The sequence below is a fragment of the Dendrobates tinctorius genome, unplaced genomic scaffold, assembly GCF_039654945.1.
Source record: "Dendrobates tinctorius isolate UK_male_01 unplaced genomic scaffold, ASM3965494v1 ptg000020l, whole genome shotgun sequence".
In the NCBI taxonomy this organism is placed as follows: domain Eukaryota; kingdom Metazoa; phylum Chordata; class Amphibia; order Anura; family Dendrobatidae; genus Dendrobates; species Dendrobates tinctorius.
Genome location: NW_027361688.1, coordinates 18,708,046 through 18,778,997, shown reverse-complemented (window position 1 = coordinate 18,778,997; position 70,952 = coordinate 18,708,046). Strand labels below are relative to the sequence as shown.

The following is a 70,952-nucleotide window of genomic DNA, read 5'->3' as shown; positions in this document are numbered from 1 at the left end:
AGCGTGATCACATGACATGATCACGCTGCTGATGTCTCTCTGACCCGGCGGTCAGAGCTAATTGTACAGGCGTCTGTATAGACGCCAGTACAATTGCTGCCTGGGAGCCGGCGCGGCCTCCTTCTCTGCGCCGGCTGTCAGCTTAACAGCCGTCACAGAGAACAGCCGGCTCACAGGATGGGGGGCGGCAGAGCGCAGCCGCCGGGGGGGAGACACTGCGGACCGCTGCATTAGGCGGCCCGACTGCGCCCCCTGCTGGCTGCGCCCGGGGCAACTGCCCCGGCTGCCCCCCCTGGATACGCCACTGGTCAAAGGTGCTTCTGAGCTTAGCCAGAATCTTTTTAACAGTCTCTTTGTCAGTGTCCTGCCAGGCTTTTACTTCTCTCTGCACTGCACCTGTTAGCTGCCCAATATGAATGTTCACTTTCTGACTTTCAGACAGGGGATACACTTCGAACAAGCTGCACAGTCTCTCTTTGAATTCACTCAGGGTATGTGACTCACCCGAGTACTGCGGTAGCCAGGCTGCTCCTGGTATATAGGGCATGGACAGCGGCATTATGGGGACCGCTGCGGTGGGCGCTGATTCTTGCAGTGCCCTGGAGGCAGAGCTGGCTACCGGATTCAGTGGCACTGTTGGAGCCGCAGCTGCGCTGGACCCTGCATCTGGCGGCACTGGGAGGTTAGTGGGAGCGTCCGCCGCTGCGTTGGCGTTGTCCTCAGATATTTTCTCTCCCCCTAGTTAACGCGGGCCAGGACGCGGGGTTGCGCTGGCTTACCGGATGCCGCCCCTCGGCTGGATCAGGCCTCGGCTTCTCACTTCCCGCGCGCTCTTCTCCGTTCGCGCTTCTCGGCTGGCTCCGCCCACGAAGGTCTGCCCCCTTTTCTTCCCACGCGCACCAATCAGCGGGGTAATGGTGGCAAAGGTGCCAATTACGCACACAGTCTATAGCACCAGACACAGTCTCTGGCACACAGGACCCGAGGATGCCAGGCTCCGTTAATCCTGTTCGTGACGCCAAAATGGATCGCCCGCCAGGGCAGTGGGGTACTCGGTACCGGGCCGGTATTTCACAAGAAAGTATCACAGTAGCGGTGACCCGGTCCGTGGCCCTGGGCGTCCATGTAAGGGAGTGAAGTGATGGAATAAAGTTTATGAATAGATGATTCGTGACGCCACCTGTGGTGTTCGGCAATGAAGATGTTAAACCGACGCTGCAGACAGATCCGCTGGGACAGATGGTGTGGTGCAGCCAAGATGTTATAACCCTCCACAGGCAGGGCTGTTGTCCCAGGTCAGTGTAGATGGGTGTTGGGAAGGAAGGTGCAGTGTCAGGCACAGAGATGTAGCAGTGCCGGGGAGGTTGCAGCAAGAAGGCAAGGACACAATAGGTTGCAGTTTCTTTACCTTTACTTGGCTAATGCAGTCCAGGGTCCTGAGTACAGATGGCACAGGAGCTGGTTAGCCTGGAAGCAAATCAGGAATCACTCTGGCAGATGGGTTGCGCAGTCTCCTTACTAGCGCTCTCTATGAAGTACTCCCAGTACTGAGTTACACTGGAGTTCCTCCTTTCTGATGTTATCCACACTCCACTCACATGGCAGACAGCCGTAGCCTTCTATCTCTCTTGGCTCACCCGTCGCTGTTGTGCCTCCGAGGATTATGTGGGAATAGAGCATTTACAGCTTCCTATTCCTCTGGTTTCTGGTGCAGGACCGTTAGTATCCATACACCCTTGGAGACCAGGCTCCAGATCATGCGCTATCACTGGGACTGAGCTCTCCACTTTCCTCAGTCTCCCCAGCGCGTCTCCTCCACGTCTGCACACGACGCCCTCCTCACACTAACTCACTCACTTCCTGGCCCCCAGAGACAGCTTCTCCCCTCAGTTCTGGGTTCAGAGCTCCCTCTGCTGACCCGGAGTGGGAAACTGTGTTGCATGCAGTGATTAACTGCCAGAGAGACCCTTCGTTGCCTCCAGGTGTGACATCACTCTCCCTAAGAGGAAGGCAATGCCACTGTCGCGACTATACTCCTGGGGGCGCCACAGAAGTATTTGCGACCAAACCCATTAGAATAGGGCTTTTATATGACAATCCAAATAAAAATCCTAAAATATTCCAGTTTCTCTTTAGTTACCGCAGTCAAACTTGGCTGACATCTGCTGTTTTCTGCAGTCTGTGATTCGGCTTTGCTGTGTAGATTGGGGCACAATCAGTAGAGTCGTTTCATTATCATTAAAATGGGAAATTTAAAGGACTAGTCTGATTCTACCACAAGCTAATAAAGAAAATCTCATCTTGTTTTCAATGCTAATGAAATAAAATACAGCAATTTTTTTTTATACTGTATCTGCCTTTAACCATAAGGGATACTTTTGATTTTAGCATTAAACTATGTTTCCTAATTTGAACATCATCACTTTTGCTAAAATTGCACTGGACCCAGCATCACATGACTGCCGCCATAAACACACCTACATTTTAAAGATATGTCAATTTCAAAGCTACTCCTTTCAACTACTGTAGAATGGGGGAGAGAAAACAATAATCAGGCTCCTTGGCACCCAATCAGCCACATATGCCTCTGATAGGCTACTTTCACACATCAGGTTTTCGGCGTCAGGCGCGATCCGGCGTCGTGCCGGAATGCCGGATCCGGCAAATGTTTTGTAAAACCTGATGTGCCGGATCCGGTTTTCTGCCGGATCCGTCTTGTTCTTGACAGACAAAACCGGATCCGTCTCATCCGGTTCATCCGTTTTTCTATCCGTTTTTCGACGGATTACGCCGGATCCGGTTTTTAAAATTGACCCTTGTGGTCTTCCGAACGGGATTGGCTACTGGAAAACTATATATAGCATGTTCCTACAGCCCTTCTTTGACAGGTTGTAGAGGAGAAAGTGCAGGTTAGAGAGAAGAGCAAGTTACTGGCGAAGATGGATGTTGTCATTGGAAATATTACCACTAGAAGTTCTGTGACGGTTTCAGTAATGAGGGACAATTTTGCACTATACTTTATGTCACCTCAAGGCAGAGTACACTGGGATGACAGAGTGTGAAAGATTTGTGCCCTAACCAAACTTGTGTACCTTCTGGACCAACAGTATATACCTTTGCCAACCAAAGTTGGCTATCTTGTCATGGTCTTACTATTTTTAGCTTTAGGCCACAGGTGTGTACCTGGTTGTGTTTTATGCAAAGTATTTCACCTTTTAACAAAAGTTGTGTACATTGTTAGGAAATCACCAACAATAAACACAACTTTTTAGGTGAAATACTTTGCTTCAAACACAACCAGGAACACAACTGTGGCAAAAAGCTAAAATTTACCCACAGTTATATACCTGGTTTTGAATACCTTTTTACCTTTGAAATACCCTGTATTTAACCTTTTTTTTAAACATAGTTTGCCGCAGAAAGAAATGACAGACAACCATTGTGAAACGATAATTTAACTTTTATTTAAAATTTTTTTTTTTTTTGTAAAATGTTTTTAAAGTGCAAAAAACTTTTTTAATAAAGGTTTTAAACCCAATGGGCATTTTTATTAAAAAACACACATTACAAATCTGTGTAGTGTGGGGTGGAAATACTGCTGGAGGGGCTGCGGGACACTTCGACACTGGGTGTGTGGAGAGAGGACTGGGATCGTGGTGGGGAAGGAACAGTTAGAGGTGAAGGTGTGGAAAAAGCTACAGAATGGGTGGACATGTGGGAGGCAGAAGAGGTGGTGGGCGGTGGAGTGGAGGGTTGGGCAGGGACTGTAGGAGCAGATGGTGTTGATGGAAAGTTGTATGGGGAAGGAGTTTGGTACGGGGAAGGAGTTTGGTACGGGGCAGGTTGCTGGAAGTGGGGAGATGTATGGTACTGGGGAGGTTGCTGGTACTGGTGAGGTTGCTGGTATGTAATAGGAGGGGGAGGATGGAAAGTGGCTGGAGGGGGTGTAGATGTAATAGGAGGGGGAGGATGGAAAGTGGCTGGAGGGGGTGCAGATGTAATAGGAGGGGGAGGATGGAAAGTGGCTGGAGGGGGTGCAGGTGGAGGAACTACAGTAGTGGGAGGTGGAGGTTGGGAGGTAACCTGCTGTAGAGCACCGTGGCACGAATGCATGACATGCATCTGCTGGGTAGGAGATAGTGTTGCCGTGCGCTCCACAACAGACCTGAAAAAGGTGTGGTTTGGCGAAGATCTTGCTTCTGAATGCATGGTTTGCAGAAGTGTCTTCACCTCCAGAATGCTGGAGTTGATCTGCTGATAGCCTGCGGAGATTTGCTCTGACAAGACTTTTAGACAGTTCTGGAAAGATGCATTCAGATGCAAGAACTCTGGCGCATAAGTCTTTTCCTGACCCCTCTGCCGCTGCCGCCCAGTACCCGCAGGTGTACTAGAGGTGGCAGGGGCAGAAGGGTGGGGTAAAGGGAAAGCGATCTCCTCACCAGCAGCTTCATGTAATGTAGGCGGCCACGATGCTCCTGTGCTGGTGGATGGGACAGATGGGTCGAATGTGTGGGAAGGCTGGGAAGGTGCAGATGTACCGGGGCGGTCGAAGTGTCCCTCGGTGCCGGTCTCCTCAGGGATCGCCTCAGAAGGGTCCAATCGTGCAGGCTCCCGAGTGCTGCTCACCGTGCTGTGGAATAAAGAGAAAAAAAAACAATTAAAATACTGACATGGTATGGCCCTGGCTGAAAAAAAAAAGTTACATCTAACATTTTTTTTCACATGTGTGTAATATTTACCTTCTGGTGAGCATTGTTTCCCGGAGGAACGACAGGGCTTGTGCGTACTTGTACGTGCTCCTGCGTCCTCCAGATCCACTCGGGGCCCGCATCTCTTTATTGAACTCCTTCTTGAAACGATCCCTCACAGACCGCCACCGATTCACAATTCTGTTCCCTGAAACGAGAAAGGAGTGGTTAGTATACAACATCAGTGTTTCACAAACTCCAGTCCTCATGGTCCCCAGGGGTCATGTTTTCAGGATTTCCATAGTAAATAGAAATCCTGAACACATGATCCGTGGGGACCACGAGGACTGGAGTTCGGGAAACACTGGTTTACATCAAGCAACCGGTACTGTATATACTTACGCTCTTTAATCTGGGCCCGAACATCGAGGTCCTCCCAGCGGCCCACAAGGAGAGAACAGATTTCCTCCCAGAGTCGTCGGGTAACGATAAGGTCAGCGTGGCGGCGGTCAGCCATATTCCAGAGCGGCTCCCTTTCTCTGACGAGATCGATGAGGCGGTCCACATCAATCCCTCCATCCTCACCGTCAGAGTCGGGAGCACGCTGTGAAGGCTGTTAAATAAAAAGACAAAAATAACATAATTAGCCTCCACAAAAGAAATGAAATAAAAAGTGCAAAAAAACAAAGCAAAAATATTTATACTTACACGCTGGTGACCGCCGCGTTGCTGTCGCCGACGACCCTGGGAGGCACTGCGAGGACCTCTTGGCCGAGCACCAGATTGGGAAGACTAGAGAAGAAAACAAAAAATGTTATGTCTTTGGATGTAGGCATTTGTTTGCTGTGTGTGGTCTGCAGAACATTGTTTTCTATGTGTTGTGTGTAGTGTGATGTTGTGTTTCTGCGTTTGATGCAAAAAACTTACCAATTGTGAGCCCACTCCAGGTGTCTGTCCACCCCTTCCTTCTTCTTCTGGGAGCTCCTCTTCATCTTGTGATTCCTGTTTTGAAATAAAAGGCAATGAATAGACATATATTACAGAGATGATGGATTTTGGAAATAAAAACTTACCGTCAAACGCTGACGATGCGAGGGAGGGCTCCCAGAAGAAGATGTGCTGTCCTGTTGATGGCCAGACTCCATGGCTGTGGGTATTGCTGCTGCTGTTGCTGCTGCCAGTGATGCCATTGCTGCTGCTGCTGCTGCATCTATTGGGCGGCTGTTGAATAAAGAGAAACAAAGGGCCAATGAATATCTTGATATTCCATGGCCCTAGTTTGGAGGAATGGGGGATTTGATAATTACCGTCTCCCATCTGCTGCTGGACTCCCCTCCTCTGCATGTTCCATTTGCTGCTCCATTTGGGGTGGTGGTGGTGCTGATGGTGCTGCAGTGGTCTCCTGCCTTCTCCTGCTGCGCTTGGTTGCTTTCTTGGGTGGCATGTTGGGTGTGACTGTGGGTCCCACTGTCTTGCTTTTATATATGTCTTGTGGGCAGAGCTACTGAGCATGCTCAGACCAAAAAAAACGGATCCGGCCACCGGATCCGGCTTTCGCCGGATCAGGCGCATTGCGGCGCTCATAGGCTTTCATTGTGTGAAAAAGCCGGACGCGCCGGATCCGGTGGGTCCGGCTTTTTCGCCGGAGACAAAAAACGTTACAGTAGCCGTTTTTTCCAGACGCCGGATCGCGACACATTGCCGGATCCGGCGAAAACCGGATGAAACGCATGGCCATCCGGCGCGATCCGGCGCAAATGCAAGTCAATGGGGGGGAAACCGGATCCGGCATTGCATTTCGCCGGATCCGGTTTCTGTCAAAAGCGCCGGATCACGCCTGACGGCGAAAACCTGATGTGTGAAAGAGGCCTTAATGACTGTCAAAGCTGCCTTTCATATAGGCCTTCTATCATTTCCTTTAAAGACAGATGATGGCTCTATTGTACTGCTGGACATGTAGAGGAGTTTACATGGTTGGCTGACATTTTGGATTTTCTACTTCTCTCATTTCAGCTTTGCTGTGTAGACTGGGGTACATCCAGCAGGGTCAGGTCGGAAAATAATACTGTATATATGCACAAATATGGCTCCCCTGCTACTCTCTTGTTCAGGGGGGGATGAGTTGTCTTTATTTCTCTTTGAAGACAGTATTTATGGACATTTTTCTGTCTACAAACCCCCATTCATTTCAGCTACCATTAAATCACATAAATTATGCGGTATGGTCAATACAGACAGTGCAATGTGTATTTTTCCTATAAGGCAGACACTAGGACTATTTTAAAAAGGAGACAAAGTTACAACATCTCATTTTAGAAATTTTAGCATTGTCACAAGTCTGTCAATCGTGTGCTAGGCACGCTGTGAGTGACAGCTCAGCCATATTATAGTTACCAGTGGCGCATCGGGCTGTCAGTGTTGTGAGTGGTGGCTCAGACACACTATGGAAAGCAGGGGCGTGTCAGGCTGTCAGTGTTGTTTTTCTTTTTCCTGTAGGTGTTTTCCTTTCCAGATAATTAACAGGCTATTTAACTGGCTGGTAATGTCAGATTATTGCCAATCATAGCATTAGCTCAGTGGTGTGCTTGCTTTGTGCTCTGTATTTTGATATTTCTGATCTTTTGTTGCTGGACCTAGGATTTGTCTTTCGACTAACCGTTTGTACATGCCTTTTACGTATTAAGACTTTAGTTACCAGACGCTCGGACTTTGCCCCTGACTATCCATTTGTCTTATCCCTCGGTATTTGATGTACCTTCCTGGTTTTTGACCTTGGACCTCTTAACCACTCTGCCTCACGTCTAGTCTGTTAGTAATGACTAGCGTCACAAGCAGGGGCAGACACTGACAGCTTTGGGCCCCTGTGCAAGAAATATGTCTGGGCCCCCCTCCCGGACCTGCATGCCGCTTATGATGAGGACAATCCGGCCATAAGACTCTCGGAGCAACAGGCGAGATTGCCCTCATTATCACTGCCCTGCAAGCAGGGGTGTACATAGAGGTCACAGGGCACCATAGCAAAAGTTCTATTTGGGCCCCCACACCTCTAAAAATATATATATATACTAGCTGAAGAGCCCGGCGCTGCCCGGGCATAGTAACTAACTGTGGTTAGTTATAACAAATTATAATTATCCTCCATCCCATAGTCCCGTGCCCATATACCCATCATACATATTCACGATCCCATAGGCCCGTGCCCATATACCCATCACACATCCTCCATCCCATAGTCCCATGCCCATATACCCATCATACATATTCGCCATCCCATAGTCGAGTGCCCATATACCCATCACACATCCTTCATCTCATAGTCCAATGCCCATATACCCATCATACATATCCTCCATCCCATAGTCCCATGCCCATATACCCATCATACATATCCTCCATCCCATAGTCCCGTGCCCATATACCCATCATACATATCCTCCATCCCATAGTCCCGTGCCCATATATCCATCATACATATCCTCCATCCCATAGTCCAGTGCCCATATACCCATCACACATCCTCCATCTCATAGTCAACCATTATGACATCATAATGAGCGGCGGGGCTTGCAACCTATGATGACATCAGCGTCACCATGGCAACCATTGTGACATTATAATGAGGGGCGGGGCTTCACGCGCACACACTTTTCCCCTGGTATGTAGATAGGGGCAAAATTGTTTGGTGAATTGGAACGCGCAGGGTTAAAATTTCGCCTCACAACATAGCTTAGGACGCTCTCGGGGTCCAGACGTGTGACTGTGCCAAATTTTGTGGCTGTAGCTGCGACGGTGCGGATGCCAATCCCGGACATACACACACACATACATACATACATACATACACACACACACACATACATACATACATACATACACACTTTGAGCTTTATATATTAGATAATTTGTTACTGAGCTGGGATATATATCGCCATTAACGTTCAGTTCTGCTGAGTAAAACCATGTATATATTATATTACATTATATGCCTGTTATTTATACCATCTGGTATCTGATAAAGGGATATTCCCCGAATAAATCAAGTTATCCTCAATCCCGATGATGTGCGATAACTTTCTGATTTTTGGGGGACTGACCACTGGGACCCTCAGCAATCCTGAGAACAGGACTCTGCAGCTCAACTGTGAATGGATTGGAGGGGTGCATGCTTGACTTCTGCTCTATTCATTGTCTATGGAACTGATGGAAACAGCTGAGCGCAAGACTCTGCAGCTCTATAGATAATGAAGAGAGCAGAAGCCGAACAGCCACCCAGTCATCATCTAGCTGCCCAGGTGTTTGGTAATCAGCCTCACTACCTTCCTTCACCAGAGGAGGGAGTTCATCAGACCTCAATGGTGAAGGGAAAAATGAACTCACAACAGTTGTGCATGCTGGGCCTCTGCTCTCTCCATTATCTCTAGAGCTGCTGAGCCCCCCAGAGATTAATGAGAACAGGGGTCTGCAGTCTTGTCCCAAGTTAACTAAATAGGACAGGATAGGAAAGCTGCTGTCTGCCATCCGCAAAAACCCTATCCAAAATGAGTCAACCGACTGATAGGAAAAACAGGCCCTGAAGTAGCTAGGCTTCAAAAGACTATATCAGCACTCAGGTATATTCTGAAGACAGAGCAAAAGATCAACAGATCAGAGACAAAAATGGAATTCAGCTCACCCCCGGCCGGGGATGGCAGAACTCCCAAAAAACAAGGCAAAACAAAAACAAAACTGAAGAGTACAAAGCAGAGCAGAAAAACTTAGCTTTGAGACGCAGGAATCAGACTGGTCTCCAAGAATCCAGCAGGATCACCAGCAAGGCAGAAGGGCGTCGGCTGCCTTATATCCAGTCCTCAATTCCAGCCACCCAGTCATCATCTAGCTGCCCAGGTGTTTGGTAATCAGCCTCACTACCTTCCTTCACCAGAGGAGGGAGTTCATCAGACCTCAATGGTGAAGGGAAAAATTAACTCACAACAGTACCTCCCCCTGAGGTCAAGCTTGCTAAACCAGTTTAAGGTGGGTGATATGGTTTGGTTGTCATCAAAAAATATCCCTATGAAGGTGGCTTCTCCTAAGTTTAAGCCTAGATTTATTGGACCTTACAAGATTTTGGAGATTATTAATCCGGTCTCTTTTCGGTTGGCTCTTTCTGTCACATTTAAAATTCATAATGTGTTTCATAAGTCCTTGTTGAAGAGGTTTGTTGAACCAATAGTTCCTGTGGTGGCACCTCCTGACCCTATATTGGTTGAAGGTAACATGGAATATGAGGTAGAGAAGATACTGGATTCCCGTCTGGCTAGACGGAGACTCCAGTATTTGGATAAGTGGAAGGGTTATGGTCAGGAGGATAATTCTTGGGTCTCTGCCTCTGATATTCATGCCGAAAGATTGGTTCGTGCCTTTCATCGGGCTCACCCGGATCGCCCTGGTGGCATGGATGAGGGTTCGGTGACCCCTTCTCAAGGGGGAGGTACTGTTGTGAGTTAATTTTTCCCTTCACCATTGAGGTCTGATGAACTCCCTCCTCTGGTGAAGGAAGGTAGTGAGGCTGATTACCAAACGCCTGGGCAGCTAGATGATGACTGGGTGGCTGGAATTGAGGACTGGATATAAGGCAGCCAACGCCCTTCTGCCTTGCTGGTGATCCTGCTGGATTCTTTGAGACCAGTCTGATTCCTGCGTCTCAAAGCTAAGTTTTTCTGCTCTGCTTTGTACTCTTCAGTTTTGTTTTTGTTTTGCCTTGTTTTTTGGGAGTTCTGCCATCCCCGGCCGGGGGTGAGCTGAATTCCATTTTTGTCTCTGATCTGTTGATCTTTTGCTCTGTCTTCAGAATATACCTGAGTGCTGATATAGTCTTTTGAAGCCTAGCGACTTCAGGGCCTGTTTTTCCTATCAGTCGGTTGGCTCATTTTGGATAGGGTTTTTGCGGATGGCAGACAGCAGCTTTCCTATCCTGTTCTATTTAGTTAACTTGGGCCCCATCATTTGCTCAACCTATCTTTCTATCTGTGTTAGTGTTTTCATCTTGCTTCACAGTCATTATATGTTGGGGGCTGCCTATTGCTTTGGGGTCTGCTCTGGGGCAGTTTAGTTTTTCCCCTTTCTGTCTTTAGGCTATGTAGTTCTCCGGCTGTGATCGAGGGGTCTAGGGCACTGTAAGAACCCCCCATGGCTACTGCTAGTTGTTGTGGATAGGTTCAGGGGTCTGCAATCCGATAGCTGCCAACCTCTCTGGTTTTTCTGGACTTAGCTAGTATTTTGTTTTTTCCTCCTTCGGTGACTCATCATAACACACAACTCTCCTCCATTCAGGACAAGACTGCAGACCCCTGTTCTCATTAATCTCTGGGGGGCTCAGCAGCTCTAGAGATAATGGAGAGAGCAGAGACCAAGCATGCACAACTCTGCTCCATTCAGGACAAGACTGCAGACCCCTGTTCTCCTTAATATCTGGGGGACTCAGCAGCTCTAGAGATAATGAAGAGAGCAGAGACCAAGCATGCACAACTCTCCTCCATTCAGGAAAAGACTGCAGACCCTTTATCTTAGAATAGGGGTGCAGTAAATAACCCATTATGATTCTGTGAAAGCATGGGTGGGGCCTGATGCTGGCACTGGGCACCCCCGACTCACGTGTCCCATAGCGTACCGGTGTCCCGGATGGCAAGTTTTCCCTGGCACTTGTCAAGTGCACCTGGTGGTGAAGCTGGCCCTGCCTGCCTGCAAGGGTTCCCTTCCAGCTCCGATCCCCGTTGTAGCTGCAATGGCTGCACCGGCGGTATGTCCGCCCCTGGTTACAAGTATTGAGTGCGTTGGTCAACGTTGAATATTTCGGCAAATTAAAAACATTCCTGTAGGTTTTGACATGAATTGTACACCTGGGCCGTAGATACAGGGACCGAAGTGGAAGTGATCTCAATCTGTCCTTTGTGCCTGATGACATCTTCTAAGACGACGCCAGTATTACAAATGGTGCCCGATTGAAGTTACACCTCTTCCCTGGTCCACAGCTGCAGGTCCTTTTTTTTTTTTTACAGCAAAATGTTATTATATTATGAGATAAAAAAAAAAATATGAAAGACTTATTGGCAGAATTCCAGGAGAGAATGGATTCTTAACTAGGTAGGTTTTAGTATCAGTTTTGTGTGTCAGTCACAACTGTTCCCGTTTGACCCCGGGAGTCTGATCGACTTTATTTGCAGCATATAACACAGATCCCTTGAAAAGATAGAAGTGTTTTCTTTACTGGTGTGCTTTATTACATCTGTCTGGGGCTTTGGATTGCTTCCCTACATCATTTTTACCACCTGCCAGAACAAGTCTGATTTTTTTTTTTTTTTGGGTAAAGATACAATCTGACCGGATTTATATTCCGGTGCTGATCATCCCTTCTGTCTTGTTAGTCGCCGCTGCGTCTGCAGATTGCAGATTTAATTTGCTACATCATTTTTATTTATTTTATTATTATTTTTTTTAATTTGTTAAAAATTTTTGATGAATACACAATCATCTGCCTTTTAGTAGAATCGTTGCGGCTGATATTATGCTGCATTTGTCATTTATTATATCTCCCCCCCATAGAGATATTATTAGGTAAACTGATGTTCTGATATGATTCTATCTTGTATTTTAGGCGTGCAATTATAGGAATCCATTAAAGTGATAGAAATATGGAGAACACAATGGCAAACAAGAAAATGGGTTTTTAAAAGGAAGATCCATTTTCGGAAAAAATTAAGCTATTCAACGATTTTCCGGTTTTTTTTCATTTTCATTTTTTCCTCCTCTTCTTCCAAGGGCCATAACTTTTTATTTTTTATTTTTCCATCAATACAGCCTTATGGGGTCTTGTTTTTTCCGGGACGAGATGTACTTTTACTTTTGAATGACTCCATTGATTTTACCATATAGTGTACTCAAAAATGGGAAAAAAATTCAAGTGCGCAGAAATTGCAAAAAAAAAATGAAATTCCGCAAATGGTTTTTGTGTTTTTTTTATTTACCATGTTCACTATATGGTAAAAGTGACCTGGCAATACGATTCCTCAGGTCATTACGAGTACGCTGATACCAAACATGTACAGTTTTTTTAAAAAATTTAAGTCGTGGAAAAAAAAATTCTAAAAATTGTATGAAAATTTTTTTTGCTTTTGTTGCCATTTTCTGAGACCAGTAGCGTTTACATTTTTCTGGATCTGGGAATAGATGAGGGCTTATTTTTTGTGCCCTGAGCTGACGTTTTTATTGCTACCATTTTGGGGTAGATACGATGTTTTGGTGGCCTCTTATTGCAATCTTGTGGCAGACAAAAAAAAACGTAATTTTGGGGTTTAGATGTTTTTTCTCGTTACACCATTTACCGATTAGATCAATCATTTTTTTTTTGATAGTTTGGACTTTTACTAACGCAGCGACACAAAATATGTGTATTTTTTATTGTTTTATTTTTGATGGGGCAAGAGCGGGGTGATTTGAAGTTTTGTGTTTTTATTTTTTTCATATTTTTAAAAGTTTTTTTTTTTTTACTTCTCACTGTAACTAATAGTTTCCTTAGGGGACTTTGAGCTGTCATCTTCCAATCGCCTGTGCTATACATACAGGGCTTCAGCACTGCTACAGTATGTATAACAGAAATCACAATCTCCTATGAAGGCCGGCCACAAACCGGCGTTCACAGGAATAATGTAATGACAGGCACAGGGGTCATCAGCAGACCAACAACTGTCATGACAACCCCGCAACCATGTGACAGGGGTGGCGATGGGCGGGATGAATGACGTGCTTCTGTCTGGGGTGGTTTAGATCCCGTTACCGGTGATAGACAGTAGGATTTAACTGGTTAACAGCCGCGGGCGGAGCAATGCACCAGTGTTAACCAATCAACCACTGTTCTGCTTAGGAACCGAGGGGGCGGAGCATGGGAGAGACCTGTCAATCACCTCTGGCAGTGATGCTGGGAAGAGCCGGCTAGGGGCAGAGTCGGACTAGTCTCCTCTCTGGCTATGGTCCCCGGCTGGATCTTCTAACTATATTTTCTCTGAAAAGCTGAGACTATTATACCTGTCAATTGCATTCAGGCTGCGATTCATATTGCCCACAGTTTGGGCAGCATCAATCAAGTATATACAAAATCCTTACTATTTTTTTTTTTAAGGACGAAAGGGGGTTTGCAGAGCTGCTGATTGATTTATGGTGATAGGGAACGGTAGGAATACAACAGCAGGTAAAGTGAAAAATATTATCCGTCAGCGCAGAGATATGGGCATTTGTCAAAAGCCAAAACCTACATAATGAATAACTTTAATATTTTCCTTGCAGAAAAATTCTGCACTTGGACAGAGAACAAGATGCAATTAGAATTCATCGCATATGTAATAATAATAATAATAATAATAATAAAATAGTTACCTTAAATCGCAATGTTGCCCAAATCTTAAAGGGGAAATTCCAAGTCAAAAAAGTTTAAAGAGATTGTCTGAAAAATGAAAAAAAATTACCGTACATATCTCCCGCCGCTTGGGTGCTGATATTCTAGTCCTCTCCGGCAGTCTTAATTAACATTGTCTTTTCGACCTCCATTCCAGTTAACCCCACTCTCTGGATCGATGGGTTTCCAGGGGTCAGACCTCCAGTAAGTTATCCCCTATTCTATGGGATAACCGCATTAACAAACCCCCAAGAAAGCCCAAAATGGAGTGACAATGCCCAGTTTGGCCATGGTTTACATAACGTTGCCCCATTTCAATCTGGCGCAAGCCTGAATTTGCCAGGATGGTTTAGAAGATTTAGGTCAAATCTGGCAAAGTCAGGGCTCGTGGCATCCACGGCATCCGTATGACTGTCCAATTCCGATCCATTTAGAACCTTCCTTTCTAGTCATGCAATCGGGGGGGGGGGGGGACGTTCTAGTAAAAGTTGGAGTTATAGGAGATATTCCTGTAAGGCCATACACCCAATCACCGGGATATGTAAGAAATTGGGTGGGTGGCAAAGGCATTGCTGCATAAGTGAGAATCAATAAAGGAGGCACAATTCCAAATGTGATCTGTAATGGAGGTGGTTTTTCTGTTTTTTATTGGTTTTGACATCCTATTCCGGACTGTCAACGGAAGACATGTGCTTTCATCGCCATGCCTATGGGAGAGGGTGGAGGAGCTAAAGCAATGGAAGAGCACATATGGCACCAAGAGAAGGTGACTAGTCCTACTTGCCATTGCTATTTTGATAAAAAGCAAAAGTGTGAGGGCCATGGTTCTAAAGCTGGCCATACATGAGACAATTATTGGACGAATGTTCGTTTGGCAAACAGTTACCCCATACACAGTAATGCTCAGTTTAATCTAGGGAGAAGGGAAAAAGCCTCTGCGAGACATATCTGGCAGCGGCTCAGTGCTGTTGAAAATAAAAGGACTGTCTGTTGAAATTCCAACTATCAAATCAACTACCAATCGAAAGCCCCACTACACATCAGAAGGTCGGTCAGTATCCCAAAAATGGGAGGATTCAGGCAACTTTCATAAACTGTGTATGAAGGTCTTCACAAAGGATAAGGTCTGGCAAAGGTGAAGGTTGTAGGTAGTCCCAAATGTGGTCACATTTTATAAGTTTTTGTATATATGTGTGTAACGGGGTCTACCAAGCTGGGGTACCTCATTCAGTACCACCCCGTGTTTTCGGAGGTCCGCTCTGCATTGGCTGGAGTCTGAATGAATGACGCTGGCTGGAATTCCTTGGTTACATGGGCGCATATAAAAGATCACTGCTTCTCCACGTATTTCCAGTCTGACAACACTTTACTCACACGACACAAAATATATCACACAGATACAGAGGGCAGGCCAATAGAAAAGCGGCAGGCCAGACATGCATTACAAAAGCCGCAGGTGGCCGGAGTCTGTCGATGTTTACTGTGGGAATTACAAAGGTGGGGGTAGGGCGGACAAAAGGAGAATATCGCGTCCCCTCTGCCCAGGGGCGCAGCCTGTGGGCTGATGCATTAGGGACATGCATCTCACATAGAACCTATTATACATACATATAACTGCACAACATATTCTGGGTGCTGAGTGGTTCTGTAGCACGTAACAATGTGATTGACTCAACCCAACTTCTCCAACACCTGTGCAGCCAAGGACACTGTCAAAACCAGTTCAAGCATGGTCATACGCAACCTAAGATCACACCGGCAGCCGGTATGGGGTCATTAAGAAGAAGGGTATCAGATCTGCTGACCTTAATCCCTATGTGTGGAATAGGCTACCTCAAGTGCCCCCTGTAGCTATAAAGCAATGCAAATGTGGATATATGAACCAACCACAAAAGGGGGCACCTGATGTAGGTTTCCTTACCCTACGCAGTCTTTTGATTAAAATAATTAATGCAAATGTCCATTAACGAGAACCTGTCACCTGATTCATGCTTCTGGGACCACGGACTGCATGAATCAGAGTCCGCCTTCCTTATTCCTTATTATATGACATCCTTTTTTACTCTTCAGTGCTGCAAAGTAACCTTCAAGAGACGGTGGGAAAAAAATGAAAAGACAAGAAAAATCCATGAAAAATTTACAAAAAATTCCTACGAGATTTCCATGAATGATTGTATTACACGGTCTGATCAACCATATTATTAACCTGCAACAACATTTCCACTTCATTTTATCACTTATATATTAAAATTAAAATGTTATCTCTTTTCCTTAAAAGAATCCTGAAGCCGCCGGCTTTCAGTTATGGGGGCGTACACTGAGCGGTTACAGTCATCGATCACAGTATCGCTCACTATATTGTGAGGGGCCGCTGTATCACGCCTTGGCACTTTGACCTACAGGCCGGCTCTGCACAGTTGCGCTGGAGAGCGAGCTGTCAATCAAAGTATCAGGGTGTGCTTACAGCCGCCGCGCACAGGATAGTGATCGGCAACTGTAGCCGCTCAGTGCACACCCCTATGACTGAAAGCCGGCGACAAGTATAAATAGTAAAAAAAAAAAAAAGTTTTAAAAAGCATTTTCATAATTAAAGCTTTCTTTAAATTTACCCATCCATACTAATATATCTAGATGCTTTCCTCATCTTAGTTTGGTCATTTTCATATATAATATGTACAATCTCAGGCATCAGCCCAGTTCATTGTTTTTTTGATTGTTGGTTACTGCAATGTTGTTGGTATTGTGCGTTTTTCTTTTTACTTTATATATTTATTAAAGATGAGCAAAAAAAAAAAAAAAAGTTGGGGGCCAAGTAAACTCGAGAAGTGCCCTGGGTGAAGGCATTTGTAGGTGGGCCAAAAAAGTCTGCAGTGCCCTGGTCCGGTTGCCATGTAGTACCAAGATGGGCACCAGACCAAAGTCCTGGAAAAACTCCTTGCTCAATTTTATTTTTTTGCATAATATAGGCCTTAAGAGGTCATAACGGTCCTTGGGGGTAGTGTTGGGGGCTGTTACAAGAAGTTCAAGGGGCTCACTGGGTGAGGTGGATCCTCTAAGCCCAAGGTCCAGGTGGGCACATGGGCCACGGGCATCGGTGCAGCAGGTTGGTGGGTAGAGGGACTGGAAACCGTAGGTAGACAGGTGAAATGCTTGAAACCGCAGGCAGGCAGAGGATGTCAGGAAAACGCAGGCAAGCAGGTGGAGTGCCAAAAAATGCAGGCAGTCGAAGGACGTCAGGAAACGACAGGCAAGCGGGTGGAGTGCAGGAAACTGCAGGCAGATAACACTGGAGTAACGGGAAAGTCAGCAACCAAGGAAGCCACGCACAGCCAGGAAGATGTCATGAAAACCACAGGCAGATACAGAGAAGTGGTCCAAAAGACCAGGGAACAGGTAGCCAACAGAACTCTGGGGTCACAAGAAGCTGCAGACAAGTAGGAGGAGGCAGTGGAAGCTGCTGGTCCACAGGAGACGTCCTGAACACTTAATTTGCTATCGAGGCATAATGGTGTGTCCGTACAAGTGGCTATGCTTGGTAGTATGAATCAGCCCCTTAAAGAGAATTTGTCAGCAGATTTATACCATTTAATCTGACAGTAGCATGATGTAGGGGCAGAGAACCTGATTCCAGGGAGGTATCACTTGCTGCTGTTTCAAAACAATCAATGTTTTACTAGCAAAGAGATGATCACTGCAGGACTAGGTGTCACATGCAAGACAGTCCAGCTAATCTGTATAACCCCGCACCCACCACTGATCGGCAGCTTGCTTACAATGTGCACAGAAATCTGCCAATCAGGGTTGTAGGTGGAGTTTTATTCTGAGCACTGCCACATCTACAGCAGAGAAAACAGGGATTCTATCAAAACTGCACCAAGTAGCTCGCTAAGTGATGCATCGCTGGAATCAGGCTCTCTGCCCCTACATCACGCTGCTCTCAGATTACATAGCAAAACATTCTGACATATTACTTTTAAACAAAATAAATGGATCCTGTAAATGGTTATCAGGTGTGGTCCCAGGAGTCAGACTTTTTCAAATCGCACACTCATCCCCCCCATCCATTTTTTCGCTCTTTAAATTTTTTTTTATCACAGTAGAGCATAGGTCAGAATTATTTTTTATGGCGGTAAAACTATCGTCAGTCTTTTATAATTGTGTTCTCACTTTAAAGAAAAGAAAAACGCCTAAAGACACAGTTTTGGAATGTTGCTGATTCCTGTGGGACCAGATTTCAGGCCGTTTTATTTCTGCAGGTAAAACAAACGGGACTAGGAGCAAAAGTCGTGTAAAAATGTAATTACATGGCCGTGAGCTATGCAGAGTGGAGAGCTCTGTGTTAGGTCGCTCTTCTTCAGGTGGGGAATTGTAGAAAGTAAAGTCTCTCTTTTGTGGTGGGGTCCTGATAGGACCCTTTACAGGTGGGTTGTGTGCACTATACATTGAGGAACACCTAGGGAGATATTCATTAAAAAATGTAATTTAGACCAAGTGCTATGACCCCTGAAGAAAAGGGGTCCATTTCACGATGGTGGGAAGACCAAGGCCAAGGATAGGAACTCCACAGGTGCACAGTGTTACCAAAGTCAAAAATACGGATTTGTGCTCTGAGAATTAGTCAGACATATAGTTGTCCACTTTTGTGGAAAAATGCCTGCAGGGCATAGCAAAAACTTTTACCCACAGCTACTCACTTTTTTAGTGGCCATAACCCCTCTACAACCACTTCTCACAGGCTCCTCCAGGGACTTGGGTGACAGGACTCTGTCCAAAGATAGGGCATCCCTGTGTCACGGCCAACAAGCCTTCCAGAAGTGCTGGTTTTGCCAGCTCCCGAGAGTCTGGAAGGTCTACTTTTTTTTTCCAGAAGCCTCCTGGATTTCCAGGATAGTTGAGATGTAGTCTGTAATACATTACCTACAATCTGCTATGGGCCCAAAAAGAGTTTTCGTAAAATTGATTTAATACGATCTATTGGATGGGGGATAAATGACTTATCACTGGGGGTCTAGCATGTGCACCTCTGCTCCATTCAATGTCCATGCCTTATGTGAGGCTGAGTCCCTACTCGTGGACAAGCTGAGAGTCAGGGTAGTCAAGGAGTCCGAGGTCAAAAGCACGGAGGGTACGTCATAAAAAGAGGGAAGAGACAAAGGAGTAGTCAGGTAATGGTCCGAGGTCAGAATACCAGGAGGAAAGCGGATCAGGGCAAAGGAAGAAGGCAAAACTGAGGGTCAGAGCTAGGTCCCAAGTCAGGCAGCAATAAGATTCAAGAGCAGAAATGAAGCTAAATATACATCTGACAGAGATCTGGGACTCACAGTCAGCTAAGAAGCTTGGCAATCACCTGGGACAGGGAACACCTGAAGGCAGCCCAAAACCTCCCAGTCTCAGATTGGCCGGTCGAGCTGTCAATCAAAACACCAACAGCTCAGCACACCCCTGCATCAGATTGGACAGCTGAGCCATCAGTAACTGCATCCCAGACACATTGTGGGGTGGAATCGTGAGACACCTTATTACAGCACTTGGCTATTTCCAACAGTCCTATAGCCAATGAATCGAGCAGTGGTGCCCATGCTCAATCTCTGCTCTAGTCAGAAGGGGGTCTGTAGGACCTGTTCTTGAGATTGCTGAAAGTCCCAATATAGGGATCCACCGCATTCAGTAAATTAATATTCTATTCTATGGACAGTGGATACATTTCAATTTTGGGAATCCCCCTTAAAGCGAATTTGTTACCAGTTTTTTGCCACCTAATTCTAGAGCAGCATGATGTTGAGAAAGAGATCCTGATTCTAGTGATATGCCACTTACTGGGCTCCTTGCTGTAGTTTTAGTAAAATCACTGTTTTATCAACAGGAGATTATCACTAGGAACCTGCTGCCATGTAATCCTCCATATTCATTAGCTCTGAATAAGCCCGCTCTCACCACTGATTGGCAGCTTTCTACCTATGCACAGTGTACACAGAAAGCTGCCAATCAGTGGTGTGGGTGGAGTTATACAGAGGTCAGCATTCAGAGAACTGCTAGATCTGCAGCAGATAAAATACTGATTTTATCAAAACTACCACAAGCAGCCCAGTAAGTGACACATCGCTGGAATCAGGGTCTCTGCCCCTACATCATGCTATTCTCAGATTGGGTAGCAAAAACCTGACAAGTTCTCTTTAATGGCTCAACCATGTGCATAATCCCTTGGATATATCCAGTTACAAAACATATATCAAAGAGCTAAAATTTCCAAAATTTTGATAACTGCAATATTACCCTATGGGGAAAACAAGATCACAAAGAACCTTGGGAACCTTGCAAGAAAGATCTCACAAGGTTGAGTGGGGCAGGGTCATTCTGATAATGGGCAACATTTTGACACCACTGAGCCCCAACCCTAAGGCAAACTACGAGCCCCCTCTACGGAAATGGGGGACCTTTCTTTGGCCGACCGTAACTGAAGTCTTCCACCCTCTAAAATTCTTCATCCATTGATTGGATTTGTACATAGGGTTGTCTCCAAACAGAAGTTGGATGGCCATGGAGGGGTGTTGTGCCATAGCCATATGGTGACCATACATATTGTGTAGGTCTATGTGAATGGCTCGGCCCAGGTTGCAGATTTTACTCTGGGACCCAGCAGTTCGATCTCTGCTTTTGCACTCTAGTAACCTCTGAGAAGGTGACACCGGCCGCCAGGTAATTATATGCTGCCGCCGCTATGCAGTTGTGTGACAAGGTGACCCAGAGAATGATGTTTGCTGGAAGCGAGCTGTAACCACAGACTAAATGGCGTTTCTACCTGATAGGTCTCCATTAGTGAGGAGCGAGCGATAAGGTGTTATCTGAGCATGCTCGAGTGCTAATCGAAAAGGTGAAATCTGCAACAAAATCTGCAGGAAATATGTTGCAGAAAAACCCGCACCAAATACGAAGCATGGGAACCTGTACGCTTACACGTTGCAGATTTTGAAGCAAAAAGTTGTGCAAATGAGCCGTTCAGTGATTTAGATGATGGGAGGAGATTTTCAGTTGCGGAAAAATTAAAATCTGCAGCGTGAGCATTCACCCTGTGTATTCAGCAGCAGGAAATCCTCTACGTTTACCCGCATAGAGAAAACACAGTGGATTTTCCGCAGCTTCTCACCATGTATGACGCTTATCTGGAGTGTTCCTTTAAAACCTCCCATAAACCTCTGTGTAGCACTAATGACCAGATTACAGCTGACTTCTATTTAGGACCATGGAGCAGATAAATAGCCGTGTGCCCTCTGTGGGTATTCACTCCTCCTGGGCTTTGGGTGGTAGAAGTGGAGCTGAGAGCAGAAGGTATGTAGGGCTCAGGGTGTTGTGTAGGCACATTAATGCCAAAGGAAAAAGATACTATAAGTATATATTAATCACCTTATGGCTTTAAAAAAAAATGCATACTAAAACCCCTGCTGTGACTGATTCTAGATGATCATGGGGGCTCTTGTGGCTGCTGCTTGGGGCTCTGGCTGCACAATGGTTGACATCTACTAGGCAAATGTGGCCAAAATAAGCGTGGGCTTACTTAGTGCACTCTCAGGCATTGTGTCCTATCCTAATAGGACAGGTGCATGAGACCCATTGATCGCTGGAAGGTGGCAATGAATGCAAAGACCATGTCCCCATGGTGGTTGGATGACCCTTGTTTGGGGGGGGAGAAGAGGAGATGGCTATTTTGGGTGCACCCATATGAGTTGTGCTCACCTGCACCCCAACATATCAGTTTTCACAACATGCCTAAAACACTGTATGCAATGTGAAGCTCATGGGTCCCAATGCAAAAGCTTTAATGGGGAGGGGGTCAACTATTGCAAGTCTAGTTTGGGGCTCCAGGGCCTGGTTGTGATTGCATCCTCTGCACCTATTGTAGATCTGCCCAGTCTGCTGGAGTATTGAGCCACAGGTACCCCTAGGTCTTTGGCCTGTATGGTCAGGGGGCTACACAAGATGTCTGTCCTGATACAGGCTGTAATCTGGCCGCTGCTCCTTGATTGACATCCTGTTCTCAGCACACGCTGTCTGTTGAGGACCGGTGGGCACGACTGCAGCTTGCTCACTGAGCTCTGGTCTTCTGCTGACTGGATGCAAATAACTTTAGGAAATATATATATATAAATTTTTCTTTTTTTTTTTCTCAATGTAGCTGAACTTCCAATAAGACCCCCATGTAGGACAGCATGGTGGTTAGCACTGCAGCCTCGCAGCGCTGGGGTCCTGAGTTCAAATCCCCACCAATGACAACATCTGCACGGAGTCTGTATGTTCTGTGGGTTTCCTCTCACACTCCAAAGACATACTGATGGAGAAATTAGATTGTGAGCCCCAATGGGGACAGTGATGTCTGTACAGTGCTGTGGCATTAATGGCGCTATATAAGTGAGTAAAATATTTCCCGGCACATATGTATAGTGTGCTTCGTTGCTCTAGAAAGCAAGCGTACAGTATTTTTGTATTGGTGACCTTCATATATATATTTTTTTTTTTTTTTAGGCATTGTTTTTGCCTTGTCACTCATCACACTGTTAACCCTTATCTGCCACGCCGACTCCTCATCGTACGTGTCTCCCTCTTTATTGTGCCATATAACAATGAGCTGCTGTAGGGCTCAGGAGGCGTATGAAGAAGGGCTGGGCCTGCGCTGCCCTTGCAGTGATGTCCTTGGAGGGGATTGAGTGAGGTGATGGGGTGTGTCTGTCGTCTGTAGTGATGTAGTCTGAAGTAATGAGGCTGTGACCACTCCTCTGCCTCATTCTGACAGCAGAAGCCTCCTAGGATCTTGACTTCCACACGTATGTATGCTGCCATTGTGCGCTTTCTCTGCATGGCTCTTGTATGGAGGGTTGGCTCGCGTCTTCTGTAAGGTCTCTAGATGGTCCTACCCAGAATCGCCGGTATCGTAACGAGAGGACCAGGATGCCCTGGGCGACCCTTGGCCGTGGTCCCTACGCTCCGATCACCTGGCGCGTCTCGCCCGTACGATGCATCCCTGACTTATTCTGCATTTAGCCATGTCACCTGTCTTACCCCATGCAGATGAGGGTTGTGTAACCCTTTGTTATCCCGTCACCGTCTTGTCCTTTACGAACTATTGTTGCTATATTCCGCAGCACTTTACATTTCAGAGGGGACTTGTACAGACGATAGACATTACAGCATAACAATAATCACATAGATCAACAGCTACCAAGAGGAATGAGGGCCCTGCTCGCAAGCTTACAGGCGTCCCCAGTGTAGGACGCGAGCTGGACGCCTGCCAGATCTACGCGCCTGCACTTAAAGGGCCTTATCCTGACGCTAGAGACCGTGCAAGATAATGCGGGTTCCTGGTACAAAAGCCGCATGCACACGGCCTCCAGGATGGAGATTAACCATTTCGTAACCACGTCGGATGAGTCGCTGGTTACTGGAAATGGACAGGAAATGAGCTGTTCTAGAGAAGAAACTAAAAAAGAAATTCCCCAGGTTATGACTTGCGCACGTGGACCAATGTTAGAACTTTTTTTTTTTTTTTGGCACTTAAGTTGACCTTTTTTCAAAATGACACTACTAGCGTATGTCTGATCGCCCCTCTTGGAACAGAAGAAAATCTTGCCTGATTTGCAGCTTTCCTGTCCCCCCTCCCATTAACAAATGGGTCTGTTTGGGGTCAGAACCTTGCCTAGAATAGGTAGCTCTCCAGCAAGCCCTACCTGTGTTTAATCCTCAGCTCTGCACACAGACCCTGCAGGAGCTGAAGGCACGGTGTCGGTGCGCTCTCGTCTCCCTCTAATGTTGGCATCATCCGCCTGCTGCTGTGCAGGGTATTGCAGCAGCTTATGTAGCCATGATTAAGGCCCCTTGCGACTGTCACTGAGTGGTTGTAACCATGGGTACATAAGCTGCTGCAAATGGGGAAGCAACATGGTGTATCAGGAGAACTTACCCCTTAAGACTTCAATGAGGTACTTGCACTGGGAGCTGTGGAGGATGTGGCACCTCAACTAAACATGGCATAGCTGCCCAACTAATGCCACGTTGGCAGTACCCCTGGATCCCAATGTAGAAGTTTATTCTGCTGGACAGAAGCATGAGTTTATCAGCATGCCATTGAGGGTTCAAGCTGATTTACTCTGATCCTGGGGGGGGTTAAATGTGACAAAACTGTAAGGGAAACTAAAGAGTTCACTTTCTTTTTATGTAAAAAAAAAAATCCTTGGGCCTGTAATCCAAATTATTAGGGAATGGTCTGTTGCCTATAGCAACCAGAGCATAGCTTTAAGGCAACGACCACAAAGCGGCTTACACTTTACCAGAACTCTTAAATGGAAGCTGAGCTGTTGCTACGGGCAACACAGTTGATCAATGAGGCCTTCTGTGTGACCACCATACATCAGGTTTCATGGAATTTAGTTGGCCCTGCTAATGTTCTGCAGATAAATCTCATGGCCAGTAGACAAAGGCCTATGTATTGACTGACAGATCTTGGAAGAGAAGGATTAGGCCACTGGAACTTCTTTCCTCAACACTCTCTAAGCCAAGAGCTCGTATGTATGAGCGGAATAGTTGGCCGAATGGTCGTCCAGCAGATAATTACTCGTGTATGGCCAAGTCAATGACTACTGCAGGCAATAGTCACACACATATATATATATATATATATATATATATATATATATATATAATTTTTTTTTTTTTTTTTTTTTTTTTTTTTTTTTTATTGGTCACCATCCTGGACAGGAAAGTCATGTTCTCGGCCTTGGAAACGTTCCCCAGCTCGCCTGTCTACAAGACCACAGCACTTGTCAGGGATCAGTCCCTCTCTATCCAGTACCGATGACTCCTTTCTAGGACACATAGAATAGTTTCCACTCCGATCAAGGCAGCAATTCCAGACATGGAAATGTGACCCTGACAAAGGACTAATGAGGGCCACATTGCTTCCATCAGCTGTGGGGGCTGGATGCACGTACCATAAAGGATGGCTCAGAATTACACGGAGGTTATGAGTAGTGATGTCAAGAAGTTGCACAACAAAAACCACATTTAATGAAAATTGTATGAGATTCCATATGTGCAACCCAAATATCTAGTCCCTACTTAAAACCACATCCTCCATTAACATGCCCTACCTTTCATTAAAGGGGCTTTAATTTACAGAAACTTGTATCAATGGTTGCAAATAAACCATATTATCTCTAGGCTGTTCATCAGGCTTGGGGGATTTCTGTTGAGAAAAAGGGGCTTAAGAGACCTGTAACTAGTCTACTGCTAGAAGTGTGTGTATACTCTTGTAATTGGGTAAATGTGCCATGTGATTGGCATAAGGTTCTGTTCTCCATTCACTGACTGCAAGCAGAATACGTTCTGAGAATTGCAACTGCTTAATTAAATCCAAGTTCAATGTCACAATTTTCTTTTAGTAACCAAGCATGGCAACCATAAAAGAGACACTGCTTAGCTCCACTGCGCCTGTGAAGGCCGCTGCTCCAAGAAACAAGATAACAGTCGTAGGTGTCGGGCAAGTTGGCATGGCATGTGCCATCAGCATCCTACAGAAGGTATGTGCCAAATATAGCTAGTCACAAAGCATGTGACCGCGACCTTCAGCAAGCTTTTGTCTCCAAAGCACAAAGGGAACATTGTACTTTCTACACGACTAGAAGACTAATGCCTGCAAAAGGGGCCAAATGCCTCAAGACCCCAAAAAATGCAGAAGTCTTTCTAGTGCATACCGAAATCTGTATCTTCCTTGGGAAAACTACTAAAAAGATTTAGTGGTGGCTTAGAGGAGTTATCCAGTACCACTCAACTCTGCATCAAAAGTGAATAGAGGTGTTGCCTCCCCCATACACCTGATGCCACGAGCATAATCCACAAACATTCTGGTCTACGGACGGATCATATTGTACTGTCAATGGCATCACTAGCCTCCATTGAGAAGGAGTGGTGCAAATAAGACCAGTAGCATCAATTGGACCCAAACTCGACAGCTTCGTATATGCCCATGAGACTTTTGGGTCAGACAAACAGCCAGTCCATCTACCATGGTCTGTCCTTGGACCCTCATGGGGAACTCGCCCTCTAAGAAAACCAATTGATGACAATTGTCTAACCTTAAATGAAGGTGGCTGTTGGTAGGGTAAACATTAAGGATTTAGAAGGCCATACTCTTATCTCAACAGATGTATAATTTTAGTGTGGTGTGATTGACAGCTTAATTCTTCAACAGGACCTTGCTGATGAACTAGCCTTGGTTGATATCTTGGAAGACAAATTGAGGGGAGAGATGTTGGACCTGCAACATGGAAGCCTGTTCCTTAAGACTCCAACCATTGTTGCTGACAAAGGTGAATAGTGACCTAACCATTACTCAACCATGGCACCTGCAACCAGGGAGTATGAGGAGGCTGTGTAGTAAGTCAGACTGTGAATGTCTGATACGGGGAGATGTTTGCCATAACACTTGATGACTTGCTAAGGGTTATCCCCACTGTCAGATAAATTTCATGCTGTAGCTGACATTCAAGGGCTTCTACAACTTTATCAATCTCGCATGACTTCTGTTGGGTGAGGAACATCATGACTCTGTATTTTTACATATTCTGTATCTTCCCACTCTGTAGACTACTGTGTAACTGCAAATTCTAGGATTGTGGTGGTCACTGGTGGCGTCCGACAGCAGGAGGGAGAGAGCCGTCTCAACTTGGTACAAAGAAACGTCAATGTCTTCAAGTTCATCATTCCACAGGTTGTGAAATACAGTCCTGATGCCACAATCCTTGTAGTCTCCAATCCAGGTACCTCTTGGATACTGTTTTTGGGCTGTAAACCCTTACGTGGAACATCTGATATAAACTACTACTTTGTTTGCAGTTGACATCATGACCTATGTCACATGGAAATTGAGCGGTCTGCCCCAGAACCGTGTCATAGGAAGTGGAACCAACCTAGACTCGGCAAGATTCCGCTATATGATTTCTCAGAAGCTCGGTGTCAGTGCTAGCAGCTGCCATGGGTATGTCCTGGGAGAACATGGAGACTCTAGTGGTGAGTGGCTATCCTCTTTTTTTTTTTTTTTTTTTTTTTTTTTTTTTTTGAAGGGTACTTGTTGAGAGGGCCTGAATTGTGAAGTACAACTCTCCATTTTGCAGTTCCTGTCTGGAGTGGTGTCAATGTGGCTGGTGTTGCCTTACAGTCTCTGAACCCTGACATTGGAACTGACAAGGACCCTGAGAACTGGAAAGATGTCCACAAGCAGGTGGTTGACAGGTAATGGTGGCAAGATATAAACCCTACAGAAGGGCTATAGTTCACCAATCTTGCTACTTGTACCAGTCATGGACCCATTTAAAACTAAACCTTAAAATTGACAAAATAAACAAATGTAGCTACATATGTAAAAGGATGGATATTTTCCATTCCCCCAGCATTCTGCTTCTGTCTCCTGTGCAAGTGACACTGCATCTGCTGTCTCAGTAGCACACGCTGAATGGTGGAAAAAGGAGCCGGTGGCTTCTACCTCTGGAGGATACAGATGGTGGTGACAATGGGCAAAGGCATGATGCAGTCTTGTGGGCTACTACTTCAGCTGTCTTGGTCCATTGGCTGTAGTTTGCCAAGGTCTGGTCTATTGCCAGTCCCAAAAATGTAAAGTCATGCCCCCCGAAAGGATAGTGGGGGACACTAGTCTGGTGAATAAAACAAGTACACTAGACAAGGCAAAAACCTGCATTTTTTTTTTTTTTTTTTTTTTTTTTAAAACAGTTTTTTGTCTTCCAATATCCTGTAAAACTCTGACCATGGCCTAAGTGTAGTCTCTAGACAATAGGCTGACTGCTAAGTCATGAATGCATTTGGGTGTGCTTGATCATGGCGCAGTCCTGCTTTCACAGCTGACATCTGTAATGTGAAGAACAAACTTTGACGAACTATCAAACTGCACACATGGTGGTAAGTCGCCAACACTGACCTGTCATTGTAGTGCCTACGAGGTGATCAGGCTGAAGGGTTACACCAACTGGGCCATCGGCATGAGTGTGGCTGACCTGGTAGAATCCATAACCAAGAACCTGTCTCGGGTACATCCAGTCTCCACAATGGTGAAGGTAAGAAGTTGTGTGAATATTCATTCTGTGCTGATGGGTTCCTGTTGCCTTTTGTAAAGAGTCTAAAGCTCTTAAAGGGGAAACTTTCATGTATTAGACTAGTATGGTTATCTAATCTGCTAGTAGGCCATGTACACCTTGGCACAAACACCTGTTTTACTCACTTGCTTCCTAAATGCAATGTTGGAGGAAGACCTTCAGAGCCCTGGTCCGAGGGCAGCATGATGTAGGGATTGAGACCCTGATTCCAGTGACTTGTCACTCGCTAGGCTGTGCTTTGTACTGAAACCACAATTGGCAAGAGATTTTCACTGCCAGACTAGATGCCCACAAGCCTCCTGGTCCAACAATGCTTCCAGCACTGATTAACAGCTATGCTATAGTGTACATAGAAAGCTGCTCTTATTGCAGGGGGTTGAATGGAGAGTGGAAAGTGTATTATATGCAAAGGGAGATGTGCAGGAGAAAGGCTCTTGATATGAGCTAGACAAAGGCACCCTGGATACAGACCTTGCATCCAACCTGTATTACTGGGAGGGACACTCCCATAAGAGAAATATTAAACTTTGCATAAAACTGAAAACTGCCTATTGAGATGGTAGGGCTAAAACAATGGGAATAATTAGAAAATGCTGCATGACTTTAGTAAAGGTAACCAATCTTCCCTATCAGGTGAGCAGTGCCAGTTAGGTGCATGATGCTTGCCACGGTGGCTCCACTGTTTGCAGTAGTCTTTTTAGCTAACAGGAAAATCTTCGGATCTATCATGTCGGTAGTGGTGGATTCTGTCACACTAGGGGGTGACCCGTTTTAATTTACTATATAATCATTATGAAACTGATTATTGTTTCTAGCCTAGTTTCGATGAAACTAGGTGGATACAGAAATCTGTCTTGGAGAATCTGAAATATCTTAAAGCTACAGGATTCCAATAGTCGGCAAAGCGTCCATATAGTGGTATAATTTTGATTCTCTTATATATTCATGCCGTATAGTCTCCCCCTAACAGTAGTGTTTACAGGAAATAAATGAAATTGCTGGCAAGTCAAAATGGTAACTCAAGTCCATACAAGTGGGTTTGCGTTTTTTTTTTTTTTTTTTTTTTTTTTTTTTTTTCCCCCCCAATGAAGGGGAAAACATGTGGTCTTATGTTGGTGTGATTAGACAGGAAACCCATTGGTCAATCATGAACGTTGACTTGACAAACTAACTTCTGGACTTTTGTTTTTTCCCACCAGAACTTCTATGGCATTAAAGATGAAGTCTTCCTCAGTCTCCCCTGTGTCCTGGACGGTCAGGGACTGGTTAAGGTGGTGAATCAGAAGCTAGGAGACAATGAGGTTGCTCAGTTGCAGAAGAGCGCGGCCACTCTGTGGAGCATTCAGAAAGACATCAAGGAACTCTGAATACTGCGCCTCTCCTCGTCCTGCACACTTACACCTCATCACTATTATTGCATACAAGTTTGTAGAGTAAAAATAGTTGTCAGAATAAAATCTGCTACTGAACAAATGGACGTAGTCTCTGCAAATCTGTCTACGGTTTGTACTACAAAACCATAAGGGGTGATCCTGAATATACCAACAGTATTGGTACAACACTAATTCTGAGGGAATCTGACAAGGATTTTGCTAGTGTGAGCAGCATAATGTGGAGTAATGGGTTGATTCCAGGGATGTGTCACTTAGGCTGTGTGCTGTAGTTTCAATAGTTAGTGTTTTATCAGCAGGAGAGTATCAGTCTGATTAGGTTTTGGGTACAGGCCAGTTGGAATATTGTGTAACTCCATCCCTGATTGGAAGCAAACTGCCAGTCAGGGGTGTGGGTAAAGTTGTAAACAGGTCAGCATTACCACTGGAATCAGAAGGTAATTGCTGACTGCTTCTGTTGCTTCACATTAGAGTAAAGGCCCCGTTACACACAATGATGTCGCAGCGATCCCACCAATGATCTGACGTGGATGGGATTGCTGGGACCTCATTAGGCTGATTGCTGGTGACCTGTCACATAGACAGCCCCTCCAGCGATCAGGACCAGCGAGCAAGCGGGTATCCAAGAGCTGCGTGGCTTAGTTACCCGCTGTCTACCTTAGATACCAGCGTGCAGCGTCGCTGATCGTTGGTCTCCCACACACAGCGATGCGTGCTGGCCAGCAGGAGACTAACGATCAAAAAAATGGCCCAGGACGATCCTACACGATCAGCGATACTCGGCAGGGGGGGCGGTCGCTGATGTGTGTCACTGACGGCGATGTCGCTGGCGAGATCGCTGTGACGTCACAAAATCGGCGATCTCGCTGCGTGCGACGGGGCCTTAACAGCTCTGCTGACATCATCCTGGCTGACCGTTGGCTTCCCGCAGTTATGCAGCGGGGAGCTAGCTGTCACTCAATGACTTCATCAGTCCATGGCCCATCAACAGAGCAGAAAAGAAGCTGTTGATCTGTCAATTGTGATGTCAGCAGGAGCAGCCTAAATTCCCCCCCCAAAAAAGTGGTGTGGGGACCCTGCCTCAAAGACTGCTGGTCCTAGGGGCCCACCCCACTTATCAGATTTCTGGGATCTAAGTAAAACACTTGTACTGCTGCACCTGTAGCAGTCTATCGAAATAAAAAAACTAAAGGTTCTATGGGCTCAAAGCAAGTTTGTGGGGTCGGCATGCCTGCGGAGTGTCGAATCATGAAGCCCCTTCCCCAGTATATGATTCAGACACAGGCAGTCACGTGCGGTCTAGATTCTCATCTGCTTCTTTCAAGGCCTTAAATCCAGATAAAATACTGTAAGGAGGAAGCCAAAAAGGGGTTTCGGATTTTTACTTTTGGTGGAATTCTTCCCCTCCCCCCCCCCGCACCAAAATGTCATATCATGTAACTCAATGGTAGCAAGAAACACAACCATGGGGATAGACGTGGTGTGAACAAGCCCCTAAAAGATGCGATACACAGGCTGTGTTGGGCTCTGCGCACACTAAGCATATGTTCAGCTGTCTTACAGTACGAGCAAAGTCTGAGTTTTTAGAAATCTCATACACACTTAGTTTTTTTTTTTTTTTTTTTTTTTTTGCAGAATGGAGCATGTCGCTACTTTCAGCGTTTATCACCCATTGAAAGCAATGGGTGGTGGAAAACTGCACCACAAAAAACACCTAAGCAAAACCTGTCTTATCTGTAGATTCTTTGCTGCTGGAAAAAAACGCCTAGTGTGCACATACACTTAATGTGCACAGGCTCAACTGAGAGCTTGCATAAACTGCCACTGCACAGCTGAAAACGCCCCTAGGATTCACATGGACTGAACTAAGACTGTATAGAACTCTGTGGTGATGACGGTCAGTTCACTTCACTCACAGGGGTGGTGATGGTTGTAAAATTGGCTCTGACTATATTTTCCCCTTCCCCATTGTAGCAGACTGAATGTGTTTGTATAGTTTTTATTTTAACACGCCTCCATTTATATACAAAACATTTACACCATTATTTCTGACAGAAAATGGCGCCAAACCCTATTACTATCGCCTGAGGTAGGCAAGGGGCGTGTCTTCTGAAAATAGGATGTTATGATAAGGGCATTAGTGACAACTGTAGTGCGCAGTTTCCCACACTAAAGATGGCGTCTATATTTCCTCACGCGTACGAATGATGTCAAGCACGTCATGTGACCGGAGGCTTTCCCATACTAAAGATGGCGTCTATATTTCCTCACGCGTACGAATGATGTCAAGCACGTCATGTGACCGGAGGCTTTCCCATACTAAAGATGGCGTCTATTTTTTTTCCTCTATACAAACACGTAACAGGGGTCATGTGACCGGAAGTAGTCACGCAAGAACCCACGTGTGCCGAACGGAGGCAGCCATTGACCGGAAGTGGGTCGGATTCGGGTTGTCGTCGCTCCCCGACGTGTGCGCTATGAGTTGTCAGATCACCTGCGTGGCTTGGGTCCAGCGAGGAATCGCTAAAGAGGTCCCTGATAAGGTGAGAGGAGGACGATGCTCAGTCTGTGCCGTTACAGAATATGGTCACGTGTATGTAGATTTCATACCTCTGGTCGCTTTTTATACCCCTTTAGGTTCAGCTGAGCCAAGAAGAGTTAAACAAGCTGATAACAGAAGCAAAAGAGCAGCTGCAGTAAGTAACACGGTACAGGAGTGAGGAGGCGCCTCATATTGGGCAGAAATGTCAGTAACTGTGCCCTTTAACCCCTTCCTGGCAGATCCTTAAAGGGGGTGTCTACTACTTTTAATATTGATGGCCTCTCCTTAGGGTAGATCATCAATATCTGATCTGTGGGGGTCCGACACCCAGAATCCCCGCCAATCTGCTGTCCTCAGTGTCTGCAGCGGCCAGGACAGCGCCACCAGCAGAATAGTGGCTGCGGCCGGTACTGCACATCCGTCCCCTATTGATTTGAGTATAGCTGACGGAAGTGTGCGGGTCCGTAACTGGGGACAGCTGATCAGGTGTCGGACCCCCACCGTTCAGACATTGATGACCTATCCTAAGGATAACCCATTGATGTTAAAGTAGTGGACAGCCTTTTTTTTTTTTTTTTTTTTTTTTTAACATTTTCTGGGTATTTTCTCGACTCCGCAGGGAAGAACTTGAGGATAATGAAGATGGAGACGACGACGGGATGGAGAAAGAGGAGGAAGACGCCGCTCCGTCGGCTGAGGATCAGGAGGAAAACATTGCAAAGCTGAACGACGACGAACTGGCAGAATACGACTTGGATAATTACGACGAAGAAGGAAAAACTGGTATGAGGTCTCACAATCCTCGGATACGCAAGTGTTTTTTTTTTTTTTTCGGTTTTTGAACCTGTCACTGTGCCGCTCAGATGGGGGCAAATATCGCCGTCGACACTCATGGATCATGGTTGATTTTTGTGGAGGAAGCCTTGTATGACCAGATGTGTCCCCCCTGCCATGTTACGTGGCAGCCATTCTGATGGTTTCTGTACTTCCTAAATGCTAAGTTAAAGGGGGTGACCGCTGTCTAGACACTAGACAATCCCTTTTAAATGAAGTAGTCTCCCTTGTGAAAAAAATAAAATAAAATTGGAGGTACCTCTTATTACATGCGAGGGCAGCAGCCAATAGCGATCTCTGATCACCATGGTATGTGAACCCCAGGACTGGAGTGGCGCCCGTACATCTGTTATTTTTTCATATTTCCGGCCACATTCCAACTAGACGTGTCCAGCCTCGTTCAATTGATTTCTATTGATTGAGGCCGCGCACGTCTAGTCAGTATGTGAGCGCGTGTATGCAGATCACATGCTTTACGGTCACGCGCCCCGCCCTCGCCGTCACTGGAGAATCTTCACCGTGCGAGACGTGAGGATTCACAAATCTGCAGTCACAGTCGGACAACTGATTCTGGAAGGGTTTTCCTTCTATGTCCCTCCATTCCAAAATTCACTCCATTCTTTTTCTGCTTTAGATGTGGCGAACCTCGGAGACAGCCTCGCCGGCCTCGCAGTTTACTCCAGCAACGAGACCGACGCTTACGTCACTTTAAAAAATACAGTGAGTAGATTTACTCCGTCCACAAATCGTGCTTATGATTAGATGGGAGGCAACTGCATGTATAGTAATTCCCTAATATCCTGCTCTTATCACAATAACGGCTCATTTACACTATTTTTTCAGGTCTGAGCGATTTAGATTAGCTTTTCTTCCGTGTCGTCTTGAGTTTTTCATCACAATGCAGAGAACCACGTTTTTGCTGTGTAATCTGAGAGCAGCATAATGTTGGGACAGAGACCCTGATTCCTGTGATGTATCACTTGGCTGTGTTGCGGTTTCATTAGAATCAGTGTTTTATCAGCAGGTGATTATCACTACAGGACTAGGTGTCTTGTGCCTCCTGCTCTGTGTAACCCCGCCCATTACAGTATAAACAGCAGCCAATCGGTGGTATGGGCGGGGTTTCACACAGCTCAGCGTTCTGAGCTCAGCATTCGAAGGGCTCAGAATCTCGATAGTCACAGTTTTCTTTGCTGCAGATATCGCAACCGCTGAACCCAGTAAACTGACACATTGCTGGAATCAGGGTCTCTGCCCCTACATGAGTTTCCCTCTCAAAGCAGTGAATTCCAATAGGAAATTTGTGTTGTGAATTGCTTTTAAAGGGATGTTTCCAGAATAAGTTTCCAACTTATCTATCCTGGGATAGATGACAAGTGTCTGACTTCTGGGAGCCCACAATCATCAGAATTGGGGGCTTTGTGTTCTTTGAATGGTGTGTGGTGGTTCTTCATTCAGATGTTACAGGATTGATGGAGATAACAGAGCGCTGTACTCTCATATCTCAGTCTCTTGGACTTTGAAAGTAGCTTGTTTGCGGTACTCCAACTGCAGCCAAATGTAGAACCGCGTTCTCCTGATTTGTGGGGGTTTGGCGGTACAATCCCCCATTAAAACAGGAACTTTTCACACTGGTATGTCGTATGTCAGTGGTGGGTGTGTGGAGTGGGCTCATGGCCACAGCCAGCACCTGCCTCTAAGAGCGGCAGTCAGAGCCACCTTAGGTCACTGCTCCTTAAATGCTGTCAGTCTCTGACCGTGGCATTTAAATAGTGTGATTTTTGGCTTGGTGTCCGTCATGAAGGTTGGAGGCCGGTGGGTGAGTGTCACCAAAATCTAGTGGCGATCATCTAACAGCCGCCTCTTCTTCTCTTCTAGGAGCAGTACGAGACCGAGGACTTCGTTATCAAGTCCACCGATAACCTTCTGGTTTGTGGGAGGGCGGAGAAAGATCACTGCAATCTCGAAATCCACGGTGAGCGTGCGATCGCACCTTGTTTACTTATTTGGTATTTTAAAGGGGTTTTTGTCTCTTTTTTCCTGAAAAAGCCGCCACTCTCGTGGTCCCTACGTTGCTCTACGTGCTGGCGTCACCGTGGTCAGTGGCTGCCTGTGGCCTCATTCGTGTGAACTCCATATGCATTGATGATGGGTTAGCAGACGTTATAGTGTGTATCCTTTCCTGTCTTTACGATCCCCGCAGTGTATAACCACGAGGAGGAGTCCTTCTACGTGCACCATGACATCCTTCTACCGGCGTATCCTCTCTGCACCGAGTGGCTGAACTTTGACCCGAGTCCGGAAGAGTCGGCGGGTAAGTAGTGGCTAAACGATCATCCCATGCTGTACTGCAAGGCCGACATCGGTGAGAGTCCTCGTGCCTCCATACCGATTGGCGCTGCTGGTTGCACATGCGACCTACTGCAATATTCTAACTCTTATGCACAGAAAATACAAAACATAAGCACTTTGGAGAAACGCTCAGGGGAGTCCTGAGAAAGCTTAAAAGCCAACTAAGGCCGGTTTCACATTTGCGCTTCAGGGCGCAGCGACGGCCTGCGCACGGCTGCCGCTAAGCCCCGGCCCATGCCGCGCCTCTGCCGGTAGCTCCGCCTCCGGGCGCATGACGCTGCATGCGTCCCCTATCTTTATCACTGAGGACTCGGCCGTGCGCAGTATGCGTTTGGCGGCGCCTGCGTCCTTTTGACGGTGCGCCGAGCGCAACCAAATTGCAACAGGTTGCGTTTGGCGCTGGTCGGCGCACCGTCAAAAGGACGCAAGCGCCGCAAAAACGCATACTGCGCACGGCCTGCGTCCTCAGTGATAAAGATAGGGGACGCATGCAGCGTCATGCGCCTGGAGGCGGAGCTACCGGCGGAGGCGTGGCAGGGGACGGGGCTTAGCGGCGGCCGTGCGCAGGCCGTCGCTGCGCCCTGAAGCGCAAATGTCAAACCGGCCTAATATGGACCATATGGATTGTCACTCTGCTCTCTGCGACCAGGTAGAGCGAAATGTGTTCCTTTTTGTACCAGTCATCAATCTGTATAATACATAATCGCAGCCCGTTTATAATGAGCCCCCCGACCGGGAAGCGCAAGAGATAGTCGGCGTCTGTTATTGTCTGTAAAACTTTTATTTCTCCCCTCTGACGCGTTAGGCTCTTATTGAAAGGGATTTGGCCCGTTGTTTCACGTCGTCCCGTGTGGCGATTTTATTGATTGATCTTGCGACGCAGTTATAATAATAAGGTCTCCGGGGGGGGGGGGGGGGGGGGCCGCGCTGCCACTACTTAACGACATCAAATTTTTCCAGATATAATAGATGTTTAGGGGGGGGGGCGTCTAATGAAAATATCACAGATGTGATGTGCTGCGTTCAAGTCAGGGGAAGGTAGTACGTCATGGAGCCGCAGAAAAGTAAACGCAACCCCTTCTAAATATATTCGTACCCCATGAACTTTTCCACATTTTTCACTTTACACCCACAAGGTTGGCGGCCGGCGATTACCGGTGTCGTCCTGATCTGTTCCCTTGCCTTCCGTCAGGAAATTACGTAGCTGTGGGTAACATGACGCCCGTCATTGACGTGTGGGACCTGGATCTGGTCGACTGCTTGGAGCCCGTATTCTCCCTGGGAAGCAAACAAATGAAAAAGAAGAAAAAGAAAGGAAAGAAGGTAATTGTGTGCGGTGCCGGCCGCTCCCCGTATATTACCCAGCTAGGACCAGTTTAGTTTTTTTTTTTTTTTTCCGCTTAATGGAAGTGGGACGTAGAATTGCCAGTAAATAGCGATGTGGTGACTGCAGGTGATGGGAAACAGATTGGAGGTGAACGTCCCGGCCGGGTAATTTATGGTTTCGGCTGGTGGCGCTCATGGGGTGGGGATACAATAGTGTGTTGCTGGGGGGCCCCGTGCATGTGCTGTGGAGTGAGCGCTCGGGGCCCCAAAAAATGCGCTCAGATCCCTTTTCAAATATAATGCTGATGTGGACTGCTGTGCCTAGTAGGGATTATCTCTGATGACTGGGGGGCACAGAGTTTACTAGACGGAGCAGCACTGCTCTGATGGGGGGCTTAGACGGCGTGTGATCGCCCGTTTTTACCTGCAGTTAGGGCTCATCTTAAAGCCGTGCCATGTTCTCTGTTCCAGGGTGCTACGTCTCAGGAGGCTCAGGAAGGCCATGCGGACGCCGTCCTGGATCTTTCGTGGAATAAACAAATCCGGTAAGTAACGTCTGGCCGTCTGCGGAGAGGGTAATGACTGGGTTCACGAGATGTTTGGAATTGCTTTATAAGCAACTGTCCTGCATATAGTTGCACATCTGATCTTTCGGCCACAAATCGTAGATCTTCCCGTCGATCAGTCTAATTTCCCTGATCTTGGCAAGTTGGAGCCATCAGACTAATGACCATGAAGGGGGTAATTGCTTGTAAGACAATTCCTGAAAATTTGAGCAAATTATTTTTTTCTTCAACGATATTGTTTAAAAGCAACAACCAAAACTTTCTAAGATCAGGAACACAGAGGGACCTTGTGCAAGGACAGTATACGGGCCCTTTGCTTTCTAGGAGCTCCGTTTTCCAGGACGTCCACCTGACAGCACTATGGAGGACGTCCTCCTCCTCCTTACAGGGACAGGAAAGCACACGAGAGGTTAAAAGGCCATGTCCCACCCCCTTTCCCTCAGTGTTTTTCCTGTCCCTGCACGGAGGGACACGCGAGAGCTTACCGGAGGGACCCAGGGGATCGTGCGGCCGGTCCAATCCTTCCCCTGTCAAGAGGTCCCGGAGCCGAAACTTCCCGGTGGGGAGTCCCTCGGTTCCAAAGGCCAGGAGCAGGACGGCGCTCCTGGAGGGAGCCGTTCCTCCCGGTGGGGGGGCTCTCGGCTCCAGGACGGGTCGGCTCCCCGCAGGCGGCTGGCCATGCGGGCACCGACAGAAGCGGGGCGGCGGGCCGAGCCCGCAGAACGACGCTGACGCTGGGCAGTGGAAGCCGGAGGGCTCGCGCCGAGCGCGGTCGCGCGCAGATGCCCGGCAGGAAGTGGAGGCGCGGCTTACCAGCGTCACATCCGGTGACGTCAGACGCCGGTTTCAAATCCAGGGCGCGCGCGCTCCTGGACCAAAGCCTTCTCCAGAGTCGTCACAGGCGGTTCCAGGCTGTGTGACTGCATCAGGACGCCAGGGGATGGAAGGCAACACTGCATCTGGTGGAGGGGTAAGTGCGCATAGCGCAGACCACCCTCCCCACTCGTCCCCACAGCCCAGATCTGATGAGGTGCCCCTTATATTATTAGGAAAAGGGAACCCCGGCTGAGTCCCCCTCGGGAAAGGACCCGGCGAAAGCTACCGCCAAATCAGTCAGATGTCCGGTGTGCAGAGTAAAGCTGCCAGACACCTATAGCAAGACCCTATGCGGTCCCTGTACCTCCAGGGTCATAGGCGAGGAACAGCCATCTCTGCTTTCCGAAATGAGGTCGCTGATAAGGGAAGAGATTCAGGCCTCTACGTCCCGTCGATCCCCCAGCCCTGGGCCAGGTCGCAAGCGTCCGAGGTGGGAACCAGTCCCAGTATCAGAGGCGAGCCCTAGCGAGGAATCCGATTTCCGGAACTCAGATCAGGAGGAAGAAGGCGAGATCCTGGGGGATAGTCAGGAACAGAACAGAAAGTACCTGTTCAGACTGGAGGATACGGACGAGCTGGTACACGCGGTCAGAAATACCATGCAGATGGAAGAAGTCCCTAAGCCACAGTCCAGACAGGACTTAATGTTTGGAGGACTGGTGTCCCGCAAACAGGTGGTGTTCCCTGTGAGCGAGCACATCAAGGCAATGATCCAGGAGGAGTGGAAGGAAGCAGAGCGTCGGTTGACACTCTCCCGAAACTTTAAAAATAGACTGCCCTTCGATCCCGAGGAAACTCGGGCGTGGGAAGAGGTCCCTAAGATCGACGTCCCGGTTGCCAAGGTTACGAAGAAATCGGCTATCCCAGCCGAGGACTCGTCCGGTCTTCGAGACCCAATGGATAGAAAGGCGGATGTGGTCGGATCTTCAGGACATGCTAGACTCAGGGGTCATAATACCAGTTTCACCATCAGAAAGAGGGAAAGGTCACTACTCTTCCCTGTTTGTAATTACAAAAAAATCCGGAGAGGCCCGCACCATCATAAACCTGAAGCCACTAAATGCTTGGGTCAGATACAGGAGGTTCCGGATGGAGTCAATCCGATCCGCAATTCCTCTGATAGACAGGGACGCAGTTATGTGCACCCTAGACCTAAAAAAGGCATATTATCAGGTTCCTATTCATCCCTCATCCCAAAGCCTACTAAGGTTTGCGATCAGTTCACCAGCCCGGACCTGCCATTTTCAGTTTCAGGGTCTTCCATTCGGGCTGGCCTCAGCTCCCAGGATCTTTACAAAGCTGGTGGTAGAGGTGGTGGCCTACCTGAGAGATCAGGGTATTGTTATTGTGCCGTACCTGGACGACTTCTTACTGGTGGCAAGATCCAAGGAAGCGCTCATCCGAGACAGGATCCGAACAACTACTGTGTTGGAGTTCCTGGGCTGGGTGATCAACTGGGAGAAGTCGGACCTCACTCCAAACACCAGAAAGGTATTCCTGGGAGTCCTCCTAGACTCAGCCGACAGAATATCCTGGCTACCCGAGCAGAAGCAGAAGTCCATTCAGGCCAGAACCAGAGGTCTGTTGAAGCGTCAATGCTCCATAAGGGAAGCAATGGAGGTCCTGGGCCTTATGACAGCCTGCATCCAGTGTGTCCGTTGGGCCCAATTCCACTCGCGGTTGTTACAAAGAGAAATTCTCGCGAGGTGGGACAGGAGTCAGGCGTCGCTAGACAAACCCCTAAGACTCTCAGGACGAGTAAAGGAGTCCCTTCGCTGGTGGTTACAGGCCAGGAATCTTCAGGTGGGCGTGCATTGGACAACCTCTCCATACGTAGTAGTCACCACAGACGCAAGTGCGTGGGGATGGGGAGCCCACATAGAAGGGAAGATCTTCCAGGGGAAGTGGCCAGCAAGCATCAAGGCCAGATCCTCCAATTTCAAGGAACTCTTCGCGGTCTGGGAAGCGTTGCGGAGAAACCGGTCGGTACTAAAGAGTCGTCATGTCCGCATTTTATCTGACAATACGACGACAGTGGCATTCCTGAAACACCAAGGAGGAACCAGACATCAACCACTTCAGGCACTGGCGGAAAAGATATTCACGTGGGCAGAACGGACAGTTCGATCCGTGACCGCGGTACATCTAGAAGGTTCCCAAAACGAAGTGGCGGACTACCTGAGCAGACAACAGATCCACCCGACAGAGTGGGAACTGAACATAGAGATCTTCAACCAGCTTTGTCAGCGCTGGGGGAACCCCAGTATAGATCTCTTCGCAAGCCGCAAGAACGCGAAGGTTCCCAGATTCTACTCCTTAAATCCGATGGACCATCCAGAGGGCGTAGACGCCCTGAGTCAGACTTGGGGAGAATCCCTCTCTTATGCGTTCCCACCACTGGCCCTCATACCGGCAGTGCTCAGAAAGATACGCGAGGACCACGCAAGAGTGATATTGATAGTGCCATACTGGCCGAGGAGAAGCTGGTTTTCCCTTCTGGGAGCCATGGCAGTAGAAGATCCAGTCGAGCTGCCCTTGTGGAAGGACATCATCCACCAGGGCCCGATCCACCACCCGGACCCAGCAAGACTCCATCTATCGGCTTGGATCCTGAGAGGGACATCCTGAAGGCAAAAGGATTGTCGGAGCAGGTCATATCCACCCTACAGGCCAGCAGGAAGCCGGTGACGTCGGCAATCTATCGGAAGATATGGAGGAGATTCTGTCTGGAGGGTGGCAGGTCCGAGCTCGTGGCAGGTACCCCGGATCTCCCTAACATACTAGGGTTCCTGCAGGCAGGCTTTAATAAAGGCCTCAAGCCCAGCACTCTAAAAGTCCAGGTTTCAGCTTTGAGCGCCTTCTTTGATTATCAGTTAGCTGCACATCCCTGGGTGATAAGGTTTATAAAAGCCACACAACGCCTGCGTCCCACGATTAGGCAGCTCACCCCACCATGGGACCTGGGCCTGGTACTTCGGTTCCTCTGCTCGGACACTTTCGCCCTTAGTGAGAAGATACCCATCCGTGCTCTCACTCGTAAAACGGCCTTTCTAGTAGCCATTACCACGGCCAAAAGAATAGGGGAGATCCAGGCCCTATCCACTAAGGATCCATACCTCCAGATAAGAGAGGATAGTATAATCCTTAGGTTAGACCCGGCATTTACCCCGAAGGTAGCCTCCACAAGAAACCTGAACCAGGAGGTAGTGTTACCCTCTTTCTGTGATAATCCCCGAAATGAGGAGCGGCGGCTCCACTCGCTAGACGTGAGGCGCGCAGTTATAGAATACCTAGAGGCCACTAATAGTTGGCGTATCGACCCGAACCTCTTCGTTCTCTTTGGTGGTAGGAATAAAGGGAAGAAGGCCTCTAAGGCGTCCATAGCGCGTTGGATTACCTCAGTAATCTCGGACGCCTACCAGGCTGAAGGCGCCAGCCCGCCTGATTCCTTAAAAGCCCACTCTACAAGGGCGGTATCGGCCTCATGGGCCGAGCGGGCGGGGGCGTCAGTTGATCAAATTTGTCGAGCGGCAACCTGGGCTAGTCTTAATACATTCTGAAAACACTACAAACTAGATGTGTTAGCTGGCCAACAAACCGCATTCGGGAGAAAAGTTCTCCAAGCAGTAATCCCACCCTGAGGAGGTGCTTTGGTACTCTCCATAGTGCTGTCAGGTGGACGTCCTGGAAAATAGGTATTAGACCTACCGGTAATGATGTTTCCAGGAGTCCATCCTGACAGCACGGGTAGTTCCCTCCCTGGTATGTTATACTATGTTGTATTATGTTATGTCATATGCTGTAATATGACTGTTTCATTAAACCGTTACTAGCATCATCCACCTTGTGGTACTTGTCAAATCACTGAGGGAAAGGGGGTGGGACATGGCCTTTTAACCTCTCGTGTGCTTTCCTGTCCCTGTAAGGAGGAGGAGGACGTCCTCCATAGTGCTGTCAGGATGGACTCCTGGAAACATCATTACCGGTAGGTCTAATACCTATTATATAGGACCCCCTTGTGTTTCTGAAGCAGGCTGATCATAATTTATTTATTTTTTTTGTTTTTAAAGGATCCATTGTTCACAAATCTGTATATAATTTGGAGCATCTGACATTTCTGGAGACATCTAATTAGTGTTTTTCTGTCTTGCATCATCCGTGTGATCCTAAATATGACTCTGCATTTCTCAGTAAATTAGACACGGCCGGTGTCTGCTTAACCCTAAAGCATTTCAGAATATCTACGCATGATTGGGATTTGCTCATGATTTAGTATGGACGATCTCAATTTGATAGAGAACTCCCTTAATTGGAAACACTGCAATTTTTCGATTGGATGTATTATAAAAAAAAAAAAACACAGAACATCCGTGCTGTTGAGAAGCTTGGAATGGGACTGAGCGCGTCATTAGATTTTATAATTCAAGCTGCATATGCTATGAAATAAATTTTGGACCAGATAAAACTAGTTTACATATGAAAATCCTTGACATAATGCCTGTATGACCATCCACCTAGCCTTAATGACCGCACCTCGGTGTCCTTCCTCCCTGCTGCTGCTTATCAACACTCTTAACCTTAATGACAGCTCCTTAGTGACCCTCCTCCCTGCTGCATCTCAACCATCCTAGCCTTAATGACAGCTCCTCAGTGACCCTTCTCCCTGCTGCATCTCAACCATCCTAGCCTTAATGACAGCTCCTCAGTGACCCTCCTCCCTGCTGCATCTCAACCCTTCTAGCCTTAATGACAGCTCCTCAGTGACCCTGCTGCATCTCAACCATCCTAGCCTTAATGACAGCTCCTTAGTGACCCTGCTGCATCTCAACCCTCCTAGCCTTAATGACAGCTCCTTAGTGACCCTCCTCCCTGCTGCATCTCAACCCTCCTAGCCTTAATGACAGCTCCTCAGTGACCCTGCTGCATCTCAACCCTCCTAGCCTTAATGACAGCTCCTCAGTGACCCTCCTCCCTGCTGCTGCTTCTCAACCCTCCTAGCCTTAATGACACCTCTGTATCCTCCTCCCTTTCGCAGCTAGGTTTTTTTTCGGGTCTTTCCCGTCGTTGCCCGTTTGCAGCAGAACACAATGAAGATGGATCTTCAAGTTTATTTTAAAGGGGTTATGCATTCTTAGAAACAACATGGCTACTCCCACCCCACCCTCCAAAAAAACCAGAACACCATAGGTTGTGTGGAATTGGAGCTATTTACTTAAATGAAGGTAAACTGCAATACCTGACACCAACTGTGAACAGGTGTGGCACTGTTTCAGAGAAAAGAGTGGTCATGTTGTATATGGGCTTTTTTTTTCTTTTTTTTTCTGAACAACAAAAACTTTTTCATTTCCCGTACAGAAATGTTTTGGCCAGTGCCTCAGCCGATAACACTGTGTTGCTTTGGGACATGTCCTTGGGTAAACCTGCCGCCAGCCTCACCATGCACACAGACAAGGTAAGGCGCACTCCCCGGCAAGGCTGCTCTATTCACAAATGCATGCATTTCCCATAGGAGTAATAATCCTGCAGAGCTGTCACTTGTGCCGTCCCTCTCTCGTCCCTCTCTCGTTCCTCCTGGAAGTGTTGGACTGAAGGGACAATTTTGTGTCGCCCGTTTCCTTGTAAATGGGGAATCTCAGCGTTGCCTAAATGATAACCTATCCTCCTTTTCTTCCAAGAACTATAACTTTTTAATTTTTCCATCAATATGGCCATGTGAGGGCTTGTTTTTTGCGGGACGAGTTGTACTTTTGAATGACACCATAAGTGTAGTGAAATTGCAAAAAAAGTGCAGTTCCACAATGTGTTTTTTGTTTCTTTTTATTTATCATATTCACTATATGGTGAAACTGATCGAGCAATATTTTTTTTTTTTTCTTTTTGAAAAATAGAATATTTTTAAAAAATATATTTAGATTTATATATATATTTTTTGCTTTTGTCCCCATTTTCCGAGACCTGTAGCATTTCAGTTTTTCTGTGATCTGGTGCTGGTTGATGGCTTATTTTTTGCGCCCTGAACGGAAGTTTTTATTGATACCATTTTGGGGTAGATACAATGTTTTTTTTGCCTTTTATTGGAATGCCAGTGCTGCAAATAACCCTGTAATTCTGATGTTTTGTCCATCGTTCCCGTTATATCGTTTAAAGATCGGATTCATTTATTTTGTATTTTGCGTCAATAGAAATATATATACCGTATATCCTCGAGTGTAAGCTGACCCGAGTATAAGCCGAGGCATCTAATTTTGCCACGGAAAACTGGGTAAGCTTATTGATACGAGTATAAACCGGGTATGCATTATCTCCTCATCCCTGTCCAATGTATGGGGCTCCCCTCCCCCCTTGTCCTGTCCTGTGTATGTGGCTCCCCCCCCCCCGTCCTGTCCTGTGTATGTGGCTCCCCCCTGTCCTGTGTATGTGGCTCCCCCCCCCCCCCCGTCCTGTCCTGTGTATGTGGCCCCCCCCTTGTCCTGTGTATGTGGCTCCCCCCCCCCCCCCCTGTCCTATCCTGTGTATGTGCCCCCCCCCCGTCCTGTCCTGTGTATGTGGCTCCCACCTTGTCCTGTGTATGTGGCTCCCCCCTTGTCCTGTGTATGTGGCTCCCCCCTTGTCCTGTGTATGTGGCTCCCCCCTCGTCCTGTGTATGTGGCTCCCCCCTTGTCCTGTGTATGTGGCTCCCCCCTGTCCTGTGTATGTCGCTCCCCCCCCCCGTCCTGTCCTGTGTATGTGGCTCCCCCCCCCTTGTCCTGTCCTGTGTATGTGGCTCCCCCCCGTCCTGTCCTGTGTATGTGGCTCCCCCCGTCCTGTCCTGTGTATGTGGCCCCCCCCTTGTCCTGTGTACGTGGCTCCCCCCCCCCCGTCCTGTCCTGTGTATGTGGCCCCCCCCGTCCTGTCCTGTGTATGTGGCTCCCCCCCCCCCCCGTCCTGTCCTGTGTATGTGGCTCCCCCCCCCCCCGTCCTATCCTGTGTATGTGCCCCCCCCGTCCTGTCCTGTGTATGTGGCTCCCCCCCCCCCTTGTCCTGTCCTGTGTATGTGGCTCCCCCCTTGTCCTGTCCTGTGTATGTGGCTCCCCCCTTGTCCTGTCCTGTGTATGTGGCTCCCCCCTTGTCCTGTCCTGTGTATGTGGCTCCCCCCTTGTCCTGTCCTGTGTATGTAGCTCCCCCCTTGTCCTGTGTATGTGGCTCCCCCCCCCCGTCCTGTCCTGTGTATGTGCCCTCCCCCCTTTTCCTGTCCTGTGTATGTGGCTCCCCCCCCCCGTCCTGTCCTGTGTATGTGCCCTCCCCCCTTTTCCTGTCCTGTGTATGTGCCCTCCCCCCTTTTCCTGTCCTGTGTATGTGCCCTCCCCCCTTTTCCTGTCCTGTGTATGTGGCTCCCCCCCCCCGTCCTGTCCTGTGTATGTGGCTCCCCCCCCCCCGTCCTGTCATGTGTATGTGGCTCCCCCCCCCCGTCCTGTCCTGTGTATGTGGCTCCCCCCTTGTCCTGTCCTGTGTATGTGGCTCCCCCCTTGTCCTGTCCTGTGTATGTGGCTCCCCCCTTGTCCTGTCCTGTGTATGTGGCTCCCCCCCCCGTCCTGTCCTGTGTATGTGCCCTCCCCCCTTGTCCTGTGTATGTGCCCCCCCCCCGTCCTGTGTATGTGGCTCCCCCCCCCGTCCTGTCCTGTGTATGTGGCTCCCCCCCTGTCCTGTCCTGTGTATGTGGCTCCCCCCCTGTCCTGTGTATGTGGCTCCCCCCCCCCTTGTCCTGTCCTGTGTATGTGGCTCCCCCCTTGTCCTGTCCTGTGTATGTCGCTCCCCCCCCCCGTCCTGTCCTGTGTATGTGGCTCCCCCCCCCCGTCCTGTCCTGTGTATGTGGCTCCCCCCCCCCGTCCTGTGTATGTGGCTCCCCCCCCCCCGTCCTGTGTATGTGGCTCCCCCCCCCCCGTCCTGTCCTGTGTATGTGGCTCCCCCCCCCCCGTCCTGTCCTGTGTATGTGGCTCCCCCCTTGTCCTGTCCTGTGTATGTCGCTCCCCCCCCCGTCCTGTCCTGTGTATGTGGCTCCCCCCTTGTCCTGTGTATGTGGCTCCCCCCCCCGTCCTGTCCTGTGTATGTGCCCTCCCCCCTTTTCCTGTCCTGTGTATGTGCCCCCCCCCCCGTCCTGTGTATGTGGCTCCCCCCCCCCGTCCTGTCCTGTGTATGTGGCTCCCCCCCTGTCCTGTCATGTGTATGTGGCTCCCCCCCCCGTCCTGTCCTGTGTATGTGGCTCCCCCCTTTTCCTGTCCTGTGTATGTGGCTCCCCCCTTGTCCTGTCCTGTGTATGTGGCTCCCCCCTTTTCCTGTCCTGTGTATGTGGCTCCCCCCTTGTCCTGTGTATGTGGCTCCCCCCGTCCTGTCCTGTGTATGTGGCTCCCCCCTTGTCCTGTCCTGTGTATGTGGCTCCCCCCTTTTCCTGTCCTGTGTATGTGGCTCCCCCCTTGTCCTGTGTATGTGGCTCCCCCCGTCCTGTCCTGTGTATGTGGCTCCCCCCGTCCTGTCCTGTGTATGTGGCTCCCCCCTTGTCCTGTCCTGTGTATGTGGCTCCCCCCTTGTCCTGTCCTGTGTATGTGGCTCCCCCCTTGTCCTGTCCTGTGTATGTGGCTCCCCCCTTGTCCTGTCCTGTGTATGTGGCTCCCCCCTTGTCCTGTCCTGTGTATGTGGCTCCCCCCTTGTCCTGTCCTGTGTATGTGGCTCCCCCCTTGTCCTGTCCTGTGTATGTGGCTCCCCCCTTTTCCTGTCCTGTGTATGTGGCTCCCCCCTTGTCCTGTGTATGTGGCTCCCCCCTTGTCCTGTCCTGTGTATGTGGCTCCCCCCGTCCTGTCCTGTGTATGTGGCTCCCCCCGTCCTGTCCTGTGTATGTGGCTCCCCCCTTTTCCTTTCCTGTGTATGTGGCTCCCCTCTTGTCCTGTCCTGTGTATGTGGCTCCCCCCTTGTCCTGTCCTGTGTATGTGGCTCCCCCCTTGTCCTGTCCTGTGTATGTGGCTCCCCCTTGTCCAGTCCTGTGTATGTGGCTCCCCCCGTCCTGTCCTGTGTATGTGGCTCCCCCCTTGTCCTGTCCTGTGTATGTGGCTCCCCCCTTGTCCTGTCCTGTGTATGTGGCTCCCCCCTTGTCCTGTCCTCTGTGTGTGGCTCCCCCCGTCCTGTCCTGTGTATGTGGCTCCCCCGTCCTGTCCTGTGTATGTGGCTCCCCCGTCCTGTCCTGTGTATGTGGCTCCCCCCTTGTCCTGTCCTGTGTATGTGGCTCCCCCCTTGTCCTGTCCTGTGTATGTGGCTCCCCCCTTGTCCTGTCCTGTGTATGTGGCTCCCCCCTTGTCCTGTCCTGTGTATGTGGCTCCCCCCTTTTCCTGTCCTGTGTATGTGGCTCCCCCCTTGTCCTGTGTATGTGGCTCCCCCCTTGTCCTGTCCTGTGTATGTGGCTCCCCCCTTGTCCTGTCCTGTGTATGTGGCTCCCCCCTTGTCCTGTCCTGTGTATGTGGCTCCCCCCGTCCTGTCCTGTGTATGTGGCTCCCCCCGTCCTGTCCTGTGTATGTGGCTCCCCCCGTCCTGTCCTGTGTATGTGGCTCCCCCCTTGTCCTGTCCTGTGTATGTGGCTCCCCCCCTGTCCTGTCCTGTGTATGTGGCTCCCCCCCTGTCCTGTGTATGTGGCTCCCCCCCCCCTTGTCCTGTCCTGTGTATGTGGCTCCCCCCTTGTCCTGTCCTGTGTATGTCGCTCCCCCCCCCCGTCCTGTCCTGTGTATGTGGCTCCCCCCCCCCGTCCTGTCCTGTGTATGTGGCTCCCCCCCCCCGTCCTGTGTATGTGGCTCCCCCCCCCCCGTCCTGTGTATGTGGCTCCCCCCCCCCCGTCCTGTCCTGTGTATGTGGCTCCCCCCCCCCCGTCCTGTCCTGTGTATGTGGCTCCCCCCTTGTCCTGTCCTGTGTATGTCGCTCCCCCCCCCGTCCTGTCCTGTGTATGTGGCTCCCCCCTTGTCCTGTGTATGTGGCTCCCCCCCCCGTCCTGTCCTGTGTATGTGCCCTCCCCCCTTTTCCTGTCCTGTGTATGTGCCCCCCCCCCCGTCCTGTGTATGTGGCTCCCCCCCCCCGTCCTGTCCTGTGTATGTGGCTCCCCCCCTGTCCTGTCATGTGTATGTGGCTCCCCCCCCCGTCCTGTCCTGTGTATGTGGCTCCCCCCTTTTCCTGTCCTGTGTATGTGGCTCCCCCCTTGTCCTGTCCTGTGTATGTGGCTCCCCCCTTTTCCTGTCCTGTGTATGTGGCTCCCCCCTTGTCCTGTGTATGTGGCTCCCCCCGTCCTGTCCTGTGTATGTGGCTCCCCCCTTGTCCTGTCCTGTGTATGTGGCTCCCCCCTTTTCCTGTCCTGTGTATGTGGCTCCCCCCTTGTCCTGTGTATGTGGCTCCCCCCGTCCTGTCCTGTGTATGTGGCTCCCCCCGTCCTGTCCTGTGTATGTGGCTCCCCCCTTGTCCTGTCCTGTGTATGTGGCTCCCCCCTTGTCCTGTCCTGTGTATGTGGCTCCCCCCTTGTCCTGTCCTGTGTATGTGGCTCCCCCCTTGTCCTGTCCTGTGTATGTGGCTCCCCCCTTGTCCTGTCCTGTGTATGTGGCTCCCCCCTTGTCCTGTCCTGTGTATGTGGCTCCCCCCTTGTCCTGTCCTGTGTATGTGGCTCCCCCCTTTTCCTGTCCTGTGTATGTGGCTCCCCCCTTGTCCTGTGTATGTGGCTCCCCCCTTGTCCTGTCCTGTGTATGTGGCTCCCCCCGTCCTGTCCTGTGTATGTGGCTCCCCCCGTCCTGTCCTGTGTATGTGGCTCCCCCCTTTTCCTTTCCTGTGTATGTGGCTCCCCTCTTGTCCTGTCCTGTGTATGTGGCTCCCCCCTTGTCCTGTCCTGTGTATGTGGCTCCCCCCTTGTCCTGTCCTGTGTATGTGGCTCCCCCTTGTCCAGTCCTGTGTATGTGGCTCCCCCCGTCCTGTCCTGTGTATGTGGCTCCCCCCTTGTCCTGTCCTGTGTATGTGGCTCCCCCCTTGTCCTGTCCTGTGTATGTGGCTCCCCCCTTGTCCTGTCCTCTGTGTGTGGCTCCCCCCGTCCTGTCCTGTGTATGTGGCTCCCCCGTCCTGTCCTGTGTATGTGGCTCCCCCGTCCTGTCCTGTGTATGTGGCTCCCCCCTTGTCCTGTCCTGTGTATGTGGCTCCCCCCTTGTCCTGTCCTGTGTATGTGGCTCCCCCCTTGTCCTGTCCTGTGTATGTGGCTCCCCCCTTGTCCTGTCCTGTGTATGTGGCTCCCCCCTTTTCCTGTCCTGTGTATGTGGCTCCCCCCTTGTCCTGTGTATGTGGCTCCCCCCTTGTCCTGTCCTGTGTATGTGGCTCCCCCCTTGTCCTGTCCTGTGTATGTGGCTCCCCCCTTGTCCTGTCCTGTGTATGTGGCTCCCCCCGTCCTGTCCTGTGTATGTGGCTCCCCCGTCCTGTCCTGTGTATGTGGCTCCCCCCTTGTCCTGTGTATGTGGCTCCCCCCTTGTCCTGTGTATGTGGCTCCCCCCTTGTCCTGTCCTGTGTATGTGGCTCCCCCCTTTTCCTGTCCTGTGTATGTGGCTCCCCCCTTTTCCTGTCCTGTGTATGTGGCTCCCCCCTTGTCCTGTGTATGTGGCTCCCCCCTTGTCCTGTCCTGTGTATGTGGCTCCCCCCGTCCTGTCCTGTGTATGTGGCTCCCCTTGTCCTGTCCTGTGTATGTGGCTCCCCCCGTCCTCTCCTGTGTATGTGGCTCCCCCCGTCCTCTCCTGTGTATGTGGCTCCCCCCGTCCTGTCCTGTGTATGTGGCTCCCCCCGTCCTGTCCTGTGTATGTGAGCCCCCCCACCTCACCCCCCGTCCTACTCTCCCTCCTCCGCACTCTCGCTGGTCTCCGTCCCTGCCTCTCAGTCCCGGGGCCGGCAGCTTCTTCCTGTGTTCAGCGGTCACCTGGCACCACTCATTAAGGTAATGAATATGCACTCAACGCCTATGACACGTGCATGTTCATTACTCTGGTGAGCGGTATCACGTGACCGCTCTGCACAGGAAGAAGCTGCCGGCCCCAGGACTGGGATGGAGACCAGCAACAGCGCGGAGGAGGGGGGGGGGGGGGGGAGTATGATCTCTTCTGTTAGCCGGGGCCTGAATATATATATATATATATATATATATATATATATATATATATATATATATATATATATATATATAATTTTTTTTTTTTTTAAATTTTTACTCTTCATTGGGGCAAAAGTGGTTGATAAAAAGTTTTTTTTAAAAAAAGTTCATCCTGTATTTAATAGTCCCCTTAGGGGACTTGCAGCTGCGATCGTCCAGTCACCTGTGCCATGTATACCAGAAATCTCCTATAGACGCCGATTACAGTTTTGCCTTCTAGAACGTACCTGTGCAGCTATTGCTTCTTCTCTTACGAACCATTTTTTCCCCAACTTCTTCTTCTTCCAGGTCCAGACGTTACAGTTCCACCCTTTTGAGCCACAGACGCTTATATCGGGATCATTTGACAAGTAAAGCACATTTCTGAGTAGCAAGTAATGAAACACCAGCGAGCGGTGCACGGGATGGCGTCATTCTACATTTCCCATTATTGTTGGTTTATATGAGAGCCGCTCCGCCTGGTAGCTCCTCATAAGAATATATTACTGCGTTCCCTAATGGGGTCATAATCGCTTCATGACAGGCACGTTCTGATTTATAATCCACCATTTGGGAAATTTCCGATTCCCCCGGTATCGGCCAGCATCGGCGGTTTTATAACGGGGTGATGTCTTGTTTTGCTGTTCGCTCTGTGCCCGTAAATGCGAACCTGCTCCGATTTTATAACCTGTGAGCTTTAATATATAGTGCAGCAAGCACGTTCCAATTTACTGGGTGACGTACGCATCGTTTACAGTTCCGACTCGGGTGGTCACCCAGCTTTCCCAGGCTCCTGAATAGCAGACCCCGATCAGTACTGATGTCTTCAGAGCAGCACTTGCCAGCTGTACAGCAAAAAGGCTTGTGTAAGTGCTGCGCTGATTACTTAGGATATCAGCCACTTCTGATAAAACTGCAAAGGTGGTCGGTAACCTAGATGATGAGCTCTACACTATAGAATTAAAATTCCCTCTGTTTTGAGGTCCATTGCAAAGAACTTCTGAGTTAAGAGGAAGGTCTGAGAACGGGACATACAGAGCGTCTCTTGCAATGGAAGAAGAGGCCCGTTCGTACGTTACGACAGCCCATTGATTTCAGTAGAAGCTGTGTTGTAATGCCTCATTTTTCCCCTATGGTGGCGCTGTAGCACATGAAGCGAGATTACAGCTGATCACTGGTGCGGCCAAGCATTGTTAAAATGTGATCAACTCATCATTGGGGGATCATTTTGCCCAAAAAAATGGGATCATCAAAGCAGAGAGCCACCTTTAAGGGGGACCTGTCACTAGCTGAAAAGTGGCCAGTTTTTAATCTTATCTTCTTCCATTTCCTCCCCTGAATATTCCGCTTTTTTCTTTTTTAAAATCTGCCATCCGGTTCCAGAGATATGGGCTTGTTTGTTTAGTGCTACTTTCTGTGGTCTCTTATCAAGAGGTGTGGCTTAATAGGTAATTATGCAGCGCAGCCCAAAGACACGCCCCCATAGAATCCCGTGAGCCAAACCTTTTTTTGTAGAGACCATAAACGTTAGCACTAAATAAAAAGGCCCATATCTCCGGAACCGTATGGCGGAATTTAAAAAAGAAAAAAGCGGAATGCTCAAAGGGTCAGCGGGAATTAAACAAAAAGCAGAAACTGGACACTTTTGACCTGGTGATACATCTCCTTTAACTGCCATTTATGGTCTTTTTTAGTATAATTTATTTTCTAACGTTTCCTTGTTATGATCTGTAATACTTGTAGCTTCGTAGCAGCAATCTCGTCAATGAGAACCAAAGGCAAAATCGCCATCAACCGTAAAAAAAAGGGCAAGAATAATAGAGGCCATCTGTCGCGCTGAGCGAACCTTGAATCAGTCTGACTTTTTGTCACAGAGTGCATGGATGATGTGAGCGGCCTTACATCGGGGACGCCGTCTAGCTCTGCAGCAGATGGGCATGTGGTGGTGTTTTTAGAACATTTATCTAATGCGGCTGAGCCCGCGGTGGGACGTGAATTTTATTTATTTTTTTTTTTGATGAGCTGTGTAATAAATCACGTTGTGTGCGATCCCCCCGACGTGCAGATTTTGGAGGCATCTCGTCTGAAATGCGTCGTGCATACGCTCCCATAGTCGAATCCTCTTTTGATGCCTGCTGCTCAGACGCACACGTGACGTCGAAGCTGAAATCTTTGAGGAATCGCAGTTCTGGGATGAGCTTTCTTTTCATCTAAACTTTTTTTTTTTTTTTCATCATCTCGGATGTGGTGAAATGATCTCATGGTCGTGTGTGAGAAATATCTGCTCGCCCCGCTCCTGATTCCTCCGGACTGCTCTGTTCACGTGTCGTAGAAAGTGCCATGTAAAGCTCGGCTCTCCAGGACTTTGATATTGACAACCTATCCTATATGTTGGAGGTCCAGCACCCCCCCGTTGATCTATCAGCTGTTCGCAATGGTGGCCTAAAAAAAAAAGTGGACAGAGCTTAAACGCCACAGATCTAGTGCACTGTGTAGCGGCCGTTCTCTGGGTCAACCGTTCAACTCCCACTCATTTCAACACTGCAGTACCCGGAAATGGCCACTACAAGGTGTACAGCATAAGCCCAAACTTAGCCTCCACCCCGTCCCTTCAAAAAAACAAACAAACATGTAATACCACTTTTATCCATTAGGGGCACTGCAGGGGAATTGCTTAGAGCACACGTTAGACCTGATCAGTCTGATCAGGCGATTTTATTTATTATTTTGCTCACTTAACTTTTTAATGGTGTTTTTTTCAGGTCTGTCATATTGTACGACTGCAGGAGTCCACAGGAAAACCACAGAACATGGAGGTTCAGCGGAGAAGTCGAGAGAGTCACGTGGAACCATTTTTCACCCAGAAACTTTTTGGTGAGTCAAGTCCTCTGTAACCACAGCGCCTTTGCCAGCACCATTGTATGGTGTTGATAAATTGTGGCAACCTAGGGCTTAGTAAAGGCTTCCGTGACATTGCTTCTATGAAACCAAGCTTGTGGCAACAGTGCAAGATTTACCATATACTAGAATACTGAAGTATTTCAGCAAAATGCAAGGGTGACTTTTTTTTGGTGGGGGGTGATTTAGCCTTCCATAAAAAAAAAAAAAGTACACTCTTACCATAAGTCTCCCTGCTGCAACGCCATCTGCTCGGCCGCCCTCAATTACGTCGTATGGGGTGACGATGGGCGTCAGAAGTGACAGCCGTCATGTTGAAGCCTTTTAATTCTGACCATATCATAAAGAAGTTACTTCGCATCCGTTCCTGTCGGGGACTGGCTATGTAACACAGCTGGCACCGGCTCTTTAATGGGCAGGCTCAGCTCCTGAGCCCGCTCCATGTATTGATGGCGAGTAACCTAGGGCAGATTTGTACAACACCCAGACTTTAGATAGACCAGAAGTCATTGCTCTAATGTAAAGATGGATTGTTCACCACTGTGTCCTCCTGTATCTGCTCCAGGCCAGCACAGAGGACGGCTTTGTGTACTGCTTAGATGCCCGCTCGGACAAGCCTCTGTTCACACTGAAGGCTCACGACGGGGAAGTTTCTGGTATGTATTTCCATCCATCAGAAGAATACCATCAACACTAGCTGCTATTCCTTGACTTTGGGTCCCAGCCAAGCCAACAACTCCTTTTAAACAGGGTCTATGCCATCACTTTGCTCACAGCGGGTCTGACTCCTGACTCCTAAACCCTTCATCGATCGCCAGAATCGAGGACTTGGGTCCCCCGTTCTCTGCTGGCTGCATGACTTCTTCCAAGAACAGCTGAATCTTGTTGCCAGCTGTGCGTGTGTCCTGCTGCACTCCATTCATAGTCTGAGAGTGATGACGGTGCGCTCTCTAGTGATGACGGTGCGCTCGGCTGCCATAAACTTCCGCAGATCTAACCATTATTACCGATGCACTGGCTGCGGGCGGGAATACAACTTTAAAAAGTTTTTCAGTCTTGAATTTGCTCTGTTATTTGTCTCTGCCTCCACCGATGATGATATTCTGTGTCTTATATACTCCGTTGTTGTAGGCAGGATGTTATTGATGTGTTTGCTCTCTGCACAATGTTGCGGTATATAAAGATTCGGTTACAATTACTTCAATTTCTGGCATCGCGTAAAGGTCACTCTTCAGGTTTAACGTTTGCTAGTGTAGCAGATATAATCTGTCAGAAATGTGGTCGCAATAGCTTGAAGCTGTTTTGTGTGCCATCAATTAAGTAATCCCTAAAAATCCACCCGACATCGAATTTGGAGCTGGACCCCTCTGATGAAATTTCACGTTTGGGTAATTGACTTTTCCAGTTAATTTTTTTTTTTTTTTTGGGGGGGCACTCCATTTTTTTTCTCTCTCAACTGCGCCACTTCAGTCTATAGGTTGTATCTTGGTATTGCAGCTCTGTCACAGTCAGGTAAATGTGATTGAGTGTTGCAATACTATCTACAGCCCATGAAGTGGCGCTGTTGAGTAGAAAAGAAAGCTTGAGAAAAGAGAATTTTGTCGTTTAGATGCTCAAGGTCGTTTCGACAAACTTTGCATAACTTGGTTGTGGTGCAAGCAAAATGTAAAAGGGGGGGAGCAGGAATATATTACAAAGTCTCTTTATAAGCTTCTGGCCTCTTTAACTTCTCATTCCCTCTGAAATAGTAGCTAAAAATATGTATTGCTAGAACCACTATGGACTGCCAACTCACTGAGGGATCAGATTATGGCTTCCTCTTAGGGTGTGTGCAGACGCTGCGGAATCCGCTGCGGATTAATCCGCACGGATTTTGCAAAAACCGTAGATAAACCGCAGGTCAAAAGACCTGCGAATTATCTGTTATTTTGCCTGCAGTTTGGTCCTGCGGATTCACCATCTCCACTATGGTGGAGATAGGAACCCGCTGCGGATTCCGCAGAAAGAATTGACATGTCACTTCTTTCTGCGGTTTCAAAACCGCAGCAAATCCGCGCGGATTTTTCCGCAGCGTCTACACAGCGTTTTTTTTTACCATTCATTTGAATGGTACTGTACACCGCAGCGAAAACTGCTGCGGAACCCGCAGCGTGTGCACATACCCTTAAAGTCTACAGAGAGCGAAGGGGGGTGGATGAGGGAGGAGTAGAGTGAGTGGAAGGTTGAAACACACAGATGGTGCTGCTGCTTTGTAGTAATTGTTTTATCTCCCCTCGGAGCTGGATTCACATCTACACTGCTCAGTACTGCTGTATAATATCCCCCCATGCTATTGCTTTTGAGTATGTGAAACATGGAGAGATGAGAGCAGAAATTCTTCATGTCTGTGTGCTGTATAAGGGAGACATCAGTCTCTACCCAATAGCTCAGAGAGAACTGAGAATTGGAGTCAAAGCCTGCAGAGGGGACAACTGGTGAAAATGCAGGACACAAGTCACCTGCAATGACTTGCACACTTCAATATAATTTTCATGTGCTTCTTATTAGTATATAAGCTTTGATTTATTTATTTTTATTTTTTTTTGCTCCCCCAGGTCTGGAGCTGAGCAGTCAGGTGAAAGGCTGCTTAGTAACATCCTCCGCTGATAAACATGTGAAGATTTGGGATATTTTAATGGACAAACCAAGTCTCATTCATTCCCGGGATATGAAAATGGTAAGAACCCCTTCCATCATATTAATCATCCCTGAATCACCTGCTTACATGTCTCAAATCATGTTTTACTAAACCTGAAAAACAAGCTCAAGTTCAGGAAATCGTCATCGGGTTTCTTTAGTTTCCAAAGTTTCAGATATTTGGGAACATGTGCTAATTCCCTCGCACAGTGGGCACAGAGTCTAGGATGTTATTCTGCGGAGAGTCTCTCCCTTTTTCAATATGGCAGGTATAGGATTAGTAGGTGATGATTCCCTCTGCACAGTGGGCACAGCGTCTAAGATGTTATTCTGCGGAGAGTCTCTCCTTTTACAATATGGCAGGTATAGGATTAGTAGGTGATGATTCCCTCTGCACAGTGGGCACGGCGTCTAGGATGTTACTCTGCGGAGAGGCTCTCCCTTTTTCAATATGGCAGGTATAGGATTAGTAGGTGGTGATTCCCTCTGCATAGTGGGCGCGGCATCTAGGATGTTAATCTGCGGAGAGTCTCTCCCTTTTACAATATGGCAGGTATAGGATTAGTAGGTGATGATTCCCTCTGCACAGTGGGCACGGCGTCTAGGATGTTACTCTGCGGAGAGTCTCTCCTTTTACAATATGGCAGGTATAGGATTAGTAGGTGGTGATTCCCTCTGCACAGTGAGCACAGCGTCTAGGATGTTACTCTGCGGAGAGTCTCTCCCTTTTTCAATATGGCAGGTATAGGATTAGTAGGTGATGATTCCCTCTGCACAGTGGGCACAGCGTCTAGGATGTTACTCTGCGGAGAGTCTCTCCTTTTACAATATGGCAGGTATAGGATTAGTAGGTGATGATTCCCTCTGCACAGTGGGCACAGCGTCTAGGATGTTACTCTGCGGAGAGTCTCTCCCTTTTGCAATATGGCAGGTATAGGATTAGTAGGTGGTGATTCCCTCTGCACAGTGGGCACAGCGTCTAGGATGTTACTCTGCGGAGAGTCTCTCCCTTTTGCAATATGGCAGGTATAGGATTAGTAGGTGGTGATTCCCTCTGCACAGTGAGCACAGCGTCTAGGATGTTACTCTGCAGAGAGTCTCTCCCTTTTGCAATATGGCAGGTATAGGATTAGTAGGTGGTGATTCCCTCTGCACAGTGGGCACAGCGTCTAGGATGTTACTCTGCAGAGAGTCTCTCCCTTTTGCAAATATGGCAGGTATAGGATTAGTAGGTGATGAGTCCCTCTGCACAGTGAGCACAGCGTCTAGGATGTTCCTCTGCGGAGAGTCTCTCCCTTTTACAATATGGCAGGTATAGGATTAGTAGGTGATGATTCCCTCTGCACAGTGGGCACAGCGTCTAGGATGTTACTCTGCGGAGAGTCTCTCCCTTTTGCAATATGGCAGGTATAGGATTAGTAGGTGATGATTCCCTCTGCACAGTGGGCACAGCGTCTAGGATGTTACTCTGCGGAGAGTCTCTCCCTTTTGCAATATGGCAGGTATAGGATTAGTAGGTGGTGATTCCCTCTGCACAGTGGGCACATCGTCTAGGATGTTACTCTGCAGAGAGTCTCTCCCTTTTGCAATATGGCAGGTATAGGATTAGTAGGTGGTGATTCCCTCTGCACAGTGGGCACGGCGTCTAGGATGTTACTCTGCGGAGAGTCTCTCCTTTTACAATATGGCAGGTATAGGATTAGTAGGTGATGAGTCCCTCTGCACAGTGGGCACAGCGTCTAGGATGTTACTCTGCAGAGAGTCTCTCCCTTTTGCAATATGGCAGGTATAGGATTAGTAGGTGATGAGTCCCTCTGCACAGTGGGCACAGCGTCTAGGATGTTACTCTGCAGAGAGTCTCCCTTTTGCAATATGGCAGGTATAGGATTAGTAGGTGATGAGTCCCTCTGCACAGTGGGCACGGCGTCTAGGATGTTACTCTGCAGAGAGTCTCTCCCTTTTGCAATATGCCAGGTATAGGATTAGTAGGTGATGAGTCCCTCTGCACAGTGGGCACAGCGTCTAGGATGTTACTCTGCGGAGAGTCTCTCCTTTTACAATATGGCAGGTATAGGATTAGTAGGTGATGAGTCCCTCTGCACAGTGGGCTCAGCGTCTAGGATGTTACTCTGCGGAGAGTCTCTCCTTTTACAATATGGCAGGTATAGGATTAGTAGGTGATGAGTCCCTCTGCACAGTGGGCACGGCGTCTAGGATGTTACTCTGCAGAGAGTCTCTCCCTTTTACAATATGGCAGGTATAGGATTAGTTGAGTTCAGCCTATAAGAATGTCTTCTGAACAGCCTGACCTCATAGGTCGGCGATATCGAAATCTTCAAGCATTGAGCTCTTGATGCAGTAAGAAAATTTCCTCTAACATGCCATATTGCCGTCTCTATATATACAAATGTGAAAGGGCCCATCCTCTTTTGAAGGGTCATTCCCATCATTAACAGGTATGACCCGTTTATAGGATAGGTGTTATCTTTTCGATTGCTACGACGGGGCATTTCAAAGAAATGTTCATAGGAACAACACTCCATTCGCACAGGGCGTTTCGGAACTTTTTTTTTCCCATTTAATTTACCTCTTTACTGGATCTTTATTACTTGATTGACAGGCCCTGGACCTTCAGAGCAAAAAGTGTTTCCATAAGTGAAGTATACCTATTTCTTTTTTTTCTCCCCCCTCCTTAGGGCATACTGTTCTGCTCAGCCTGCTGCCCAGACTTGCCGTTTTTGTATGCATTTGGAGGCCATAAGGACGGACTGAGAATTTGGGACGTTAGCACGATTGCAGCTGGTAAGTGGATTTTTCATAGATATTTGATCTCAGTAAAAACAGACCTTTAGTCTGGCCTAAAGATCTTGTAGACTCAAGTTTACATATAGATAGAATTTCTTATCTTGAGTTAATCTGTATTGTAGTCAAGAGCTTCATTTAACATATTCTGCTGCCTTCAGAGCAGAACTCTCCCAGCCTTCGCTAGAAAAGGGCGAACCCAAACAATACTGTTCTGGCACGGACCCCGAACACTGACTTCTCCAGGAAATCCGTATTACTGTTCCTGTTTAACCCCCTGTGTTTTCCATGCTGTCACCTGCACCTCCAATTAGAAATGTAGGATAGTTCTTATGATTAGCTATACCGCTTACCCCATGTGCATTTAAGTACCCTAGGCATCCGTGGTTATCACTACTCATCCAGTGACAGTTGTTAGTGGTCATAACAATGGATACCTAAGCTACTGCAATGCCCTGCAAATGGGGTAAGCAACATGGCTAATCAGATGAACCCTAGGATATTTGCCAATATTAATATTTATACCTACTATAGTGGGATAGGACCTTGAAGATGGGCAAACCTCTCTAAAGATTGTTCTCACAATGAATTCCCCATTAACGTTTTCCTTTAATCCCTCCTTACTCTAGTTAAAGAAGCGTTCCGTGGTAGAGAGCGGCTAATGGTGACCAACCTATCCAGCTCCACATCATCCAGCGCAGAAGGGACCAGTGAAGCCGCCGGGGAATCAATGGACTCTTAAACCCCACAATCATCTTGCGGATTTCATAGACCTGGATTCTTCATCATCAATCTAATGTTTCCACCATGTACATTTTATTACAGACTATTTTCCGAATTGGGATAAGGAAGAAGAAAAAAAAATCTGCCGTCTGGTGACTCTTGATCTCATAATGACTGTTTTTAAATTCATGGACGGCCGAGTTGCTTTGGATGACCGTACCCGTACTAAGCGTGCTGTAGGACCTGATGGGGTGACGCTGAGGCGCAGTGCAGCGATGTGTGGCTGTAAAATGAAAATGTTAATCTACTTTTAAGTCACGTCTTTTTCACTCTTTAAGGATAGAAAATTACACTGGTGACCACGTAGTTTGAGTCGGTCCTAGATGGTAGAAGTGGGGCAATGCTGCAGTCTCGGGGTATCCCAGTGGTGCGATGCTGCGGGTCTGGTGTCGGCGGTGAGATAGAACACAAGTGTGTTGCATGGAGGAGGGTCCCTGCCTTAGGATGACGGCAGCAGAAATGTGCTGAGTTCATCATTGGTTTCTCAACGGCCATTTTCCTGAACCCAAGGGCCGCCGAGATCTCAATCTGCGCACGCGCGGCCTCCGGCGGCCATTTTCCTGAATCCCACAGCCTCAGGAAATTGGAACCCGAGAGGCCCAGCCGAGATCTCAATCCACACACTCGCCACCTCCGGGGGCCCAGGTCTTCAGGAAGATGGCTGCAGGGAAACCAATGATGCTATGATGCTTTCTGCACTGCTCACCACCGACACCGAGCTTCAGCATCGCCACACTCCTGCTGCCGCCAGTTCCCTGAGGAAGGGACGCTGCTTCACCACAGCCGCAACCCCCCCCCAATAAGCCTGCGTTCCGACTTTTAGACGCAACCCCCATTTTCCGCCAAAATTTTCTTTGGGAGAAAGTGCATCTTATAGTCCGAAAAATACACAGTATATAGTGAGAGGTCGCCCAAATAATAGGAGCTCGGAAGGTCTTGTTGGTTTTTCAAAACTGACCCTTATGGACCACAACCAATCACAGCACTGCTATCATTTTTCCAGAAGAGTTTAAGAAATAAAAGCTGCTCTCTCATTGATTGCTATTATCACTTTTGATATTTGCCTCCTGAAGCGCAGATTTTCCTAGACTAGTTTGCTGACTCCATATACAGAGCCCCTAAGTGCTAAAACAGTAGAATTCCCCCCACAAGTGACCCCATTTTGGAAATTACACACCTCTAGGAATTTATCCAGAGGTGTAGTGATGATTTTGTTTATTCCAGAAAACAGCAATGAATGTTGCTGAGTGAAAATTGCAAATCTGCCATTGCAGTGCCCAGTGCTGTTGCTGGCCTTCTTTTGGAGGTCAAGGAGGAATTTTGTTTTTTCCAGAGCCTTTGTGCTACCAGTAACATTGAAGCCCCCTATATTTCCATTAACAGATGACGGACCTGAGTGGGGGCTTACTTTTTATTTAGAGATTGAGTTGAAGCTTTCATTGGGAACATTTTACATAATATTTTGAATCACATTTATCCTGCACTCTACGCTGAGCACTTTCATCAGGGTTTCCATCCAAATGCTTTTGTATTGCAGTGCATGAGATCATTTTTGCCCACAGGCATCTTTCAGTCTGGGGTCACAATGGAGATCATTTGCGTTTTTGCAAGGTGTCGCTGTGATATATATGTGACGCCCGCTGCTGATTACGCCGGCTCTGTGAGAACCTAATCGATCCGTCTTGCCATTGTTGCGGCAATGCACCTTCTGCGGCGCTGTATATGTACGGTGGATGTAGTGAAGGGGTTAAGCTGCTTTGATGAGTGGCTGTCTCCAGACCCTGATTCTGTCCCATCTCCACCCACTTTGCTGGAACTTGGCAAAATTGTAGCAGAACGCCAAAAGTCTAAAAATTTTAGCGCAGCCTTAAATTGTAGCACTCTTTTTTTTTTTTTTTTTTTTTTTTTTACCTTTCATTGCGTTTTATGTCAAATCCTTTGATAAAACTGAACCTTTGTTCATTCTAGAACCATTACTTTCCAACACTATAGTCCCGCCTGGGACTGCCCACAGTCCTGCCAAAAAATGTTCACTCACGGATGAGGTTTATATAAATTCTGCTATTATTTGGAAAAAGGATACCCTAAATTTGACAGGACTGTTTCCCAAAAATCAGTTTGGGGACAGTCGACACGTATAACCTGCGCCAGGAAAGCTGATTGATTAGTGCTTGTCTCTGTGTGTAAAATCCCCGTACACTTGACGCTCGCTGGGAAGTACGATCATCATGGAAGTACTAATAATCCCTTTAATGGCCTTAGTAGAGAAACCCCCCCCCTTCTTTAATTAAAATTGCTGTGCCGTCCGCTGCTGCCAATTAGACAGCGTTTAGAGATTATGGAGTGCCATCGCATGGTGGAGCGGCTGACGGCGGGAATTGAATTAACCTTTCCAGCATTCAGCAGGAAGAACCTGGATTTTGCAGACATGACGCTTGTTACGGATTATGCCATGCTTGGCGATTCCGACAAGTGGGATATGTCAGGTTTTATGCTAAAGTGGTTGTCCGGCGCCGCTCACTTAGAATTGAAAGTGAAGAAGGAACCACTTTAAAGAGACTCATCAGCGCAGAATGACTGTTCAAACCAAGTGCAGGCGCTCGGTGCATCATGGCGTGGCGAAACCTTTATATACACCTTCCATCTATTTCTGTCCTCTGCCGTTTTGAAGCCAGAGCTGTCAATCAAAGAGGGAGGGATAGAGATTGAGGGAAAACGAGCAGGTGCAAGATGTATTTATATGATTGGCCACGACATGGTGCATCGGTGGGACTTACCGTATTTTTCAGACTATAAGACGCTCCGGACCCTAAGACTCACCCCAAATTTTCAGAAGGAAAATAGGGAAAAAATGCATCAAATTGGGAGTCCGACTTCAGCTTACGAGGAGAAATCAGTAGTGCTGATGGAGTGTGGTCACAGGGGGTGTTCGGTGGTCCGGCAGTGATATGATTCCTATCCCAGACTGGAGTGGGCAGGTTCTGTTGTGCAGTGGCTCCGCCGACATTTTCTGACAGCCCTGAGCCCCCGCACATCCATTGCTGTGAAGCGGTGGCCTCTGGGAAATCCCATCCCAGGCTGGTGCGGCAGGTTTGTCGGTGCTCAGGAGTGCGGGGGCTGCACCGACATTTTGTGAAAACCCGGAGTCCCGCACATCCCCACTGCTGCGATGCGGTGGCCTCCGGGAAAATGGCGCAGGCGCAGATTGAGATCTTTGCAGCGACCATACAGCCAATGTCATTAAGAACTATGCTCCGCGTGAAGAAGGATGAGTCCTGGAGTTGAAGATCTGAGCTCAACATCATCAAGACTGCGAAGAATTTGCACAAGCCCCATTCACAGAAGATCTGGGGTTGGTTCTCCAAGATGTTTGGAGCAACATCCTGCCAAGTTGGCCGTCTCTGCTGGCTGTCCCATACACAAGATCGCACCTTTGACTGAGCGCTCCTGTGTTCTCTAAGGGAAAGCTGCCGACTTGACTAGTCGGCTCCAAAATCGGACAGGTCTGTTCGACATCTCCCCTGATCATCAGTTGGTCGTTGCTCCCCCCCCCCCCCCCCATACACATTACACTGTTGGTTGGACTGGTCGATATCGGGGGCTTCTCAACTCCTGTTAACCTGCCATAAAAATAGGTGTTTGTTTCAGCCTATTGGCCCCTGCCATGATTTAAACGGCAGGTTATCGAAGAAAAAAAATTAATAAAAATTTTTAAAAAGATGTCACTGACCAATCTGTGAGGCTTGTCTGTGAGAAATGAAGGATGAAGAGGCTGCTTATTTTAGCGTGCCTATTAGTTATTTTCTTTGTGCATCGGAATTCGCGAGCCCCGCTGTGCTTGTCACTACGACGCGGCTTTATTCTCTGGAACCAAGCTGTGGTGCTGCTCCCTGCACGGTAGGTGGCCGGCGTGTCGCTGGGCAAGTGAAATGCCAAGGAGGACTCTGTCCGTTCGGAATTGATGGGGCTCAACAATCAATCGTACATCAACGGTATGAAAGCGCATCTCAAACAGTAACAGGACCAATAGTAAGAAATATTTGAAAAGTCCCAATTTTTTTTTTGTGCAAGGCAAAAAATTTCTCTTTTATTTAGATGCCATTTTTGCCCGGCTCTGACATAATGGGAGGATGTGGTTCAGGGACGCGGGGTGTGATGGGACATGGTGACCCCCCCAACTTCCAAACTCATGATGGCCTATGGCGTTTCTTACACCACAAATCTGATTTGACGCACGCCACTTTTACCCAACTCATTAAAAGGCTTTGTGCCTCACACTCCACCGGGTCTCCTTATCGATGCTGGTGTGAAAAAAGGTGGCCTTAATGAATCTAGGCACGTATCTCGACACTTTTAGATTTTTGCATCTCAATTGTGAGCTTTACAGTATAGATTGGGACAAAAGGACAGAGTCATCTCATTATTATCAGAGGGAAGCCAAAGGAAAGGGAAGCTGTCAAATTGAACTCGGAGTCTGATCTGCAGGCATGAGGAAGAGTTGAGCAGAGTGATACATAGTTTTGGCTGTTTCAATGCTTAAGAGTCCAGTAGGCGGACCTAGTTAATGATTGACACCTGTATGTCACACCCACTGGACTCCTAATCATAGAGTAAGAATTAAAAAGTTATACTCAAATTGTATTCATAAGACAATTTATCAATCTGCTCAGGTCTTTCTGCTCTATAACTTGATCCTCACAGATGAAATGTATTCCATATGACAGGTTTCCTCTGGATAGGTCATTATTATAAGATTTGTGGGGATTCGATGCCTGGCGCCGCCGCTGATCAGCTGTTACCAGCTCAGGCCAGATGTAAACAGCGCACAAAGCAGGAACAGCCCAGCCCTGTGTAATGTTCAGTTGTTGGCTCCCATTCACTTACATAGGGCCTGAGCTGCAGTACCCGGGAGTGGCCACTATGACGTGTATTGAGTTGTGCTGTTTTGCCACGCACACTGTTTTACACCATATACAGTGCTCAAAAAAATAAAGGGAACACTAAAATACCACATCCTAGATATCCCTGAGTGAAATATTCCAGTTGCAAATTTTTATTCATTGCATAGAGGAATGTGTTCAGAAAAATAAAACATAACAATTATCAATGGAAATCAAAATGAATATCCCATGGAGGTCTGGATTTGGAATTATACTCAAAATGAAAGTGGAAAATCAAATTACAGGCTGATCTAACTTCAGTGGAAATGCCTCATGACAAGGAAAAGATGCTCAGTATTGTGTGTGGCCTCCACGTGCCTGTATGACCTCCCTACTGTACAACGCCTGGGCATGCTCCTGATGAGTCGAAATGCCTCATGACAAGGAAAAGATGCTCAGTATTGTTTGTGGCCTCCACGTGCCTGTATGACCTCCCTACTGTACAATGCCTGGGCATGCTCCTGATGAGGCCGCGGATGGTCTAAAGCATCCGCCAACTCCTGGACAGTCTGTGGTGCAACGTGATGTTGGTGGATGGAGCGAGACGTGATATCCCAGATGTGCTCAATCGGATTCAGGTCTGGGGAACAGGCAGGCCAGGCCATAGCTTCAATGCCTTCATCTTGCAGGAACTGCTGACACACTCCAGCCACCTGAGGTCTGGCATTGTCCTGCATTAGGAAGAACCCAGGGCCAACTGCACCAGCATATGGTCTCACAAGGGGTCTGAGGATCTCATCTCGGTACCTAATGGCAGTCAGGCTCTGGCGAGCACATGGAGGGCTGTGCGGCCCTCCAAAGAAATGTCACCCCACACCATTACTGACCCACTGCTAAACCGGTCATGCTGAAGGATGTTGCAGGCAGGAGATCGCTCTCCACGGCGTCTCCAGACTCTGTCATGTCTGTCACATGTGCTCTGTGTGAACCTGCTTTTATCTGTGAAGAGCACAGGGCGCCAGTGGCGAATTTGCCAATCCTGGTGTTCTGTGGCAAATGCCAAGCGTCCTGCACGGTGTTCGGTTGTGAGCACAACCCCCATCTGTGGACGTCAGGCCCTCAGACCATCCTCATGAAGTCGGTTTCTAACAGTTTGTGCAGACACATGCACATTTGTGGCCTGCTGGAGGTCATTTTGCAGGGCTCTGGCAGTGCTCCTCCTGTTCCTCCTTGCACAATGGCTGAGGTAGCGGTCCTGCAGCTGGGTTGTTGCCCTCCTACGGCCCCCTCCACATCTGATGTACTGGCCTGTCTCCTGGTAGCGCCTCCAGCCTCTGGACACTACACTGACAGATACAGCAAACCTTCTTGCCACAGCTCGCATTGATGTGCCATCCTGGGTGAGCTGCACTACCTGAGCCACTTGTGTGGGTGGTAGAGTCCGTCTCGTGCTACTACGAGTGTGAAAGCACAATTAACATTCAAAAGTGACCAAAACATCAGCCAGAAAGCATTGGTACTGAGATGTGGTCTGTGGTCCCCACCTGCAGAACCACTCCTTTATTGAGTGTGTCTTGATAATTGCCAGTAATTTCCATCTGTTGTCTGTTCCATTTGCAACAACACCATGTGAAATTGATTGTCAATCAGTGTTGCTTCCTAAGTGGACAGTTTGATTTCACAGAAGTTTGATTTACTTGGAGTTATATTCTGTTGCTTGTGTTCCCCTTATTTTTTTTGAGCAGTGTATTTTACCCACTATACTCTGCAATGAGCGATACAAGGGCGAGACGGCACGCCATCAAACTGAACAGCAGATAAATTATTAACACAGCTATAACTTTAGCTAAATACTAATTTAGTCCCCGCTCTTCTGTTTTCAGCGACGCGCTTTGAAAATGCACTCAGTAATTATTGTAATTAATGGAAGTCCTATTAATTCTGCAGGGAAATTTTTGCACATAAATATTACATCGGCCTCCTTGTTTTATGCTTTTTCAGCTTTGCGTTTTAGAAGCCTCTTTGTTGCTCTGTTAACCCTGTAATTCTAAGCAGGGGATTTATTTATTTAAAGTGGCTGACGGTGACCATGCTAATGACTTACGAAGGGTCGGGACGCATTTACAGCGCGTTTCGCTGACACACGAATAGACTCCTTTATGAGGCTCCAGGGTTTATTTGGGATGTTTTGTATGTGACTGTACTATCAAGTAACCTTTCAATGTAAGCTGTTAGGAATATAGCTATTATATGACCTGTATCCTGCGTTTTCACCAGTTTTCTCCTCTGCAGTTTCTGTCTCTGAGCTGGTGGATGAGAAAATAACTCCTGTGATTAACCCAATACACAGTAGTAGTACCAGAGGGATGAATTCCTGCTTTTCCTTCCTTAGCACACAGAGAGAAACAATACCATAGTTCTGAGATATGTAGCTGTGAATCCAGCTCTGAGGTCAAAGACTTGTTAGTAGCTTGTGGAGGAACAGGACCCGTTCCTCCCATGTCACCAATGTGACGTAACTACACAGGCACAGCTCTCCGGCGCCCCCTTTGTCTCTGAGGTCAGTAAGGGAACTGCACCTAGAGCAAATGGCCGCCGGGGAGGACGCCCTGTTACCCGCTGGGTATTCTAAGATTTGTAATCAGAGTAAAAGCATCAGCCCAAGATTAATTTTATGGTTTAATTGCCTTAAGGGCGCACTAGATAATTACAGAAATATACAGTAAGCTATACAATGGAATTACAGTGGATTTGCAGTCAGAGTAAAATATAACAATAAGGGTACAAGAGTTAGAGATATTAAGCTGGAGGTCAATTTACCAGATTGTAGGTTGCATGTGGGTGGCGGGAGCTCTGCAGTCCACAGGTACAAGAATCTTAGTTGCCGGACAAACCCCAAAGCGCGGCCGCTGCTCCCCTTGGCAGATCTGTCCCCAGTTCCTTCTTAGATCATCATCGTCTGGTTCTTCTGAGAGAGAGTGAGTGTCTCTGCCATGTGCTGCTGTTCTTAAGCCTGCTGGGACCCTCCCCCTGTGTCAGAGGGTGGGCTAATAAATTCCACCCTTTAGCTCCCTGCAGAACTTATTCCCAATATCTAAGAAAGGGGGTAACTTTCAACAGCATGATCGGATCAGGGCATAAGAGGTACCAGTGAATGCGGTTTGTTTTGCCTGTCGTGTGGAGAGCAAACATGGCCCCATTGGGTCGCTGTGGAGGGCCAATCTATATCTCAGGTCCCAGAGCCCTCACCGACTCAGGAGTCGCACTGCCAGATGCGCAATTTCCTCAGGGTCACTCGGATATTTTTCATGAGTCCATATCTCGAAAGATGTGCTCATAATCCATGATCCTAGGATGGAGTCGGGGCGGCTGGGAGAGGCAATGGATGTGTATTTCTGTGTCTAGCTGACAGGTATATTCTAATTGAAGCCCCCAGGCCCCTTCCTGCCCCATGCTGGCGTGACTCCTACTCAAGCTTTGAAGTTCTGTTTTGGGCCTTTTCTCATTATCATACTAAAAGGCCTTGCTATTCAACATTGGAGCACTAAATCCTGCTTTGTTCATCACAGTAGCTTTCCGAAAGAATGCTGGATAGCGTTCGAAACACATAGCTTTTTTTGTTTTTCTGTTTCCTGTCATGTTTTCTTGGAGGAATTTTTAAATTACCAATAAAGTGGAATTTTAACCGGGAGCTAGAACATATATATTTTTTTTGCACGCAGAGAGAAGCAGCAGCAGCATGGGGGACATTATACAGCACTTCTGAGATATGTAGCTGTGACTACAGCTCTGAGTTCAAAGACTTGTTACTAGCTGTGTCAAAGAATGCTGGATAGCGTTTGAAACACTTAGGTTATTTGCTTTTCTGTTCTATGACATGTTTTCTTGGAGGAATTTTTAAATTACCAATAAAGTGGAATTTTAATCGCAAGCTAGAATCTATATATTTTTTGGCACACAGAGAGAAGCAGCAGCAGCAGCAGCATGGAGGACATTATACAGCACTTTTTAGATATGTAGCTGTGAATCCAGCTCTGGGGTCAAAGACTTGTTAGTAGCTATGACAAAGAATGCTGGGTAGCATTTGAAACACCTAGCTTTTTTGTTTTTCTGTTCCCTGTCAGGTTTTCTTGGAGGAATTTTTAAATTACCAATAAATTGAAATTTTAACCAGAAGCTGGATTACTTTCTTTTTTTGCCGCACAGATAGAAGCAGCAGCAGCAGCATGGAGGACATTATACAGCACTTCTGAGATATGTAGCTGTGAATCCAGCTCTGAGGTTCAAAACTTGTTAGTAGGTTTAACAATGAATATTGGATAGCATTAGAAACATAGCTTTTTTTGTTTTTCTGTTCCCTGTCATGTTTTCTTGGAGGAATTTTTAAATTACCAATAAATTTGAATTTTAATCAGGAGCTGGCATACTTTTTTTTGCCACACAGAGAGAAGAGCAGCAGCATAAAAGACATTATACAGCAGTTCTGAGATATGTAGCTGTGAATCCAGCTCTGACATCAAAGACGTGTTAGTAGCTTTAACAAAGCATGCTGGAACGCATAGCTTTTTTGTTTCTGTTCCCTGTCATGTTTTCTTGGAGGAATTTTTAAATTACTAATAGAGTGGAATATTAACCAGCTGGAATTCTATTTTTGACACACAGAGAGAAGCAGGAGCAGCATTATTCAGTACATTATACAGCAGTACCGAGAAATGTAGCTGTGAATCCAGCTCTGAGATAAGGCATTTAGGACTTGTTGGCACGCTCATGACAATCTTTCTGTGTCTCTCTCTGGTTGTTTTCCTACTGTGCTTCTTACTACGTCTCCCTATTCTTAAAATATAAGAAGCTGAGTAGTAACCTGACGTCTTAGTAGGCTGGCAATCCAACATTTCTAAACTTGAAGAAGTTCAGGAGGCAAAGAAAAGGATTAGAAGTGGCTCAAGTGGAGAAAGAAGCAGAATTTTCTAGCAATGCAACATTTGATTTAATTTCTTATATTTACTTAAGAACAGTACAGTTTGATGGAAGCACAATTCCTTTTTTAAAAATTTGTAGTTTAGAAGGAAAAAATTAAAAATTCAAATGATTATATCCATTACATAATAAATTTGCTAAATTTTAATTCGGAAAGGTAAGGTTCAAGAACGCTGCGTGGAATGCCACTCTGAATGTCAGCCATACGGTTTTAGGCATTGTCTTGGAATTTATGACAAAAGTGGGCAAATGCAGTAAACAGCATAAAAGGAAAATAAAAACAAACTATATTCACCTTTTCAAAATTATATAATAATTGCTCTTGGGCCACTTTTTATGTATGTCAAGAAGGTTATCCAGAATTTTAATTTTTTTTTTTCTAAATGCAGCGCCACCCTTGTCTACAGGTTGAATTTGGTACTGCATTCTTTTCAATGGAGCTCAGCTGGAATACCAGCTCAGACAGACCCGAGATGATGCTGTTTTTGGAAGTCAGCTATGTTACCATAATCTTGATCAACCCCCTTTAGGCGTTGTGTCTCTTTAAAAAGAGGTGTTTTAGTGATTTAAGACCCCACAGAAAACTCGATAATTGCTGTTTTTTTTTTTCTGCAGATGAACAACATTCATTCATTTCGGCCTCAGATCCAATGAATTAAATAAAAACCGCAGAGCAAAGTTGTAAATCAGAGGCGCAGATGGCGCGACAACATTAGGAGGCTCTGACTATAGAAAAAACTGCAATCAGTGAAAAGCGGTGGAGGACAATTTTCCTAATTGGTGTCTACTTTTCACACAACTGATTCGCATTTCTTCGGAAACACTGACCTGCTGCTTCCCTGTAATAAACAATTGACCTTAGATTTTAAAGTGACATTTAGCTTTTTAGTAAAATTAAACCTTTTTTTTTGTTACTGAGAACACACAGGCTTTGATTCACCATTTGCTTTTTTTTTTTTTTTTTTGTAAGTCGCTTCTTTTTTTTTTTCCCTTTTGGTATTTGTCACGTTTCACAAAATGGTGCAAAAATTGGGCCAAAATATCGGCCGTGCATAGAATCACTCCGGGGAGGGACTGAAGTATATTTTTCTCAACTTTTTGAAAAATGGGTGAGAAAAAAATGAAAGCTCAAAAGTAAAAAAAACATTGTCTGCGTCCTTATGTCAGCATCCGTCACTACGTAGAGTCCTAAGGAAAGATGTTCTGGAACTATTTCCTGGGGATTTTCAAATATTTTGTTGGTGTTGCATCAAAAAAGTATTCTTTTCCGGAAACAGCGCCACTCTTTTACATAGGCTCTGTCTGGTATTGCACCACTTTCAAGACTGGGGCTGAATTTATGAAAAAATTAGTAGGGCTGTTTCTGAAAAACAAACAGATCCCCTTTAATTTAAGCTTAGCTCCTTTTCATTTCACACTTTAATCCATACAGATTAATGAAGTCATTTCACCCAGTTTACTGCCCCACAAACGAGCTCTAAGGATCAGGGCCGCTGCTTTGTTCTTGCTAATTAGTCAGGGTTTTTTTTTTTGCATTTTTAGCAATTTTCTTTCATAAAAATACTTGTTTGAGGGAGATGGCAGCTTGCTTTATCCATTTTGACATTTCCCTTAGCTGAGGAGT

General features: G+C 47.5%; 2 protein-coding genes across 3 annotated transcripts; both read left to right on the top strand.

Annotated features, from left to right (window-relative positions):
• Nucleotides 1-21,325: 21,325 nt before the first annotated feature.
• Nucleotides 21,326-29,738, top strand: LOC141083509 (L-lactate dehydrogenase A chain-like). Of its 2 annotated transcripts, none has more exons than XM_073567814.1 (8): nt 21,326-21,441; nt 25,542-25,679; nt 26,351-26,468; nt 26,745-26,918; nt 26,995-27,168; nt 27,273-27,390; nt 28,103-28,226; nt 29,465-29,738. In XM_073567814.1, exons 2-8 carry the CDS (start codon nt 25,551-25,553, stop codon nt 29,630-29,632), a joined length of 1,005 nt encoding a protein of 334 aa, XP_073423915.1. In that variant the 5' UTR covers nt 21,326-21,441; nt 25,542-25,550; the 3' UTR covers nt 29,633-29,738. The 2 variants fall into 2 exon arrangements, with proteins under 2 accessions (XP_073423915.1, XP_073423916.1); XM_073567815.1 differs by lacking the exon at nt 21,326-21,441 and adding an exon at nt 22,777-22,931.
• Nucleotides 29,739-31,920: 2,182 nt separating this feature from the next.
• PWP1 (PWP1 homolog, endonuclein) lies at nt 31,921-59,725 on the top strand. Its single transcript, XM_073567813.1, has 15 exons — nt 31,921-32,199; nt 32,294-32,352; nt 32,818-32,981; nt 33,667-33,752; nt 34,911-35,007; nt 35,236-35,346; nt 36,577-36,707; nt 37,182-37,255; nt 43,508-43,604; nt 50,622-50,683; nt 53,075-53,186; nt 53,776-53,866; nt 55,805-55,926; nt 58,583-58,688; nt 59,318-59,725. The coding sequence occupies exons 1-15, from the start codon at nt 31,936-31,938 to the stop codon at nt 59,428-59,430; spliced, it is 1,689 nt and encodes a 562-aa protein (XP_073423914.1). The 5' UTR covers nt 31,921-31,935; the 3' UTR covers nt 59,431-59,725.
• Nucleotides 59,726-70,952: the final 11,227 nt, after the last annotated feature.

Excerpts from the sequence above, each read along its gene's own strand:
- LOC141083509 (XM_073567814.1), top strand. The coding sequence starts at position 25,551 with ATGGCAACCATAAAAGAGACACTGCTTAGCTCCACTGCGCCTGTGAAG. Across the intron at positions 27,169-27,272 it reads AGAACATGGAGACTCTAGTG|TTCCTGTCTGGAGTGGTGTC; the intron begins GTGAGTGGCTAT and ends TCCATTTTGCAG. Across the intron at positions 28,227-29,464 it reads CAGTCTCCACAATGGTGAAG|AACTTCTATGGCATTAAAGA; the intron begins GTAAGAAGTTGT and ends TTTTCCCACCAG.
- PWP1 (XM_073567813.1), top strand. The coding sequence starts at position 31,936 with ATGATGTCAAGCACGTCATGTGACCGGAGGCTTTCCCATACTAAAGAT. Across the intron at positions 35,347-36,576 it reads GAGTCCGGAAGAGTCGGCGG|GAAATTACGTAGCTGTGGGT; the intron begins GTAAGTAGTGGC and ends GCCTTCCGTCAG. Across the intron at positions 53,187-53,775 it reads TTTCACCCAGAAACTTTTTG|GCCAGCACAGAGGACGGCTT; the intron begins GTGAGTCAAGTC and ends TATCTGCTCCAG.